Source organism: Eleutherodactylus coqui, chromosome 6 (assembly GCF_035609145.1).
Source record: "Eleutherodactylus coqui strain aEleCoq1 chromosome 6, aEleCoq1.hap1, whole genome shotgun sequence".
Lineage (NCBI taxonomy): Eukaryota > Metazoa > Chordata > Amphibia > Anura > Eleutherodactylidae > Eleutherodactylus > Eleutherodactylus coqui.
The window spans coordinates 118,705,227-118,767,370 of record NC_089842.1 but is presented as its reverse complement, the minus strand read 5'-3'; the positions used below and the strand labels follow the sequence as shown (position 1 = coordinate 118,767,370).

Here is a 62,144-nt window from a genome sequence, read left to right as displayed (position 1 = left end):
ACGCCCAATCTGCCCCTGGTGTCCCACCACCCTTGGGAGGATCTCACTGCACACCAGTTAAGAGTCTCTAGTCTAAGAGAAACAAAAAGGCAAGACTCCAGTGGGCAAAAGAACGAAAACTGGATCATTGAGCAGTGGAAAAACATCACCTGATCAGGTGAATCCAGATTTCTGTTGCGCCGTGCTGATGAGAGAGTCAGAATTTGGTGCATGCAGCATGAATCAATGAACCCTTCCTGTCAGGATCAGCAGACGAGGATCCACTGCTCCACAGACTACCCTGAGGAAACCGAAGAGGTCTTCACCCTTTAACCCCCCCAAGCCAGGATCTGGGCTTCCCTGTGGGGTTCCCAGGCTGTTATCCAGGAAGTGGTCCCAGTACTGTGACAGCTGACGATACTTATGGCCTAAGTGCGGTACCTGAGGATGTGCACAGGAGTGTAGTCTGACAGTCCAGGTGGGACAGGCGGCACACTTCAGTATGAGGAACAAAGCCATAGGTCAGGTCATGGAGAGCCGGTTCAGAATGGTAATTCAGACCAGAAGTCCGAGCAGGTAGCGGATAGGAGTGTAGTCAATATCACAACCCGGGGTCAGGAACATAGTCAGAGACAGCCAAAGCCAGAAGACCAGGAAGTCAGAACAACGTGTAAGCACCTTCAGCACACCAGGGCTGCCTCAATAAGGAGAGGATACCTAATGTAACCAGGGGCCACAAATTAGTAGGGGAACATTTTGTTTGAGGTACACTGGCCCTTTAAGAACACGCACGCACACACACACACAACCCTACAACCCTCCAGGCTGAGGTTAGTGACACAGCAGAGCATGTATGTGACTTATGAGGCTTTGTAGCCCATCTTTCCCTATGGAGTCTTACATGGGCGACAAAACCTTGCAAGTCACATGCATATTTTGAAACCTGCAAGGTTTTTGACTCGCAATGTTGCATGCTACAAAACCTAGCAAACATGAAAGATCCAATAGGAAAGCATGGGCTTCCCATACATGCGATTTGTAGCATTGTCGCAACCCTTGAAAATCACGTGACTTTGGCTTCCTTCACATAGGCGAGGCGATATCACCGAGAGAAAATCACAGTGATATTGCATCGGTGGTTCATGTGTCATTGCTGCATTTTCTAGCAGCGATACCATGATTTTGTGGCTCTACAAAGTCGCATGTGGTGATACAAAGTCGCACGACTTTATAGCACCAGCTGCGAGGATTTTTGGGGGGTTGGAGGGGGACTTGAAATATAAGCCCTACCCCCAAAATAAGCCCTAACTGCAGAAAAAAACCCCCAGAAAATAATATATCACCTAAGAAGCTCTGTCATCTCCGGCACAGGTCTCCTCACCTCCGCAGTTGTCTTCAGTTTTCTGACAGCCTTTCCTGAATTGCAGGATCAAAATCCCTGCCTCCAGAAAGGGCTGGCTGTGATTGGCTCACGAGCGCCCTGGCTCAGCCAATCATTGCCAGCGCTCAATGAATCAATCATAGCCATTCATTCATTGAATGGCTGAGGTTAGTTCAACGAGCACTGGTTCTGATTGGCTGAGCCACGAAGCTCGTTAAATAATCACAGCCAGCCCTTCCTGTAGGCGGGCATTTTGATCCTCCAATCCAGGAAGGGTTGGCAGGAGGCTTTAAGCAAGTGTCGGGGAGCTTCAGGTGAGAAGATGCGCCAGAGATGACAGCACCTCTAAGGTGATGTATTATTATTTTCTTTTTTTTCTACAGCTAGGGGTTATTTTTGAGGTAGGGCTTATATTTCAAGCCCCCACCACCACCACCACGGGGAGTCCCCTGTCGCAGCAGTGGCAGAGGATTGCAATCATCTCCCATTGATTTCAATGGGACTGGCGCTGCTGCCAGCCCCATTGAGAACAATGGGAGAACATCAGGATCCACTGCTGCAGCTGCAACAGGGGATTCCTTCAGCGATCGTGTCCCATTGATTTCAATAGGGCTGGTGCTGTTGCCACTGGCCCTATTGAAATCAATGAGAGAAGATCACTATCTCCTGCCGTGGCTGTGACAGCTACAGCAGGAGATTCCTTCAGGCCTGCTGGGATGGGAAGCTGTTTCTCTGTAGAAACGCTCTCGCATCCATGGCTTCAGAAGGATTGTGAGACCGATATTGTGCCGTGAATCACATCCCGATATCGCTCTCGCCAGTGTGCAGTAGCCCGGTACTGGTGCATTTTGTCTCCACCGGAAGTTAGGGGTGGAGAAATTGGTGAGGTGGGCTGAGATGCAGGTGACGCCCACAGCTGGTGATTGGCTGTTGCTGCTGCCCTGCCATCTCCTGGTCTCGGCGGTATTATTGAACCTTGACGCCACCGGAAGCTAGGGGTTTGACAGCAGGAACGCCCCTCTCACACCCCTAGCTCCTGATAGATATATGTATCAGTGCCTCATTCAAAACAAACCAAGAAAATTATTTTCTATGGCGAGTAAGTCAATGTGCACTCATTTGATGTTCGTGGATTTCTTCCGTAAGGAGAAACCACCGGCACCTTGTGTCCACAATGTCCTATCATATATCTGTTTCCCAATCCAGACCCCAAGTCATTGTCTTGGGGATGGTGGCAATCACAGCGTCATCATATGGGAGATACTTCCCATTCAGGTGACTAGATACGTTACTTTCTTTCTTCAAGAGCATACTCTGCTATAGTAAGAGCAGTTTTTATGAATGAATGAATGGAATGGAGCGCACACTGCGTTCCATCAAGAAAGAAAGTGACGTATCTAGTCACCTGTACCATATGATGACGCTGTGATTGCCACCACACTGGCGTCCTCCATGAGGGGTGAAATGTAAGTGGATTTTAATGTATATATAGATGTGTTTTATGTATTTATGTACTGTGTGCTTGAAAAAGACAATAGTGAATTGTCGAAACGCGTTGCATAATAAACTATACTATACGGTCTGACGATTGAGTCCTCTGTGTTCCGGAGCGCAGGGATTTTTTCAATTTGAACAAGCTCCCGATAGGATCAAGCGTGGAAGGTCCTAGCTGCACACTGTGGATGGATTAGTGGCAGCGCTGCGGGCTGGAGGTTCCTTCGCTTGTTAGCCTTACATGAATACCTGTAAATGCTGCCATTGTACCGCTGCAACATGGCAGCATTTACATGTAATAAAGTAAGGGTAACAAGCGAAGTAACCCTCTACCTAACCCTCCAGGGCAGGCCCAATCAGTCCAGCCGCTGCAGCGTCTGTGCCCGATCTGGCCCAGTATTAACGCATACTTAGCACTCACCCGCCGCCTCCAGCCTCCGTACTGTCCTGGGCGATGCCTCACGCCTCTGTTGGGGCCTGCGGCTGCGTGCTCCGTGCCGCCGCTGCCCTCTGTGCTCCGTCAAAGCGGCCGCCTGTGTGGTCACTGACGGCATCCGCCTCTGTGATTGGTAACGGCGGCCACCTCCGTGATCGGTGATAGCGCCCGCGTGTGTCATCCCTGAGTGGCCCTCCCCTGCAGTGGCACTGCAGCCAATCACGGTTAGGGGGCTTCACCCCCCCTGTTAATCTTGACTCCACCAGGAATTCCTGGTGGTGTCATGATACAATAATACCGGTCTCGGCTCCAATCTTCCCCTGCTGCTGTGACAGTTACTACAAAGTTTTTCCTTCCATACCCCACTGCTGTCACTGTTTGGTCCCCGCTCCCGCTGGCAATCCCCTGGGACAGGGGAGTGCGCGGACAACAGAGCAGCGGCAAACACCGGTGCACTCTTTCTTTTTGAACTCCTGCTCTCCCGCGGCAGAGCAGAAATTCAGCTACGGGTGTACCGCGGATCCAGACGGCTTCCATAGGCTTCAATGGAAGCCTGCGGGAGCCGTCCGTGCAGGAAATGCACAGAAAATGGGGCATGCTGCAGGTGATTTCCCACAGTGCGATCCGCGCGGCAGGGGAAAATGACATCCGCAGGTATTTACTTACCTGCGGGTGTCCAATGCATCCCTATGGGGTGCGGATCACGTGTGCGGGACACCCCCGCAGATTTACCAAATAGAATTGTCCAGTGGACATGAGGCCTAACGCAGGTGTGTACACAACCTTATCAGCCGCCTCTGCGCTAGGGATGCTCCCCGGTTGCCAGGGTAACGAGCACATGGCTCCAGGGCCTTCTAGTGTTTTCTACAGTTTCGCCGCGTCATACAGACACTTCCCCTTTCTAACCGAAAATAGGCTGTGCAAGGAGGAGTGAGCCGGCGCGGCGAACAAGCTGCTCTGTGATTGGCTGCGCGCCGCAGCGGCTCTCCTCCCGCCAGGGAAAGGTCCGTGAAGGTTCCAGACGTTTCTGGAAGGTTTGGGCGGGGCTAGTGAGGGGGCGGAGTCATGTAGGGGCGTTATGTATATATGAGCCGACGCACCGACACTGCTTCAGACACAGCTGCTGGTGTTATCCTTGTGTTGTGCCGGACGGCCATTGCGGACCAAACACGGTAAGGAGATGCTATGTGATCCCGGCCGGCCTCGTACTCCACGAGTAGCTGGGCAGTGTGAGCTACTACTGAAGTACGTGTCATCTCCCGCGGTAATCCTTCACTTGTTTCTGCTGTGTGTCGGCAGTCAGCGGCATCTCACTGGGATGTCTGTGCGCTGAGGGGGCTATGCTGTTGGACTACAAGTCCCAGCATGCTTGTCTGCATAAGGCTGGGTAGACCTATAGTGGTATCATGTATTCCAGTACATCATGTTCTGTCCAGCCCTGATCATACAGACGTGCTGGATGGAGCCTGCTGGCTGCCATCATGCCCTCCAGGCTATGTGGTGCTGCTCTGCTCCATGCAGGACCTCTGTGTGATCGGCAGGGCTGGTGTGAACAAGGCCTAATTCATGTCTAAGCTGCTCTATCATGGCAGTGTGCTCTAGTTCTGATGATGGCTCTGGACCGCTGACATAATGTCTGCATAGCAAGTTATAGAGCAGACTGGGAACTTGGACTTCCTTCATTAGCATCTCTGCTCAATGGGGGACCGCCCCCCTGTGTACCAGGAGGACATGTAATCTGATGGGTCCCTTAAAGGGGTTGTCCCGCGAAAGCAAGTGGGTCTATACACTTCTGTATGGCCATATTAATGCACTTTGTAATGTACATTGTGCATTAATTATGAGCCATACAGAAGTTATTCACTTACCTGCTCCGTTGCTGGCGTCCCCGTCTCCATGGTGCCGTCTAATCTTCAGCGTCTAATCGCCCGATTAGACGCGCTTGCGCAGTCCGGTCTTCCTTGTTCTGAATGGGGCCGCTCGTGCCGGAGAGCGGCTCCTCGTAGCTCCGCCCCCCGTCACATGCCGATTCCAGCCAATCAGGAGGCTGGAATCGGCAATGGACCGCACAGAAGACATGCGGTCCACCGAGGGTGAAGATCCCGGCGGCCATCTTCACCAGGTAAGTAAAGAAGTCACCGGAGCGCGGGGATTCAGGTAAGCACTATCCGTTTTGTTTTTTAAACGTCTGCATCGGGTTTGTCTCGCGCCGAACGGGGGGGCTATTGAAAAAAAAAAAAAACCCCGTTTCGGCGCGGGACAACCCCTTTAACTCCGAATGGGGTAGAGATGTAAAGTAATAGAATACAAGCTATACTGTATCTCTTCCCCACAGCTATATATCTGCTTCTGTGTACCAGGAGGACATGTAATCTGATGGGTCCCTTAAGGTCCAATGTCCATGTGCAGATTTGACTTATTAAATCCACGCTGAAGATCCGCAACTGAACTAAACCTTGCAGAGTTAATGTTTATGTGCTGCGTGGATCTAAAACTGCAGCATGCTCTTATCGTGGACGTGGCTCCACTCATCTCTATGGGAGATGAAAACACAATCAGCAAGCTATTAAAGGTCATTTTTAAGGGGATCTGCGGTGCACCCGCTGTGGATACCCACATATAGTCGCTATTACGGACCTGTAGCCTTACGGTAAGCTACAGCGGCTCACTAACTGATAATGGGTGCTTGGCTTGTAGGTAAGCAGCAGTTCTAGGCAAGTTTCACAACTATTACTGTCCAAGGAGCTGAACAAGGAGAATGATGTACGTGTGGGGTCTGGCAGGCCGCTGATATGTATGGACCCCACTGGCTAATGGGGGCTGTCTGGTTATCCTGTCTTGCTTCCTGGTATTCACATATACAAAATAAGAGCATGCTGTGATATTTCACCTGTCCTTGGGGCTCTATATGTGACTAGGGTTAATCTTAACACTATACTGCCAGCATGTAGCGGTCTGTGGCTGATGTCCCCCGTGTGGCTCTGGGCTGTATGATGTGAAGCTAGTCATGGTGCCCTCACTTGTTAGTAGTGGATGGACTCCCTGCAGGGACTGTCTTTCCAGGGGCTATGGACTGTGTGTACATTGGTGTCGTGTTAGCGGCTGGTCTTCTATCCCCCTGGATTTAGATGCCCGGTACAGTGCTGGCAGCATTGAGAATCTTCCCGAAATAATCTGCATTAACTCCTATAGGATTGTGGGGGAGGAATGACGTCTTCAGTGGTACCTTCTAGAAGCTTGTAATACTAAAGTCTTGCCAGTAGATGTCGCTCTACCACTGTGTAGATGCCTCTAGAAAGATCCCTGTCTTCCTGCCAAAGGGAGGGGGAACTTAAAGCATAATATCGGTATTGCTCATTTATTATTTCTATGGTAACGCTTGTATGTTCGCTGTATTCCTAACTGTTGGTTCATCTGTAACAGATGCCAGAAGAAGTGCAGACTGCGTGTCAGGACCAACAGATGGAGGAGGATGTGGAGACTTTTGCCTTTCAGGCTGAGATTGCTCAGCTGATGTCCTTGATCATCAACACTTTCTATTCCAACAAGGAGATCTTCTTGAGAGAATTGATTTCTAACTCTTCAGATGTAAGTATCATGACCTCAATGCTGAACTATTAATATGTATTTCTTGGGCTCTACTCACATCTGCATTGGAGCCTACAGCGCAGATCTGGCATGAAATGCCATCTGAAAGCAGGCCTTCATCTGCCAGGCAGGTGCGGGTACCGAACAGACCCCATTATAATCAACTGGGTCCGTCTGGTACCATTATGAGACTGATCTGTTTATCCAGGGTATCCTGGTGTCTCTCATAATAGAATAGGAAAATTGAGTCTCTGGTGCAGATGTGACTAGAGCTTTAATGGTGATCTAAAGCATATACTTTGTTTTAGGCTTTGGATAAGATCCGCTATGAGAGTCTCACTGACCCCAGCAAACTAGACTCCGGCAAAGAGCTGAAGATTGATGTGATCCCCAACCAGCATGACCGCTCTCTGACCATTATTGACACCGGCATCGGTATGACCAAAGCTGATCTCATCAATAACCTGGGCACCATCGCCAAGTCTGGAACCAAGGCTTTTATGGAAGCTCTGCAGGCTGGAGCAGATATCTCCATGATAGGCCAGTTTGGTGTTGGTTTCTACTCTGCATACCTGGTAGCTGAGAAAGTGACCGTAATCACCAAACACAATGATGATGAGCAGTATGCCTGGGAGTCCTCGGCCGGAGGATCCTTTACAGTCAGAGTAGATAACAGTAAGTACATGGGATTCTACTGAAGATCCTAGTGTTAAATACTATAATCCATAGTGAGATCTGTCTAACTGTTCTACTTTATTGCCTGATTTATTTGCAGGTGAACCCCTGGGCCGTGGTACCAAAGTTATTCTGCATCTGAAGGAAGACCAATCTGAATACATTGAGGAAAAGAGGGTTAAGGAGATTGTTAAGAAACATTCCCAGTTCATTGGCTACCCCATTACACTGTTTGTGGAGAAGGAACGTGACAAGGAAGTCAGTGATGACGAAGCTGAGGAGGAAAAGGAAGAGAAGAAAGAGGAGGAGGAGGAGAAAAGTGAAGAGAAGCCAGAGATAGAAGATGTGGGCTCTGATGAGGAGGAAGATAAGAAGGAAGGAGACAAAAAGAAGAAAAAGAAAATAAAGGAAAAGTACATTGACCAAGAAGAGCTAAACAAAACCAAGCCCATCTGGACCCGCAACCCTGATGATATCACAAATGAGGAATATGGAGAATTCTACAAGAGTCTCACTAATGACTGGGAGGACCATCTGGCTGTCAAGGTAAATGCAACACTATGTTAGTCACTGCTAGTATCGCTAAAGCCCTAGTATGTAGATGGCCACTGATAGAAGGTACTTATTGTGGGTGGTGATGTCCAAAAGAATACAACAGTTCACAGGTAGTAAAGAAAAACCTTAACTGCCCATGTTGGACACTATCTCTAAGTGCAGGGGTGTGTGATGCCTAGAAAGAGGAACTTGTACCATGTGACACTTTGTGCCAAGTGCTACACCATAAAATGGTCCCAGAAGTGTGGCATGTGTACAACAAATGTATAGATTATGAGTGTGCAGAATAAAAAAATGCACACTTGAATATCTGGTGAAAGGTATGTATTAACATACAATGCAGGTGTAGCATAAAATGTGTTAATCCATTAGCAGCACATCTCGTGTTTGTAGTACATGCCTGCGAGGCTGCCATGCATCAACTGACAGATTAATTCCCTTTAAATAAATGTTAATCACTAGCTTGGTGAATTAAGCCAAAAACTGAGTGTCAACTGTCATCCTGCTAGCAGGTTACACATATTTGGGTTTATTTACTAATGCAAAATCACTGCAGCAACAGAGAACCTGTTTCCAGACTAATCGCTGTAGAACCCATAAATGACGACAAATTATTTAAAAAGGTGAGCTGATGTGACACAATCAATATCTTATAACCCCAGTTCTGTCCTAAACCCCTATCGCCACACATCTCAATAGCCCCAGTTGGTGGCTATATCGGCAGAGCTCAGGACTAGGGGTGCTTTGACAGGACAATTGTTCCAAAAAATTGTTTTGTTGGAACCATCAATCGGTCTGAACGATTAACTAGTAGTCTGCATAAAATACACAGCCAAAAGCAGGCATAAAAACCCACTGTTGGGGCTTATTTTTTTTAGAAGCGTATATCAGCTGGCCAATATAGGTTTCTGAGTAGTCCCGCCTTCTCTCCTTCCCCTCCGAGGAGTTTGCAATAGGAGTGGGCAGGTTGAAGCAAAGCTTACGCCCTTTGTCATAGCCCGCAATGGGAGTAGGCGGGACAGAGCAAAGCTTAGCTCCACCACTTGCTGAGGAGAAATCGCAGCATGCTGCAATCTTGTGCAGGCTACACATGGCCAGCTTCCATTGAAGCCATTCTGCACACTCACAGCAGAGGCAAGCTGGGGTCACCGGCCAAGCACCAGGTCTAACTCCCCTGCGGGAATACCGCATGCAGGGTCCGACCCACCCGTGTGCAGGTGGCATAAGACTGGTTGAGCCCTCTTGGCTTGCATCCACTGTCACATCTTTTTACTGCTGTGCGGTGTGACTATATACTTGTGCAGGGACTTGGCAGGCTGGAGATGCAATGGGTACAAATGCAACTACATGGTAGTCATAATGCTGTTCTTTAGTACAAACTGTAATCCTTCCAGTTGAATGTGCTCTGATCTTGTAACTCTTCCCACAGCACTTCTCCGTTGAAGGCCAGCTTGAATTCAGAGCGCTACTGTTTGTGCCCAGACGAGCACCTTTTGACTTGTTTGAGAACAGGAAGAAAAAGAACAACATCAAACTGTATGTGCGCAGAGTTTTCATCATGGACAACTGTGAGGAGCTGATCCCAGAATATCTGAGTAAGTGAAAACTGACTGAATTATAAACTGTATACCCATTAAAGGGGTTGTCTGGGCTCACTTCAATGATAGACTATCCAGAGGATGGGGGTTTGCTGCTTGGCACCTGCACTTCCTCCACTGAGGTCTAGCCTGCCACACTGGAAAGCAGGCTGGACGAACAGATGGATGGGGGATCTGAGCGGCAGGTCACCAGTAGCTGATGGATGGGTGTCCATCTAGAGCAGTGTCCAAAACTCCAGTCCTTACAGACCCCAACAGGTCATGGCTTCAGGATATCCTTTAGTAAGAACACCTTCGGCAATGTCTGAGAAACCAACAATTACATAAGCTGTGCAATACTGAGTAAATCCTGACCTGTGGGGTGGGGGTGGCTGGAGTTGGGGAAACACTGATCTAGTGGTTAGGTCATCAGTTAAAAGGAGCCCAGACAACCCCCTTTAAAGGTACATGATTAGGCTTAAACAGGTTATTTATATATATTTTTTTAATCTAGACTTCATCAGAGGTGTTGTAGACTCAGAAGATCTCCCACTAAACATTTCCAGAGAAATGTTGCAACAAAGCAAGATTTTGAAAGTTATCAGAAAGAACCTGGTAAAAAAGTGTCTCGAGCTTTTCACAGAATTATCAGAAGACAAGGAAAACTACAAGAAGCTCTATGAACAATTCTCTAAGAATATTAAGCTTGGTATTCATGAAGACTCTCAGAACCGAAGCAAACTGTCTGAACTCTTGCGATACTACACATCTGCATCTGGAGATGAAATGGTGTCTCTGAAGGACTACTGTACCAGAATGAAGGAGAATCAGAAGCACATATACTACATTACAGGTGGGTGTGCATTCTTGTCTGATGCTAATGCTGTGGTTTGTTCTCCAAATTAACTTGAAGCATATAGTCACTGATTTAGCAACAGTTGCATTAATCTGAATGGGACTTGCAGATGTACATTGAAATATTAAATTCAGTGTGGTGTAGCAGAAACTCTTGTAAACTCACACTAGAGGTCCATTTACACACAAACATCACTCAACTTGTCAGACTGACCGTTTTGAGAGATCATTTTGCATTAGGTACTAATGGGCTAATCAGCCCATTAGTAGCTAACTAGCTCCATTTGCATGTATTTAGAGACCAGAGTGGTCTGTCCTCTAAATACATCACTCTTGCTGGCTTCATAGAATGCCCTCCTTTATCAGGGACTGATTTTATGCTGAGCTGAACTTGGCAATGGAGAGTTTGGTCATACCAATAGGCACACATTTACACACAACGGCTAGCGCTCAAAAGCTGTCGTTTGGATGAATTTTGATCAATGTCAGCCTTGATGCCTCATGCACATGGCATCTCTGGATTCCAGCTGCAGAATCCAGCCCTGACGGCAGCTGCATCCGCGGCCCGTCCACACTGTTAATGCCAACAGGCTGCAGGTTGGGTAAATTCCATTGACTTTAATGAAAGCCATCCATGCGGACTTCAGGAAAATGAAACATAGGTTGTTGTAGTGGCTGATTACACCAGGTGGATACAGTATAACTAAACCAGTTTTTCTTTCTACAGGTGAAACAAAAGAACAGGTTGCTCACTCTGCCTTTGTGGAGCGGCTTAGGAAGCATGGCCTGGAAGTTATCTACATGATTGAGCCAATTGATGAATACTGTGTACAGCAACTAAAAGAGTTTGAAGGCAAGACTCTAGTCTCTGTCACGAAGGAAGGCTTGGAGCTTCCAGAAGATGAGGAGGAGAAAAAGAGGCAGGAAGAGAAGAAATCTAAGTTTGAGAATCTGTGCAAAATCATGAAGGATATCTTGGAGAAGAAAGTAGAGAAGGTTAGTAATTGCTGATAACTGTTTTATGGGATTTCTGTAATCTAGCTTTGTCCATTAAATTGCCACCCTCCAGCAGGTGAAGGCTGTTCTATGTGTTTTCATTACACTCCTGGCTTGGGGTACTATAAGATAAGCAAGTTATATTGGCAGTTGCTCGTGCAGCTTGTTTAGATGGACAAATGCCTTGTTGGCTTGCTCAAATTGGGAATCGTTCAGCCTTTCGCACTTCCTGTATAAGGCTGGATTCCCACGAACGTATATCGGTTCGGTTTGCACGCTAAGCCGATATACGTTGTCCTCATCTGCAGGGGGGAGAGGATGGAAGAGCCAGGAGCAGGAACTAAGCTGCCTCTGCCGCCTCTCCACCCCTCTGCACTATTTGCACCGAAAGGAGGCGGGGCTAAGTTTCGTGAATTAGCCCCGCCCTACCTCTCCCCATTGCAAGTAGTGCAGAGGGGGCGGAAGCTCAGTTCCTGCTCTTGGCTCTTCCATCCTCCTCCCCCTGCAGATGAGGACGATGTATATCTGCTCGGCGTGAAAACCGTGCCGATATACGTTCGTGTGAATGCACCCTAAGTGAATGAGAACGACTGAGTGCTGTTTAAACCAAACAAGTGAACGAGCCAACAGTTATTTTTATGCCTGCATAAAATGAACAAGTGAAAAGCGACCGTATTCATTTAGTTGGCACGCTTTTAGACTTGTTTTTCACTTGTGTGAACGATAATTGCTTCAGCTAAAAGCACCCTTGCTTCCAGAGTGAATCATGACGTCTGCTGGAGTGCTCCTGCTCGGCAGATGCAATGACAAACACTGAGCACCGGATGACACGTGACCAGAAGCTTGAAGCGGATGCAACTTATTGTGAATGTGTCCATAAATGGCAAGCTATACCTTTTTTTAAAAAAAAAAAAAAAAAAAAAAATTGAATTTCAAATGCTTCTCTACAGGTTTCTAAATCAGACAGGTGGCTTTTAACTAGAACATGCTGATTTTGCATCCATTTTTAATGCTGCACTGCTGTCTATGCAGGATAAACTGGATCAGAGGGCTTGCACTGGGTATCACAATTCGATGCTCTGCTTTCAACCCTGCTACTTGATGGCGTACATCTACTACAGGGTGCTGCAGTAATAGACAGGCAGAGCATGTGCTCAAGAAATGCTCTTGGTAATGATTAACAAGCATAATGTTCTGAGCTGGCTCAGACTCGAGTGAATGTACTTAACTGCTGCCTTTACTTCATTTCAGGTTGTAGTGTCCAACAGGCTAGTGACTTCACCCTGCTGTATTGTAACAAGTACATATGGCTGGACTGCCAACATGGAAAGAATAATGAAGGCTCAAGCACTGAGGGACAACTCAACAATGGGCTACATGGCAGCTAAGAAGCACCTAGAAATTAATCCTGACCATTCCATAATTGAAACACTGAGGCAGAAGGCAGATACTGACAAGAATGACAAATCTGTAAAGGATCTGGTGATTCTGCTCTATGAAACTTCCCTCCTGTCATCTGGCTTTAGCCTGGAAGACCCACAGACGCATGCTAACCGTATCTACAGAATGATTAAGCTTGGCTTAGGTGAGTTCTGTCAAATCAAGATTAAAGAATTGAGTGAAGCTTTTGTAAAAGTATTGGCAGTAGAGTAACCGGCTGTTCTAATCCTGCAGGCATTGATGAAGATGATGCAGCCACTGAAGACCTGACACCATGCCCTGCCACTGAGGAAATGCCACCACTTGAAGGAGATGAAGACTCTTCTCGAATGGAGGAGGTCGACTGAAGACACGTTCCAGTTCTAACCTTAATTGTTAGGTTTTTGTACTTTGTGCAGCCTCCCGGCAGCCTGCATAATGTCTGAAATATTTATTTTTTGGATGTTGTATGTTTTTGTTAATTACACTGTTAAAAGTAAATAATTATTGCCTCCTACTTGTCAACTCAAGTTACTAAGAATGGCTACAGGTGCCCACACAACTGGCAGTGAGCAGTGTGGCTTGCTGCAGTCTTTGCATGACAAGCACATGCTCATAACATGTTTCCAACATTCCCAATCTCATACTACCAGGTGTAAGTAAGGCTTGACTAGTGTATTGTCTAACTGACAAATGTGCTCAAAGCTTTTAGAGGCCTAGGCACTGTCTTCCCCAAAAGATAAAGATCCACTCATGAGTAACTCATGTTGGATGGCTTGAGTAATGCCTGCTTGGTACAGTTAGTGTAAAACAAACCTGGCTGCAGAAAGCCATCCCTCTACTGCATACAGCTTTAAATCATGCCAACTCACCACCACAGCCTGATGTGCTGTCTGTCTCAGTACTACATGTGAGGAAGCTGTAGGCAGAATAGTCACAGCTCACATTGCCAGTGCAACAGATTTAAAGGGTGACAAGATTATTTCTGTGTTCTGTACTGTTCCTGTAATGAAGCGGAGACCACACATGCTGTATAGCACCTGCATTTAGTATCCCTATTGAGCCATCTGAATAGAGGCAGTATTTCAAGAGGTTTATGGTCTAAGTGTACAGAATAGACTAAAGCCTCATGTCCACAGGGAAAATCAGGCCCGCTCCGGATTCTCCATGGGGAATCCGGAGCGGGTCCCTCCTGCCCCGTGGACATGAGCGCTGAAAATGAGAATAAATAAGAATAAACTTACCTCCCGCCTGCTCCGGATCTCCTTTTTCGCCGCGGCGTCATCTTCTCTCTGTCGCAGCCGGATCTTCTTTCTTCGGCTCGGCGGATGCACAGGATGATGTCGGTGACGTGCCCTGCGCCGGCCCGAAGAAAAAAGATCCGGCCGCGATGTAGAGAAGATGGCGCCGCGGAGAAGAATCAGAGCGGGTGAGTAAATTATTTTATTTTTTTATTTTTTTTTTTTTGTTTGTTTTAAAAAAAAAAAAATCCCTTTTATTGACCATCCGTGGGTATTTATCTACCTTCCGATAAATAGTAAACCAGCAGCATCAGGGGTGTCAGTAAGATAAGTAGAAAATCCTCATGGATACTAATATCCCATCTTTAATTCATCTTGCATAGTAAAATACAACGTTTCGACTGGTGAAACTCCAGTCTTTATCAAGCCAATCTATAAAGACTTACTGACACCTCTGATGCTGCTGGTTTACTATTTATCTGAAGCAAGCATATTGGATGTGAGGTTCACGTCCGAACGCAGCTTTGCATCTAACGCCCGGTTACAGCTCTAGTGAGTATACTTATTTCTCCTATTGTGGAAGTGCCGCAACAACCTGCTTTTTATCTTGGACTGGTATTTATCTACCCGCGGGTGGTCAATGCATCCCTATGGGATGCGGATCCGCGGGCAGGAGAAGAGTTAAAATCTGCTGCGGATTTTAATTCTTCTGCTCGTGGACATGAGGCCTAAATGTATGGCAAAAAAAAAAAAAATCCTAAAGGGAACTTGTCACCTGCCAAAAACAAGTTGTGGTGCTGTTAGGTTGTGGTGACAGGGAGCAAGGAGATGTAGCTATTCCAAGTCTTATGCACAGGACTCTAGAAAGATTTCATGTGCTGCATGGACTTCAGCAGCAGGAGTGTTTAAATTTTTTATTTTTTTTATTTTTTAAACCACCTTGCCGAACAGCACCATAGGTTGGGCAGGTGACTGGTTCCGTCTAAAACTGACCTGACTACTTTTTGTAGTGTACGGAGCAGGCAAACTGAGTTAAAAGACTTGTCATCTGCAAGCCTCAAAGTAAAGCAATGGACTCATCTGGGGATGCCCCTTGCCTTCCTCCCAGTCTTGTTTGCCAGCAAAGCCACCACTTCATTGCGTTGACTTGCGCACGTAATGAGAGCACTAGTTTTCAACTGTGTAGCAAAGTTGGGGTGCATCGAGGACTGGAGGTGAGATACACCAACAGGTCATGTGTTCTGGATTTTCTCAGGATTACATGCGTGATGTTTATCGTCTGTGCGTCAGACATTACCATAGAGTGTCCTGAAACCATGATCTGTTGGGTGCCTTGAAGACTTGAGTTGGAAAACACTGACACACACACACACACACACACACACACACACACACACACACACACACACACACACACACACACACACACACACACACACACACACACACACACACACACACACACACACACACACACACACACACACGAACAACGTATATCGGCTCGGCGTGAAAACCGAGCCGATATACGTTTGTGTGAATGCACCCTCAAGCTGGTATTACATGGCTGCGTTTCTGCCTTGCACAACAGGCAGAGCTACACTGATGGCAGCCAACAACTGGAATTCTCAGTTCAGTGACTATGGTGAATCCAGGTGCCAGCTGCCATTAGCATTTCTTGGCCTGTTATGCAGGGGAGAAACAGCTGTGTAATAGACTTCACATGGGCGAGTGCAACATAATCCAAAACCACCTTGCTTCACTTCAGGGAAGGAGCAGAGTTTCTCCCATGTTTTCAATGGGGAAGCCTTGCATCACACTGCATGCAACGCTGCCTCATTAAAAACTGATGCGTGGGCAGACCTAAAGTTAGGATAAGTCACAATTTTGTTATGCCATGCCAGGAAAAAAAAAATCACTTGTGTAATGACTCCACTCAAAAGAATGGGGTTCATATTCTTGCATGATTTGGGTGTCTCGCAACACACAATTTTCTCCGCTTTGTGAAAGCAGTATTCCCACGAGTGAATGTGATATCTGCCCAAGAAACTATGGGTGATATGCTTGTAAAGATGTGATTTTCACTAAAGGTGTGCTGGAATTGGCAAGGACATTGCATCACTGAACAAGTGTGGAAAAAAATTGCATGTTTTCTCAGTAGGTAAAAAATTACAGCACACCATATGTACACTAGTGCAATGCAAATCTTGGCTGAGATTTCTGAGGTCACAGAAAAACCGGTAAAACCCACATGTAAATAGACACACTGTAAACAAAGGCTTCTGGATCCCTGTGAGCTTTGCAATGCATACAGCTCAGACAAATCATCTATATAAATATAGATTTGTAAGAAGACTTGCGGCTGCATATTGGGTGGATTATGTTATCGGAACACCAATGGGTCCCTCTGATTTCACTGCATGTTCCAAATTTGTTATTGAGAAGGCGTACATGCAGACACTTAACACAGACAGTATATCTAAAGCAGTGTACTTTAATTTATTAACAGCATCATGCTACATATATACTACAAATGATGTAGCAATAGACATACATAACTTCAAAGTCCTAAAAACTCAGGATAGGCTAGTTTCAAATAACATGTTAATGCCTTAGTGTGTGTTACTAAAACACATTATTCCAAGAAACAAAACCTAAGGCCGCCTGCAGATGGCCGGGACCCGACCTGAGCACCTGCAGAGAGCAGCGTGACACTCACCTGCTCCCGCGGCCCCAGCTCTTTCATGTGCCGACGCAGAGCGGAGCCGGTGGGTGACGTTTGTGCGGGGCCCTGCACAGAAATAGAGCATGCTGCGATTTGCTTGCCGGCGCAAGATTTTGCGCGGCTGTCTGCATAGGATTGCATTTGTTAACGCAATCCTATGACAGCTTCCGGGGCGGAATTTCCACCTGTCTGCAGGCGGCCTAATGGAGAATAAACTTAATATCACCGTTTGGCTTAAGGATTGCAAAGGGGGGTAGTGGGGGGAGATGAGCAGCTTCTCTTAGCAGAATGTAGGTAGGTCTCATGAGAAAGTCCTGTGGGAGTTAAATACAAGACTCTAATACATCCTAGTGTATAATATTGAACAAGTTACCTATTTAGCTGCTGCTATTTACTAAGAAGTAATATATACAGGTTTGTATAGGCTGATGTAAGAAACATGAAGAGATATACAATTGATTACATATATTATAACAATTATATAAAATATTAAAATGGGTTGTGGCATCCACAATTTACCCCTCTAATGTCAACGATGTGCAATCTGTACAGTAAGTGGCAGTTGAGGGTTAGGGTGGCTTCAACAGCAGAAAACCTACAATGGCTAAATCTGTGCCTAAGGCCTCTTTCACACGAACGTAGATCGGCCGCCGTTTTCACGGCCGGACGATATACGCTACGATCTGATGCATTGGATTCCAATGCATTAGATCACACGGTCGTATTACTGCGGCGTAAAAACACCTGTCCGGGCTAATATAGCACCGAGTGCTTTCGGGCCAGAATACGTCGACTGCTGCATGGACTCCTATGAGAGCCAATGACAGCGGCTGGACAAGGGAGGTGGGAGGGAGTTTACCAGCATCACTGCTAAACTCCCTCCTCTCTCCTCCCCTCTGGCTATTTGCGATGGGAGGGGACAGAGCTAAGCTCAGCCCTGCCCCTTCCCATTGTAGGCAGCGGAAAAGGGGTGGGAGATTAGCTCTGCCCCCTCCCATTGCAAACAGTCGTACGGAAGGAGAGAGGAGGTTAGGATCAATGGCACTGTGGGCTCGGCCTGTATGCGCCGTGGCTCGTGCCATCTGAACAGTCGCACAAACGTTAGATGTGTGCACCATGTTCATGCGTTTTTATGGCACCAGCGGGCGTACGTAAAAACACCTACAGCCACGTGAAATAACCTTAACCTTTTCCAATCCAATTTGTATCCTGGTTTTCCTAGGGGGCTTACTCTTTTTCTGCCGTTATAAGACAGCGCTCTCTGCTGGCTAAAGCCAGTACTGCATGAGGTGACACATTGGATAGGCTCCGACAGCAGAGAGGCTGGCAATGTACAGTAAGAGAACCCCGACGGATGCCTTCCAACATTGGAGCTGTACAGCCTTAAATCATAATGTCTTTAGATGTCAGACAGTGGATTGGAAAGGGTTAAGGACTAGATCCACACGCACGTATTTGCATGAGCAATACGCAGAGAATAGACCATTAATTTTAATGGGTTTGTTCACATGCACGTATATTCCTGGCATTTCTGTTGCAGCATTCTATATTCTGTGCAATAGCGCTCTACGGGTTCCCATAGAATTAAAGGGGGAGGGGGTGCACAAACACATGGGGAGATGCAGGAAACGCTGCAAAATTACGTTGGAAAAACCACATTTGAAACTCATTAAGCCTAATTAGCCATTCCAGTTGGTGCATCTTTGTGGAAATGTACATGTGGACACAAAAAGTGCAGTAAAATATGTCAATGTGCATGCAAATGACGTGTGAAGGGAGCCTAAATGGTGCAGATTTGCTGAGGGTTTTAACCCTTGTGTCTGCAGCATGACTAGGCATGTTGTGGATTTAGGCCACTCACACAGGCATTTTCTACAGCATTTGAAACACCCGCTAAAAACGCTGTACTGAGCCTCCATTGATTTCAGTGGGGCTTCTCAAACGAGCGTTTTAGTAGCATCACGTTTCTAACGCTGCACTAAATGAACGCCGTCTGCTGTATGTTAGTGCATTGCACTACTTTTTAATGCACCACATCACCCATTGCAGTGATTGGGTGCATTCAAAACGCATCATTTTTACAAACGCCTCCGAGACTCCGTACAGTCTGCATTTTTTCAAAAATGTGAATTCATTGAATAAATTTTGCGCTCCACGTTAAGATTTTAGGTTTGTATTGTGAATGCTGCAGAATTTCCTCTGCACAATCTACTGCAGCAGTTGTGCACCGTGTGAAGCCGCCCTAAGATGTTGTGAGGCCTCACATAGGATTCTTAGGGGCCTCTCACACACTGACGTGGCAAAGCGCCACAATTTTACTTTTGGTTGTGGCCGCAGCTCCCTGTGGCTGACCGTGTTTCAGCACACCCCATCATTTTAATGGGTAATGAGGTGCGCTAAACACCGAAAAGAAGAGCAGACAGCGCTTGAAATTTGTGGCGCTGAAAAGCACCATCCACCTCCGCGATCAAGCGCATGTCTTCGAGGCCTTATTGAAATCAATAAGAGTGATATACCGCTATTACCATGGCGTTCAAAATGCCTGCGTGAGGGAGGTCTTAATACGTTTAGGCCGGCTGCACACGGCTGTGACGGGCTCCGCCGCAGAATTCTGTGGCGGAGCCTGTCATGGCACCCCCCAGAGACCTCATACTTACCTGTGAATCCGGCGTCCTAGGTCCCGCATGACACGCCTACAGAGTCACATGACGCGGCCGGCCGCGTCATATGACACAGCGGGTAAGCCGTTTCACACTATCTTCCGCTGTGCTACAGTGAAAGATAGCGTGACGGACGGCTTCCATTGACTGCAATGGAAGCCGTCCGCGCGTACACCCGCGGCAAATAGAGCATGCCGCGGTTGAGGACGGGAGATTTTACGGTGCAGAATTCCGCACCGTGAGCACTGAGCTATTAGGTTCAATAGAACCCCCTTAGGGCGCCTTCACAGAGAGCGTAATGGCTGCAAAACTTCCATTGACAAAATTGCAGTGGACAGTGCGAGGCGTGTGGAGATGTCTAAAATAAAGTAGAAAGTATCTACAAGTATTAAGTATCAAGCTGCAATCCAGCCACAGGGCCCATTTACATGGCCGTAGGCGTTTTATGTTTGCCGGCCATCGCCGTAAAAATGTCTGAACGGCAAAGGGCCTGGCGCATATACCCTGAGGCCGCAATGCCGTGGGGCCTGGGGGAGATATTCCCCATTCCCACCCCTTGCTGGCCGTTTATAATGGGAGGGATCGGAGTTAAGCCCCTTGTCTGCAGCTAGCAATTAGAGGGGGCTGAGCTTATCTCCATCACTGTCCCGCCCCTCCCATTGTAAACAGTGGCAAGGAGAAGAGAAGGGGGAGAGAGTTTAGCAGTCACGCTGCCTTCTCCGGCCGCTAGCATAGGCTCCCATAGGAATCTATGCAGCTACCATCAACATTTGGCGCACTTTTATGCCGCGGAAATACGCTCTTGTGCACTGATGCATTGTAAGCCAATGCATCATGGGGCAACGTATAACGGCTGGGCGTAAAAACCCGGCCGATATACGAACGTGTGAATAAGCCCGTAAGATGACCCTCTGGCGCTGGAGAACCAAAGATGGCTGCAACACTTCTCTTACTACAGTACCTGATGCACGCTGCGCAGTGTGTATTGGTAGTCTTAGACACTACATGCTGCTCTGTTTGGCCAGCGTTGCTCACGTAAGCAGCACTAGTTAATCCCAGTCGGTGTAGTGTCTTAGGCTGTCTGCACACGGGCGGGTTTGCATTGCGGAATCCAGAGTGGACGTTCGCCTCCGGACTCCGCAGCAATTACCGCCCACAGCATGCTATGTCAAAATGCTTTTTCCTCTACGTGAGCTTAAATCAATCGTGAGGAAAAATCTCAGCATACTCTATTTCCCTGCGGATTCCGCACGGACAACTTCCATTGAAGTCAATAGAAGCCGTCCGACCCGCTGCCCTTCCGCAATTACATTGCAGAAAAGTCACGGATTCCGCATCATCGCCTAGTGACGATGCGGGCAAAGCTGGGATGTAAAAAGAGAAAACTGTACTGCGCATGTCTGAAGGCTCGCTGTGTCGACCATCCGCAATACAGAAAGAAGAGAGAAAAGTCAAGTACGTGCGGATGCCGGCTGGGCACAGGGTGGGATTCCGCTGTGGGGTTCCGCATGCGGAATCCGACCTGGCCGTGTGTAGCCGTCCTTGAGCCCTTACAGGAAATTTGAAATCAATTCCAGCAGCTCCTGACACCTGCACACTACAGCCCCCCATATCCAAACCGTACTTGGGGCCCATTGAGATGACTGTATATATGGGCCATGTGCTGTTAATAATAATCTCTACTTGTAAAGTGCCAGCTTATTCCGCACCACTTTCAAGGCACACTGGGAACACAAACAATATGGAAATTTCAAGAGTTAGGCCGCCTGCACACGAGCGGAAATTCCCGCGGAATTTCCGCCGCTGGAAGCCTGCATAGAATTGAGTTAACAAACGCAATCCTATGCAGATGGCCGCGATTTGGCCGCGCGAAATATTGCGCGGCAAACAAATCATGACATGCTCACCCGCTGCCGGCTCCGGTCTGCACATGCGACTGCTGCCCGGCAAGCCGGCACATCAAACAGCCAGAGCCGGCGGGCGCAGGTGTGTACGCGCTGGTCCCTGCAGGCGCTCGGGTCGGGTACCGCAGCGAGAATCCTCACTGCCGGATCCGACCCGCCCATCTCCAGGCGGCCTTACATGTGGTATTCAATTATTTGCAAACAAAGGGGTGGGGGTGGTACAGAAGACACAGGGGCAGGAGGTGGAGCAAGGGGGAACACAGCAATGCGACAATAACATGTGATATACAGTTTTTTGGACACTAACGGGGTGGGGGAAGTACAGGAGGTGTGGGGCAGGAAGTGTACATATGATAGGCAAAAGTGGAAAGCCATAGGGAGGGGCAGGGGGTGTATTGTGGTGGTAGGGAACGAGATCAGGAGGTTTGGTATGCTTCTTTGAAGAGGTGCGTCTTTAAGGCATGTCTGAAGTTCTGTGCATCGAATATTGTCCAGATATTTTGGGGGTAGAGCATTCCAGAGGATTGGTGCTGCTCTAGAGAAGTCCAGGAGGTGAGCATGTGAGATTCAGATTAGGGGGGGCATTTAGTCTGAGTGTGTTAGCAGAGCAGAGCGCGCAAGATGGGTGATGAGTTTGAATTTGGTTCTGTGATGAATGAGTAGCCAGTAGCCAATACAACGACTGGCACAGCACAGAGGCATCTGAGAAGTGGCTGGATAGCAAGATGAGTCTAGCTGCTGCATTTAATATGGATTGGAGAGGGGAGAGTCTGGGAAGGCCAATGAGCAGGGAGTTGCAGTAGTTGAGTCGGGAATGGATGAGGGCAACACAAAGTGTCTTTTTTGCGTGTCCGTGGTGAGGAACGGGCGGATTTTAGCAATATTTCTGAGGTGCAGGTGGCATGGCCAGAGATTGGATGTGGGGGGTAAAGGAGAGGTCAGAATCCAGTGTGACCACAAGGCAGCGGGCATGCTGTCTGGGGGTTATGATGGTGCCCCATGATATGAGTGGTGCATCCACTGATATGGAGATGTTGGGTTGAGGTTGTCTGGTTGAGGGCAGAAAGACAAGGAAGTTAGTTTTTGACAGGTTAAGGGTTCCTGTACACGGACGGATTTGCATTGCGGAGTCTGGAGCGAAATTCCCAGTCAATAGCATGCAATGTAAAAACGCGATTTCCTCCCCACGAGTGGAAATCGATTGCGATTTTCTGCTTATGGAGAAGAAATCGCAGCATGCTGCGATTTTGTGCGGACTACACATGGCCGGCTTCCATTGAAGTCAATGGAAGCCATTCATCCCGCGCCATTCTGCAGCACATCCGAAGTACAGAGAAGAAGCCACCGGACAGGTACACGGGAGTCACCAGCTGGGCACCGAACTCTGTGGTAAAATTCCGCATGCGGGGTATGTCCCGCCCATGGACAGGCAGCCTAAGTTTTAGAAAAAGGGAGGACATGGTGTTAGCGTGTTGTCAGGGTAGAGGTGTTATTAGAGGCCAAAACTGTGGCTGGTTTGTCCGATTGGGGCTGTATAGACAGTGAAGAGAAGGGGGCCAAGGACTTTTGCATGGACTGCTGGTCTGTGTCAAACAAAAAGCTGCATTTCCTATTAATATCCATTCCACAGACAAGATACATACAGCACTTGGTGTTTTTTTTAATCTAAATTCTAATAGACATGTCCATTCAGATTAAGGGAGCGTCATGGCAAACTGACAATGTCAACCAAAAGAACAATCTTTTGCTGGGTGAAATTTAACAATAGCGATATCACAGCTGTGTTCTGTGCGATATCGCTGTGTTTTCTCGCTGTGATATCGCGATTTAGTGTCACTGCAAAGTCTCGACTTTGTAGCTCTCTTTTGCCAGGATTTTCTGGGGAGCTTAAAGGGGTTGTCCCGCACCGAAACGGGTTTTTTTTTTTTTGTCAATAAGCCACCCGTTCGGCGCGAGACAAACCCAATGCATGTGTTAAAAAAAAAAAAGTTTAGTACTTACCCGAATCCCCGCGCTGCGGCGACTTCTTCCTTACCTTAGCAAGATGGCCGCCGGGATCTTCACCCACGATGCACCGCGGGTCTTCTCCCATGGTGCACCGTGGGCTCTGTGCGGTCCATTGCCAATTCCAGCCTCCTGATTGGCTGGAATCGGCACACGTGACGGGGCGGAGCTACGAGGACCAGCTCTCCGGCACGAGCGGCCATATTCACCAGGGAGAAGACCGGACTGCGCAAGCGCGTCTAATCGGGCGATTAGACGCTGAAATTAGACGGCACCATGAAGACGAGGACGCTAGCAACGGAGCAGGTAAGTGAATAACTTCTGTATGGCTCATAATTAATGCACGATGTACATTACAAAGTGCATTAATATGGCCATACAGAAGTGTATAACCCCACTTGCTTTCGCGGGACAACCCCTTTAAGCTGCATCAAAAAAAAAACAGAAACCGCAATACATTACTTAACAGCTGCTGTCCACTCCACCGCACTTCTCCTCTGCAGCTCTGGCACACTTGTTTCTAGTCTTCAGCCAGAGCTTCCTGGTCATGGGTTTCAACCCCCCTCCAGGAAGCGCTGGCTGTGATTGGTTTATCAAGTGCTGCAGTGATTGGCTGAGCCCTGGCACCTGAGAGCCAATCAGAGACAGCACTTCCTGGAGGCGGTGTTTTTAAAACCCCTGACCAGGAAGCGCTGGCTGACGACTAGAAACAAGTGTGCCGAGGCTGCGGAGGAGAAGTGCGGCAGAGTGGACAGCACTTGTTATGTAATGTATTTTTTTGCCGATTTTTATAAATGCAGCCAGGGCTTATTTTAGGGACAAACAGTAAGAGTTTCTACTGTAAAAGTTGTATCGCACGGCACCAAAACCACGTTTTTGTGCAATGCGATGCAACAGAAAGGAAGGCTCCACAGGGAAACATGGGCTACAAAACATCGCAAATCGCCGCTGTATAGAGCATGCCGCGATTTTTTTTCTCGTAATGTAGCCGCCTACAAAACATTGCTAATGTGAAGGAACCCATAGGAAAGCATGGGCTTCACATACATGCGATTTGTAGCGCTGTCATATTGCGAGAAAATCACACAATTTTCTGGCCCGTGTGAAAGCAGCCTTAACCTACTTCTACCTCGTGTGTATACTGCTACAGCCGGTAGGGATATACCCATATGCAGTGCATAGTAAGAGTAATTTCATACGAGGGAGAAAATCTGCAACAAAAATCAATGGCGCAGATTTTGCAATGTACAGGAAGGAAAAGATCCTGCGTCCAGGGTCAGCTACAAGCTCACCACTTTACAGGATTATTGTGCTTGAGAAAGGAGCCCCTTAAGCTCCGAAACGCGTTGCACCTTCCCGTTATTTTACAATAAACGTCTTTATGTGCTATCCTTTTGGGCTGCATTCTTCTACCTTAGAAGATAGCAAACCATAAGTTAGTCGCACAAGGTTCCTTGGAGGTGACCCTGAGTGCAGGATCTTTTCCTTCCTGTACATTACATTCCTTCTCTGGGGGTTCTCCAGCCGCCCAGTCATTCATCCTCTTGATGTCCCTACAGCGGGACAGGGTTTTCCTCTACATAATATATTCACTGTTTTATATAGCTGCACCAGCACGTGTCTTTTAGCGTGTTCCACCTGTGCGGCCTCCTAGGGGCGCTGTCCACACTCTTTCTGTTTTGGCCCAGATTTTGATATGGTTCAGCAGCAGGTTTTACCCTTTCAATATAACAGGTGAAACCTGCTGTGGATCTGCATCAAAACCACGTCAAATAGTGTGAATTCTGATGCGGAATTTCCGCTATGTGGGGACATGCGCTAAGGAGTTGCTTCCCTGTTGCCAATAAAGGTGAATGACGGCACATCCCTTGGGCTGCACCAGGCTCATATAGGCAGAAACATTACAGAGCTTTAGACCACCTGCCTTGCATTGCAGAATCCACAGCGAGCGACCGCCTCCGAGTTCCGCAGCAAATACCGCCCATAGCAGGCAATGGAAAAGGTGAATCTTGCAGCACGAGTGGAAACCAACTGCAGTTTCTGCTCGCGGAGGAAATATCGCAGCATGCTCCACTTTTGTTCGGTGTCCGCATGGACGGCTTTCATTGAGGTCATTGGAAGCTGTCCAACACTCGGCCCTTCCACGATTAACATTGCGAACAGGTCGTGGATTCCACGTCATCCCCTAGTGGCAGTGTGAGAAAAATAAACATTTGAAAAAATCTGTACTGCGCATGTCCGACGGCGAACCGTGCCGACCATCCACAGTACAGATGAAGATACAGAAAGGCACGTACACGCAGACGCCACTGCTACCAGGGATTCCGCATGCGGAAACGCTAGAAAACAGTTTGCTAAGGACCCGGGAACAGAGATAAGGGGCGCCATTAGTTTGGGATGGTGACTCTGCGGCAGTCAGCTGGCTTCCACAGGACATACATACCGGGAGGACAACTGGAGCCGCTTAGCTGTTTCCTGGGGGGCAGAAAAGAGGTAAGTATTGTATCTGTTCTCATTTTTCGCCATTCCAGCTGTTAAAAAGAAAAAACAAAAAAACTGAGATGACCCATTTAATCTGCCCATGTTTCAGCATCCAAACTCATGACAGGTTCCCTGTAACGGGGGGGACTAGAACTGAGCTAGTAGTACTGGACCATTACCCAAGGGTTGCAGTCCCTGGCTATAGCGGGTGCAGCACTGAGGTAGCCAGAGTGCCCAATTCCGTTACCCTAACACAGGCATGAAGAAGAGCTCTTCAAGATTTGGTAAAGCTGCAACAATTGGCGCTGTGTGTGATGAACAGTTCATCATTATTAATTAAAGTGTAGATTACAGTAGTCTGAATGGAAATTCAGTCCTGGCCCGGGACCACCTCACGGGCCAATCAGGATCAGTCAGCAACACTAAAGGACCTTTCACACAGGCAGAATGAGCCTGAAGGACACACTGCGAGCCGCGGTAAATTCCGCATGGCACCTTAATGCTGGGTTCCCACGGGACGCTTTCACTGCGGAAATCTCGCTGCGGCAAAAAAACGCAGCCGTGGGTTTTGGAGGGACTTCGCTGCATGCTTTTCCGTTGCAGCCGGCTCTCCCACAGAGAGGAGCAAGGCCACAATGAAAAAAAAAAAGAATTGACATCCTGCAGCCCGGGAATCCACGCTGCAGGGCTGGCTAATGCCTGCTTTGCCGTGAAGGATTATCTGCTCCGTGTGGACGAGATTTTTGACAAATCTCGTCCACATGGCTGGCTAACTACAGGATTAGCGGCCGCAGGCAGATTTTCCGCAGCGAAACTCCGCTGGGAAATTCAGCTGCAAATCTGTCCCGTGTGAACCCGGCCTAAGGATTTTGATGCAGAATTGAAAATGACTTAATTATGCGTCAACTTCAAACAGGTAAGCAGGATGTCGGGTCGTGAATCCTGCCCCATATTGCGCTCGCCAACATGTAAATTCTCTGCGGATGCGGAGCGTTTTTATATCAAAACCGCCTCGCATCACTTCGGGGAAGTAGCATCCTCTGCTGCACCGAAGGATCGCAGAGTTTCCCCTATTGTTTTCAATGGGGAAACCTCGCATCACACTGCATGCACCTAGCGTGTGATGTGATGCTGCCGCCGGCCTCACTGAAAACAATGGGCGATGCGAGGGCATGCCTAAAGATAGGACGTGCCATGGCTTGTTTCCTGCACTGCGGGATAAAATAATTCATTTGTATGACCCAGTTCAAAAGAATGGGGTTCACAAATGTTCGTTTTGCAATTTCGTGCAATTTTCTCGTCCGTGTGAAAATGGCTTAGATCACCTTCACACATTGTGTATTAGTGCAGGCCTTGAACAGTAAATGCTTACCAAACCTGCAGTGGCCAAAGCTACATCTACGAACGTTTTTTACGCGACCGATAAAATTGCACAGGATTTGTGAATTGCGAGACGCACAAATCTCCCATGAATGAACCCAATTGTTTTGAATGGAGTCATACACATGTATGATATTTTCCCACAGATAGAATCCCATAGGAGAACTCCAGGATCCTCTGCCGCGGCGGGGGATCCCTTCATCCCCGCAGTGACGCAAGGCTGGTTTCACATGAAAACGCCTGGCATCCACGGGCGAGCGTGATATAATGGCTGTGAATCATGGCCAGATGTGGACTACAGCGGTTTGCCGGAACCCCTACTATGCTATTACACACAAGAGCCGGCAGCGGCACACAGCATTGAATCACTGCGAAGAGTCCCGGTGCCGACTGCAATCAGTGCAGCTCCACCTGTGTTTTGCAGTGGGGAGACACAGCATACAATCGCACCCCCAAAATGTAGCGGTTTTCGTGACTATGTATGTAGTCGACTAATTGTTAAGGCTATTTCACACGTCAGTGATTTGTGCACGTATTACGTATGTGATGTACGGCCATGTGACACGCGGTAAAGGGAGTCAATGAACGTACAGTAGCATATAGACACGTGTGAGAAAACGATGGCAGCATTCTCTATTTCACCACGTATCACGCAGCGTGACACGTATTCCTTTCTATGGGCAGCATATGCAACACTCGCCATACGCAATACATTGCCTATGGGTGACGATACATACACAAACCCGCTATCAGACAGAGTGGGAATTAAAGAATAACCCAAAAAAGACAAAAGTCACACCTCATGACCGCGGGCGCTGCAACACACTAAAATAGAACAGACTGCGTTTGTTCTGCGCGGCGTAAGAAGCGCCACACTAAAATGCTGGTCTGAGAAGCTATTGAAACAAATGCCTTAAAGTAACTATCTGGCTCTAGGCATGTGTCACCCAGGTGCGTCCGTACCTTTAATTCTGTAGCCCCTGGAAAGCTACTATCTGACCCACTGATTACAGGCCACAAAGTGTGTATAATGGGCTCATTCACACGGACGGAACATGCTCTGCATTACTCGCGTAATATACAGTGAATGAAGCCAATGATTTCAGCGGGTTCATTCATAGCTGTGTATTTTTCCTGCAACTTTTGCTCGCATCTTGGTGTGGATTATGTGCTGAAAAAGCCCATTGAAATCAATAGGCTGCGTAAATATATAGGAAGCCGCGTACTCGCTGCGTATTTACACAGGAAAACAATAGAATTTTGTGGGTTTTTTTATTACGCAAGAAATCTGCATAATTTGGTCTGTGAATATGCAATATGTGAGTGAGCCCTGAGGATGGTTAAGGAATCACATAGCAGGGTTTAGCTGTGTGATGTCACGGTGAGACGCTACCTATGGAAGTCCCGCCTACTCGCAGCGCTGCTCTGCCCGTGACGTCACGAAAGTCAGAGCCCCACCCCCTGCCGCGCTGCTCTTCCTGCGCCTAGCGGCAGAGGGCGTGTCCACAGGACGGCCAGAGTCAGCGCTGTAGGATGCCTCGGAGACGGCGGAACTGCAGGAGGGTGGCGGCGGGAGCAGAAGGTCTGCAGGAACTTCTATAGCAAGTGTGGCCTTCACGTTGGTCTCCCTGCAGCGGTGTGCACCTACCGGGGAGGGTAACCCCTTCCTGCTGCTGCAGCCCTCTCTGCTTTTTATGTTTAAGTTTTTTTCTGCTCACTTTCAAAGAGTTCTAACTGTTTTCTCTTGCTGTGGGGGGAGTAAAAATGTCACTTTATGCTTCAGGTCAGTATGATTTGGGCAATTAAGAAAGGAGGAGGAGAGGAGGGGGGTAAAAAAAAAAAAAAAAGTGCTTAAAGGGTCTCCGTCTCATCCTATACGTACCATTAGTTAGGAGTCTGAGGATGTGATTTCCTCTCCATGAGCGCAGATCAGTTGCAATTTTCCACTTCAGAGGAGAAATCGCATCATGCTCCATCTCTGTATGGAATCCGCAAGGACGGCTTCCATTGAAGCACCTGCTGTAATTACTGCAACACATTGCGGTACGCAGCAAAAACTGCTCCAACTCCTCTGTAGTGGTCATTGCTTGTTACTGCAGCTCTTGTTACTATCAAGCAGAGTGTAGCAGTGCTGACAGCGGGCGCCTCCAGCCGATCAACTATTAATCGGCTATCCTGAGGATTATTTCATGGATGGTATTCCCCTGGAAATGCCCTTTAAACCCCACCCACATGTCAGCCTTCATTGCTAAGGGCTTATTGGCACAGCTGTAGCCGTGTGCTGCCTGAGAATGTAGCTGCAAAATTAGGACGTGCAGCAATAAAAAATAAAATATTATAGCGTCGTTGGCTATTGAAGGTCCATGCGCAGCCTGCAATATGGGCAGTAACTCGCCCGTTGAATAAGCCCTTAGGTTTGGGCGGTACAGTGATTTGGTCCGTGGGATTCATGTTCGGATATGCAGCTTTCTTTCCCCAAAAGGTTTTATCGAGTGCAAGACGTTTGATATAAAGAAGCTATGCTTTCATAGAGATGAATGGGTTGTATCGCAACAAAGTTGCAGTCAGGTGCAATGAGTGAGTCGTCTCATGCTCTTGTAGAAGGCTTTGCAGTTAGACAAGTCACCATGGAGCCCTAGCCAGAGTTGAGGGAATAGCAGCCCAGTTATTGACAACTAGACATCTGCATTGGCAGCCATCTTTGCCCTGTGTTGCAGTCGCCTGCTGTCCAGAGGTGTAGCGGTTGTTGATACAGCACGTACCGCCAGATGCTATTAAGGTCGGTTTCACATGGCATATTTGCGAGCACAATGTGCCACAAATACAACCCGTTGCTTTAAACGGGCTCGCTCACGTGTGTGCAGTTCCGTGTGCATTTTGGCTGTGCAAAAAGAAAAAAAAAGTGCTCTTATTTTCCTGCATATTCGCACACCGAAGGTCCCATAGAAGTCAACGGGGGGTTGGGGGGTGTTCATGAATACATGCGCAATACACAAGGAGGAAAAAATAGGACATCGTTGCGAGGCAAAAAAATCGCTTATGCATAGGACTCCATTCAAAAGAATGGCGTTCATATTCGCGCTCATGTGGATATAGCCTCCATGTTCTGCTGTGTAACACTCTTCCTTTCTTCCTCAGCTGATGTGGCAATGGATTCTGGGAGAAATTCAGATTATGTTGAGAGATTGGCTTTCAAATACATGGTAAGTTTTAGTTATCGTGAAAAATAAAAATATCGCATTCGCATGAAACTCGTGTATATGTGAGTTTTGTTTTTTTTTAACCCATTAGAAAAATCGCACATGTTAATAGACCCACTGAAAACAATGGGGTCTATTTCAGTGCGTCATTTCAGAACGTACAAAACTTGTGTGAATGCTCCCTAAATCAGAGCTGTGTAGCCGCACAATGGACAGTCAGGGAAAGCGCTTAAAGCGATGCCTGGGTCTGGATAAACAAAGATGGCCTCCCCAGCTTCTCTGACTACATGATGCACATTGTGTATTAGTATATGACACTATGACCGCCCCAACACCGACCACCTGAGGCACTGACAATGAGGTCGCCTGTGCAATACTGAGGAGCTCATGAAAACATGACCTGTTGATGGGAGTGAGGATTGGACTTTGGGGAAGCACTTCCCTTTAAATAAATCGTAACTCCTTTATTTATCCATCGACGTCGCTGTATGAAGGCTTATTTTTTGCGGGACGAGTTGTATTTTTCAATGGTGCTATTTAATGTACTGAAAAACGTAAAATAAATTCTAAGTGGAGTTAATTAAATAAAAACATTCTGCCATCTTTCAGTACGTTTTGTTTCTACGGCGTACAAACTGCAACAAAAGCGACATGATAACTTTATTCTATGGGTCACTATGATTACTATGATACCAAACTTGTATAGTTTTTTTTTTTTTTCATTTTTCTGTACTTTTATTTTTTTTAAATTTTACATTATTTTCTGCCGCCATCTTCTGCGCGCAATAACATTTTATTTTACCGTTGACATAGTTGTGCAAGGACTAATTTTTTGCGAGATGTTCTGTAGTTTATGTTGGTACCATTTCGGAATACATACAACTTTTTGATCCCTTTATTGCATTTTTTTCTGCGAGACAGGATGACTGAAAGTGCATTTCTGGCGCTCTTTATTTTTCTTTTTTTTCGGACAACGTTCACTGTGCGGGGTAAATAAGGCGCCACTTTGATTTAACTCTTACGGATGTGGCAATACAAAATATTCACTTTTGTTTTATGATTTAGATTTTTTTATTATAGATATGGCAAAAGGGGGGGGGGATTTAAACTTTTATTACATTATATATAGAATTTTTTTTAATTTTTTTATTTATTTTTTTTACAATTAATAAAACTTTATTAATCTGAATTTTACTTTTGTGTAAAAAAAACATTGTGGTCCCCTGGGGGACCACAACTTGCAATGCTTTGATTGCTCCTGCGATTTGATAAACAGTCTGCTGAGGCAGGTCTGGGGCCTTTCAGAAGGACCCTGGCTGCCATGACACCTGTCTGGGCCATATGGGACATTCGGGGGATTTACAGCTGCAGAATTGCCAGCGGCATTTAAAGGGTTAATAGCCGCATGGCCAATTGCAGCTATTGCCCACGTGTGTCCGATGTAATAAACAGCTTATGTCCGCGCTATATGAAATGAGCTCCTCCCCCCCACTTTACCCCCCTCCCTGCAAAATAACCCCTGCTCAGGTCACAGAGCATGTCTAAAACAGTCTCCAATACAAGGCAGTGTATATTGTGTAGATGGCCCATGAAGCTGCTGTAAAGCATCTCTCTAAATGCTGTTAATGTTGTTAAATGCAGCTCAGGCTAGATGGCCACTCCTATAGTCATGAATAGACATAAGAAAAAAAAATCTACAGTCACAAGAAAAAAAAAAGATTAGAAAAATGGAATAGGTTTCTATAGTCTATTAGCAGTAGCAGAGGACATGCAGCCAAAAGTGGAGCTTCACTTTAGAGCCCCCTACTTAAGGGGCGTTCACAATGTGTCAATGAGGTATGTCTGGGATTTTGTGATTAATGGCGCTTTTACACGGTCCGACAGACGTTTAAACGAACACTGACGTCACCACAAAGGTCGTTGGCGCGCCTACAGAACGTTTACATGGAGACTTCACCACTGGCTCGCTGGCTTCCCGTCCACTTCTCGCTCAGCGCTTCATCCCCTCCTACGTGAAGCGCTGAGGGGAGAGCATTTACACAAAATGAGAAGCCAACGAGGTTTTATAAGCTGACTGAAAAATTAGTCTAACAAACCGCAGATGAACAGTGAGTGACTTTTGTGCCTTTACACTGAACGGTTATCGCTCAAATTTGTTTGTTTGACCGATAATCGTCACGTGTAAATGGGCCTTTAATGGTAAATTAACTTTTTTTTTTTCATTTTGTGTTTTAAGAGGAAATGCAAAGTAGAATCCAGCACAGACTCTGAATCAGACAACAACAATGAGGTACGAGGTACAATGTTGTCTGCAGATGCCGTCATGAGGATAATATCCGCATTAACCCCTTAGGGACAAAGCCTGTTTGCGCCTTAGTGACAGCCAAATAATGGAAAACTGACGTGTCCGTTTAACATAGAATAACTCTGTAAAGGTTTTGCATTTCCAAGTGATTCTGACATTGTTTTTTCGCCACATATTGTACTTAATTTAGGTGGTAAAAATAGATCAATAGAATTTGTGTATATTAAAAGTGCCAAAACGTAGAAAATCCTGAAAAAATGTTATTTTTTTTCTTCACATTTTCATCTGCAGTATGTCAAATATGTGCAAACATATTGTACAAATTTTTTGATAGGATACATTTTCCATCTGTTTACTTTATTCTGGAAGCACATTGGAAAAACTTTAGTGTTTTTTTTTTGTTTTTTTTTTAAAACCATTTAGGACACGTACAAATTTAACATTATTTAGCGTTTTGAGGAATACTTTGTTTTCCTACACCAATCCAAGATTGCAAAGGCTCATAGGTGTCAGAATGATACCCTCACAAATGACCCCATTTTAAAAACTATACTCTTTAATATATTCATTGAGGGGTGTCAGGAGTATTTTGACCCCACAGGTTTTTTTCTCAGGAGTTAATGCAATTTAGGGGACAAAAAATAAAATTATATATTTTTGCAAATATGTCATTTTGAAGACAATTTTTTTTTTTTCTATAGTGCACATGAAAATGAGGATTTGCACCCTAAAATGGATACCCCTGTTTGTCCTGTGATCAGAAATATGCCCATTGGGGCCCTAGTCTTAAGTCCATATGCACAACGGGGCCCAAACCGAAAGGAGCAGCCGGGGGCTTTCAGAACAGACATTTTGCTAGAAGATGATTTAGGCCCCATAGCACACTTGTAGAGCCCTTGAGCGGCCAAAACGACAGGGAACCCCCACAAATGACCCCATTTTGAAAACTAGACCCCAGAACAAATACATCTAGGCGTGTATGGTGTATTTTGACCCCACAGTTTTTAAATAAATCTAAATAAAGCAGAAGGAAAAAATTATGATATTCATTTTTTGGTAATTATGCCATTTTAAAAATGGAGTAAAAGTCTGAAAGACCAAAAACCTATCCTTGCACTACTACCGTGTTTCCCCAATAATAAGCCCTACCCTGACTTTTTGGGGGGAAGAGGGGTGAGCTTGAAATATAAGCCCTAGCTACACTACATGTAAAAAGGAAAAAAAACAAATACTCCCTGGATAAAGATCCTGCGGGGAACATCACCAGAGGCCTTAGGTAAGTACTTTCACCTCCCCTCACGGATCTGATCTGTGACGGGAGGTGAAATCTTAACTTTTTTTTACTTTTACGTGATCGACGGTTTCCATTGGATAGTGGCGATCATGTGACCAGGGATAGTGTACTGCAGTTCGCGGCTTTTGTGCATGCATCCACTATTTTAGTGACAGGCACGTGCACAGAAGCCAGGGTTAAGGGCTGTGGATAAATCCAGGGGACTTTGGTACATAAGTTCATCTCCCCTACCTTACATGATCACCACTATCCATCGGCTAATGGTGATTATGTGACCCGGTACTGCATACAGCGGTCCCCGCTGATCTCTCTACTCTCGGCTACACATGCTAGCAGGGAGACTTCTAATCTCCCAGGCCACGAGCCCTTCTGAGCACGCGCCCAACATTTCTGCGCATACGGTCTTGGAAGGACCAGAACATCGCGGGACATCGCGAAGGATTGGGGGTGAGTACTCTCAGGTTCTTTCACGGATCCCATCAGTGAGGGAAGCTGAATCGTTAACTTTTTTAACTTTGTGTTTTACTTTTACGCGATCGCCGTTATCCATTGGATAACGGCGATCGCATGACCAGGGGTCGCTCCTCGCAGTCCTCCTGGACAACTCCACTTTGTCAGCTACCCTCGACAGCATTGAGCTGTCATGTACACGGGCCCGCAGCTTTAATTCTCGGGGCGACTTGTGTTTTTATGGCCCCGAGGATTAAAAAGGGAATGGGGCGGTCACTAAGGGGTTAATATGGCTATAGTGTGTATCCTATTACTGTTTAGTGATGTTGAAAACGACTGGGCTGTGACAGCCTAATTCTTGAAGTAAATGTTGGTTAACCCTTTCCATTAGTGTCGGAGCTCGACTAACATTGAGCTTTCCTGGCATAGCTCCCATGTTGGGCGAGGTCCGACACATGGTTCTAACACTACGCAGAGGAGAGGTCTATCTGATTTCTCTTCTGCATAGTGTAATATACGTATATAATATCAATATTATGAAGTTTGTGTATATGTATGGAATATAAATGTTAACTCACGGTTTAACTTTTTAAAAAAAAATGCCAATAAAATCATCATAGGGAATCCACACTGCGCTTTCCTACCCAAAATAATTAAGAGCTGGGGAGTGTGCGGGCGGCAGGGCAATGGGATTGGAAAGGGTTAATATCAACAATAAGGCATTTTTTACAGTCACAGCTTTGATAAATGAAGCCCAGTGTGTATGGAGTGGAGTTTCTTCCATCTATATCTTAGGGGGTCAGGTGCTGACAGTCTGCATTTTCAGTTTGGTAATGGATAATGGTTTGCGCTCCCTGCTATAACACCTGTAGCCATACATAAGCTGGGCAATGAGGCTCTAAAGTGGACGTGCCCTTCAGTGTAGTAAAAATGAAGACACCCATTGTGTGGTTGCAATAGGCACTGTATTGGGTCTATAGACATATTTGACTGTTGGGTACAGGTCTTTAAGTGCAAATCAGGCCACTAAGCGTCTTACATCTTAGACTTTTATTGCTTTTTATAGGACACTTTCTTTGTTTCCACTTGACATTTTCCCTTTGTATTTAGGAGTTTGGAACCAATGTGCCAATCGCAACTTCTCATGTAGATGTAAAGACTATGGATTTCCAGAAATTGCAGGTACTGGTTGTATCATCATTATCAATAAAAACTGAAGGGGAAACTTCTAAATGCAGTGTAAGCAGAGTCGGTCTACATACATGACATTACTTATCCTGTACTGATCCTGTATTACAGAATGGATTATACCACAGATCTGTACTCACCAGTTTGTGATTATTGGGTTGGGAGGGGTATAGTTTCTCCTTGTAGAGAGCACCTAGTAGATGTGAGGAGTCTTATAAGACCATGCATGCTCCTCTGGGAAATTTTAATATGCAAATTAAAGATGGTACAATGCCTATTAAAGGTAGCTTTCCCACAAGTCAGTCTCTAACCACTTAGCAGGCCTTGTAACATGACTGGGAATATAAGCCAAAGCCAGTTTTCTCCAGAAGAGAGCAATGTACAGACAGCTGTCATCGGTATACAGTAGGCTGCTGGGTGGGAAGATAGGTCATCAATTGCTGGTTGGTAGGGGTCCCCATTTGGGACTCTTGCTGATCAGCTGTTCACTGGGTCACTGTCAGTGTCTGGAGCTGGAAGCACACAGCTCTGTACACTGTTCAGTGGCTCAGCATAGTATTGCAGCTAGAGTTCTCATTCACTTCAGTGGGAGCTGCGCCTGCAGTACCATAAAGGGCCACTGAACAGTGTACAATGCTGTTGCTTTGGACTCCATACATTGACACAGTGACCTGGAAAATGGCTAATCTGCAGAGGTCCCAGGCAGTGGATGCTTGCTGATCTGCTGTTAATTTATCCCTTTGGATTGATCATCAGTCATCTGGAGCTGAATAACGCATTTTTTAAGGTTGTGTTCACAAATGGTGGATATTTGTGTGGACCTGCACCAAAATCCACACAATTTGCTGCATATTTTTTTTACACTAATCCACAACAGATTTCACATTTCAATTGAAGTCCTCGTCAAACTACACACCAAATCTGCGATTTGTGAATATACCGTTAATATTTTGTTGGTTATTTATCCCATATAAGTCTGGCAACTGTAACAGCTGATGAACCGTTTCTATTATGTACAATGCTTCCTCACATATAATACAGTGCCATAGGTTTACATATATTGCTGGCAAATCATAGTAACGCACTGCAAAATCACTTCTAGATGTTTATTTGTAAATTCTGCTTTCTCGTCCGTATCATTGGGGGACACAGCAAGACCTTGGGTAGAGCTAATGCCACTAGGAGGCGACACTAAGTAAATAAATAGTGTCTCTCCTACCAGCTATACCCCTCCTTCAGACACTGAAGTAAATCAGTTTTTAGTTTAGTGTCTGCAGGAGGCAGACGTGTTTAGTTTTAGGTCTTCAATAAAAGACGCCTGCAGTGGGACTGGAGCTGTGTGCTTCATGCATTAGCCTGTTGGAACAACTGATCATTGCACCCCTTGACGGCAACTCCTGGCCGGCTACTTTTGCCTAAAACCATATAGCCATTAACGATGACCATTCAGTAACTACATCAATAGTGTTGGAGCTTGTGGCTGCATCTGAAAATTCACATTTTTTTTTTTTTGCCCCCAAAATCACAACAAAACTTGTACATGTAACTGGGTATTATTGTACCTTGTCATCACCAGAATAATGGGTGGAGACTTAAACTAATAGCTTAGGGCTAGGGTACACCCCCAAAGGTTCTGATTGGCTGCCTGCGGGAAGGTCCTAGCAGTGTGGGGACTGAGTTTTGCGATGGAGGGTTAGGGTGAGGGTTCGTTTCAGTGTAAGGGTGCCTTTCCACTTGCGGTTTTTAACACTGCAATATCGCTGCGTTTTTTTAACGCGATTGTCAATGGGACTTTCTAATGTTAAAAACGCATCGCAAGTTTGTGCTTTGCGATTTTTGTGCGATGCGTTTTTAACATTAGAAAGTCCCATTGACTATCGCGTAAAAAAACCCGCAGCGATATTGCAGCGGTAAAACAATGCTAGTGGAAAGGCACCCTTAGGCGTACATTATTAGCTGTAAATGATCCAAAATGGAAGCATTTACAGCTAATAATTTAACCGTAACACTTAAACAAACCCTCACCCTAACCCTCCATCCTAGCCAAAGTTCAGTCCCCACACTGCTAAGACTTGCAATGTGTCAGCTACCAGCTCTGCCGCTCTGTCTCCGGCACTGAGTGTCCCTGCTGGCGGCCTTTCAGCAGCGCTGCAGGAAAAAAATCATCTGTCAGCGCTGATGTGAGGTCGGCGCTGGGGAACTGCACAGTGGCAGAGCAGAGAGAGGAGAAGGCAGACCAGCTGAGAAGTGAAAGCAGCAGGCATGGAGACAGAGAGCGGAAGAGTGGAAGAGTGGGTAGCAAGCGAAGCAGTGGGGAAGTGAGTTGGGAAAAGGGAGACGGACAGCGTGGAGGCAGGGACAGGGACAGCAGCAGGGAGGTTACTTGGAAAAGGGAGATGGACAGCTGGCAGCATGGGACAGTGACAGTGGCAGCAGGGAGGTTTCATCAGGGCCGGTGAAGACACGGACAGCAGAGAGGCAGGCAGAGTGATAGCAGCACTGGGGAGGTGAAATCAGGGCTGGAAGCCAAGAACCAGCGCAGCGCCGAGTGACTGAGCAGGTAGACGGGGGGAAGGTTGGTGGGCTGCCAGGACCTATACGGAAGCCAGCTCTGCAGCCAATCGGGAACAGAGGGTGTCACCGACCTGTCAATCTTGTCTCCACCACATGAACAAAACCACTTTACCCCTTAAGCAGTGGCCCTTTTATTTTATTTTCCTTCTTAGTTTTTACTACCCCCTTTTAAAAAAAAAATCATAAAACTACAGTTTTTTTGCTGTACTACTACTTTGATTTTTTTTTCCCAAAGATATTTACTTACTTATTTTCTGCCGCTTTCTTCTGACAGCCATAACTTTTTAATTTTACCGTCAACATAGCTCCTTTTTTGCGGGATGTCCTGTAACTTCTATTCGTACCATTTTGGAGTACATACGACTTTTGATCACTTTTTTTCATTCCTTTGTTTTCTTGGAGCCAGGGTGACCAAAAAAAGCGCAATTTTGGTGTTTTTTTTCTTCCTGATATTCACCGTGCAGAGTAATTAATGTTACTTTGGTAGTTCAGACTTCTACGGAAGCACAGTGATACCAAATGTTTTGCGTTATTTTGATTCTTTTATTCTAAATATTGCAAAAGGGTTTTTTTCCTTTTAAACCTTGTATTACCTTTTTTTTTAATTAATAAGAAAAAAAATACCTAAAAAAAAAAAGCTAGTTTAAAAAAGTTTTAACAAGAACCTGCAATGCTTTGATCGCTCCTGCAGTATGCTGTAAGCATGTGATCTAGTTACCGATCTAACTTTCTAGATCTACAAAATGAAGAGCAAGAGAAGCTACACTTTTACCTTGTCAGGACTGGGGGTCCTTTAACTCGTTACGCTGACAGTTTGCGTCATTTGCTCGTGCAGCCTGTTTATACAGACAGAAAAAAATCGTTTGCAGTTTCGTGTGGAATGTAATTTGCAAATCGTTCAGTCGTTCACTGTAGCAGTGGATGCAAAACACTGAACGATCGCTGTTAACACGATTATTTTCATGCCTGCATAAAATGAATGACATACGAGGCGAACTATTATCATTGAAATTCGCAGGATCACACAATTATTTTTTTTTTTGATGATCGTTATTAGAGATGAGCGAACGTACTCGTCCGAGCTTGATATTCGTGCGAATATTAGGGTGTTCGGGATGCTCGTTACTCGTAACGAGTACCACGCGATGTTCCGGTTACTTTCAGTTTCCTCTCTGAGACGTTAGCGTGCTTTTCTGGCCAATTGAAAGACAGGAAAGGCATTACAACTTCCCCCTGTGATGTTCAAGCCCTATACCACCCCCCTGCTGTGAGTGGCTGGGGCGATCAGATGTCACCCGAGTATAAAAGTCGGCCCCTCCCGCGGCTCGCCACACATGCCTTGTGACTTAGCTGAGGGAAAGTGCTGCTGCTGGTGCTGCTGTAGGGAGAGCGTTAGGAGTCAGTGTAGGCTTCAAGAACCCCAACGGTCCTTCTCAGGGCCACATCTACCTGTGTGCAGGCTGCTGCTAGCAGTGTTTTGGTTTTTTTTGTTTTCTCAAAATCGGCAGTGCAGAGCATTGCACCCGGCATTAGGGACAGAAGTGGTGTATAGGCAGGGAGAGTGTTAGGAGTGAGTGTAGCCTTCAAGAACCTCAACGGTCCTTTCTAGGGCCAAATTTAAGCGTGTGCAGTACTGTGCTGGCTGCTGTTAGCAGTGTTGCATATTTTTTTTTCTTCTAAAAATCGTCTGTGCAGAGCATTGCACCCTCCATTGATACTACAGGGACAGAATTGTGTAGGCAGGGCCACAACACAGTTATTGTTCATTGAATATACGCAGTGGGTCCTTCCCTTTGCTAAAAAGGACAAAAAATTATATTTGGCCAGCCTGTGTCAGTCCTAAGGTCTCCGTGTACGTGTGTGCTGCGTGGACAACGTACAAAAATCAGACGCAACCAGCTACGGTTGAGTGCAGCCTTGCGCCATTGTCTTTCCTGACTGGCAAATACCTGCTCTGCTAGAGTTAATAACTCTGCTACACTATAGTTGTGTGACACTTTTTGAGGGCCACACCACAGATATTAAACTTCTTGTTCATTGAATATACGCAGTGGGTGCTTCCCTTTGCAAAAAAGGAAAAGAAATTATATTTGGCCTGCCTGTGTCAGTCCTAAGGTCTCCGTGTACGTGTGTGCTGCGTGGAGAACGTACAAAAATCAGACGCAACCAGCTACGGTTGAGTGCAGCCTTGCGCCAATTTCTTTCCTGCCTGGGAAATCAAATCACTGGTAATACAGCATGCTGAGGGGTAGGGGTAAGCCTAGAGGACGTGGACGTGGCCGAGGACGCGTAGGCCCAAGTGAGGGTGTGGGCACAGGCCGAGCTCCTGATCCAGGTGTGTCGCAGCCGACTGCTGCGCGATTAGGAGAGAGGCACGTTTCTGGCGTCCCCACATTCATCGCCCAATTAATGGGTCCACGCGGGAGACCTTTATTAGAAAATGAGCAGTGTGAGCAGGTCCTGTCCTGGATGGCAGAAAGTGCTTCGAGCAACCTATCGTCCAGCCACAGTTCTGCGCCGTCCACTGCTGCAAATCCGAATCCTCTGCTGCTCCTCCTTCCTCCCAGCCTCCTCACTCCACTACAATGACACCTGCTCAGGAGCGGGAACACTCCCAGGAACTGTTCTCGGGCCCCTGCTCAGATTGGGCAGCAGTGGTTCCTCTCCCACCAGAGGAGTTTATCGTCACTGATGCCCAACCATTCGAAAGTTCCCGGGGTCCGGGGGAAGAGGCTGGGGACTTCCGCCAACTGTCTCAAGAACTTTCTGTGGGTGAGGAGGACGATGAGACACAGTTGTCTTGCAGTGAGGTAGTAGTAAGGGCAGTATGTCCAAGGGAGCAGCGCACAGAGGATTTGGAGGAAGAGCAGCAGGACGATGAGGTGACTGACCCCACCTGGTGTGCAACGCCTACTCAGGACAGGTCTTCAGAGGGGGAGGCAAGGGCATCAGCAGGGCAGGTTGCAAGAGGCAGTGCGGTGGCCAGGGGTAGAGGCAGGGCCAGACCGAATAATCCACCAAGTGTTTCCCAAAGCACACCCTCGCGCCATGCCACCCTGCAGAGGCCAAGGTGCTCTAAGGTCTGGCAGTTTTTCACAGAGACGCCTGACGACCGACGAACAGTGGTGTGCAACCTTTGTCGCGCCAAGATCAGCCGGGGAGCCACCACCAACAGCCTCACCACCACCAGCATGCGCAGACATATGATGGCCAAGCACCCCACAAGGTGGGACGAAGGCCGTTCACCGCCTCCGGTTTGCACCGCTGCCTCTCCCCCTGTGCCCCAACCTGCCACTGAGATCCAACCTCCCTCTCAGGACACAGGCACAACCGTCTCATGGCCTGCACCCACACCCTCACCTTCGCTGTCCTCGGCCCCATCCAGCAATGTCTCGCACCGCACAGTCCAGCCGTCGCTAGCGCAAGTGTTGGAGCGCAAGCGCAAGTACGCCACCACGCACCCACACGCTCAATCGTTAACCGTCCACATAGCCAAATTTATCAGCCTTGAGATGCTGCCGTATAGGGTTGTGGAAACGGAGTCCTTCAAAGCTATGATGGCGGCGGCGGCGGCGGCCCCGCTCTACTCAGTTCCCAGTCGCCACTACTTTTCCCGATGTGCCGTCCCAGCCCTGCACGACCACGTCTCCCGCAACATTGTACGCGCCCTCACCAATGCGGTTAGTGGCAAGGTCCACTTAACTACGGACACGTGGACAAGCACAGGCGGGCAGGGCCACTACATCTCCCTGACGGCACATTGGGTGAATTTAGTGGAGGCTGGGACAGAGTCAGAGCCTGGGACCGCTCACGTCCTACCCACCCCCAGAATTGCGGGCCACAGCTCGGTGGTGGTATCTGCGGCGGTGTATGCTTCTTCCACTAAAGCACCCTCCTCCTCCTCCTCCTCCTCCTCCTCAACCTCTGTCTCGCAATCTAGATGTGTCAGCAGCAGCAGGACGTCGCCAGCAGTCGGTGTCGCGCGGCGTGGCAGCACAGCGGTGGGCAAGCGTCAGCAGGCCGTGCTGAAACTACTCAGCTTAGGAGATAGGAGGCACACGGCCCACGAATTGCTGCAGGGTCTGACAGAGCAGACGGACCGTTGGCTTGCGCCGCTGAGCCTCCAACCGGGCATGGTCGTGTGTGACAACGGCCGTAACCTGGTGGCGGCTCTGCAGCTCGGCAGCCTCACGCACGTGCCATGCCTGGCCCACGTCTTTAATTTGGTGGTTCAGCGCTTTCTGAAAAGCTACCCACGCTTGTCAGACCTGCTCGTAAAGGTGCGCCGGCTCTGCGCACATTTCCGCAAGTCCCACACGGACGCTGCCACCCTGCGCACCCTGCAACATCGCTTTAATCTGCCAGTGCACCGACTGCTGTGCGACGTGCCCACACGGTGGAACTCTACGCTCCACATGTTGGCTAGGCTCTATGAGCAGCGTAGAGCTATAGTGGAATACCAACTCCAACATGGGCGGCGCAGTGGGAGTCAGCCTCCTCAATTCTTTTCAGAAGAGTGGCCCTGGTTGGCAGACATCTGCCAGGTCCTTCGAAACTTTGATCAGTCTACCCAGGTGGTGAGCGGCGATGCTGCAATCATTAGCGTCACCATTCCTCTGCTATGCATCTTGAGAACTTCCCTGCAAACCATAAAGGCAGCCGCTTTGCGCTCGGAAACAGAGCCGGGGGAAGACAGTATGTCGCTGGATAGTCAGAGCACCCTCCTGTCTATATCTCAGCGCGTTCAGGAGGAGGAGGAGGAGGATGAGGAGGAGGGGGAAGAGACAGCTTGGCCCACTGCTGACGGTACACATGCTGCTGGGCTGTCATCATTTCAGCGTGTATGGCCTGAGGAGGAGGAGGAGGAGGAGGAGGATCCTGAAAGTGATCTTCCTAGTGCGGACAGCCATGTGTTGCGTACAGGTACCCTGGCACACATGGCTGACCATGTTAGGATGCCTTTCTCGTGACCCTCGCATTCAACGCATTCTGGCCACTACGGATTACTGGGTGTACACACTGATCGACCCACGCTATAAGGAGAACCTTCCCAGTCTCATTCCCGAAGAGGAAAGGGGTTCGAGAGTGTTGCTATACCACAGGACCCTGGCGGACAAGCTGATGGTAAAATTCCCATCCGACAGCGCTAGTGGCAGAAGGCGCAGTTCCGAGGGCCAGGTAGCAGGGGAGGTGCGTAGATCGAGCAGCATGTACAGCCCAGACAGTGCAACAGTCTTTAAGGGCCTGGCCAGCTTTATGGCTCCCCAGCAAGACTGTGTCACCGCTCCCCAGTCAAGGCTGAGTCGGCGGGAGCACTGTAAAAGGATGGTGAGGGAGTACGTAGCCGATCGCACAACCATCCTCGGTGACGCCTCTGCCCCCTACAACTACTGGGTGTCGAAGCTGGACACGTGGCCTGAACTCGCGCTGTATGCCCTGGAGGTGCTTGCTTGTCCTGCGGCTAGCGTCTTGTCGGAGAGGGTGTTTAGTGCGGCTGGGGGAATCATCACAGATAAGCGTACCCGCCTGTCAACCGACAGTGCCGACAGGCTAACACTCATCAAGATGAACAAAGCCTGGATTTCCCCAGACTTCTCTTCTCCACCAGCGGACAGCAGCGATACGTAAGCAATACGTAGGCTGCACCTGCGGATGAGAGCATCGTTCTCTATCACCATCCAAAACGGGGACATTTCTGCTTCATCAATCTGTGTCTAATATTCCTCCTCCTCCTCCTGCTCCTCCTCCTGAAACCTCACGTAATCACGCTGAACGGGCAATTTTTCTTAGGGCCACAAGGCTCACTCATCTAATTTTTCGAAACAATTTTTATATGTTTCAATGCTCTTAAAAGCGTTGGAACTTTAACTTGAACCAATTTTTCGTTAAACTGGGCTGCCTCCAGGCCTAGTTACCACTTAAGCCACATTAACCAAAGCGATTAATGGGTTTCACCTGCCATCTTGGTTGGGCATGGCCAATTTTTACTGAGGTATATTAGTACTGTTGGTACACCAATTTTTTGGGGGCCCTCACCTACAGTGTAATCATAGCAATTTGTATGTTCTTCACCTGCACTCATGGTACAGAAGTGTGTGTGGGGTTGGCCTACACTTTAGCTACATAAATGTAACTTGGGCCTTGGCTATACTGCAGCTACTGAAATGGAACGAAGACTGCGCTCCCACTATACTGCTGCTTCGGAATTGTTACTGGGGCCTGTCTTGAGTGCTACTATTGCTGACATGGAACGAAGACTGCGCTCCCGCTATAATGCTGCTAGTGATATGTTAGTGGGGCCTGTCTTGAGTGCTACTATTGCTGACATGGAACGAAGACTGCGCTCCCGCTATAATGCTGCTAGTGATATGTTAGTGGGGCCTGTCTTGAGTGCTACTATTGCTGACATGGAACGAAGACTGCGCTCCCGCTATAATGCTGCTAGTGATATGTTAGTGGGGCCTGTCCTAATGCTACGGCTGAAATGTTACGAATTCTGGGCTCTGCCTATACCGCTGCTAATGGTATGTCTCTGGGGTGTGGAAACAGAGGCTTCCCAAAGACATGATGCCGGCGAGGCCATTTCCCACCAACGCGGTTACTGTAAAGGTGCATATAACCACGGACACGTGTAAAGGACACGTAGTGCCTCAAAAACATCCCCCTCCTCCTCCAACAGGGAAAACAAACATTCTTGGCAAATGCCTTTGCATTGGTTCGTCTGGTGGCAGTCCAAGAATTTCACCTTTACCGACACTACAAGAGAGACCCCCCCACCATCCCCCCGCCACGGCCCACTTAATCCTGGCCGCATTCCGAAAACCAACAAAATAAAACCGCGCTACTAGGTCCACAGTCACCACCACATTACCACCAACGCGGTTACTGTTAAGGTGCCTATAACCACGGACACGTGTAGAGGACACGTAGTGCCTCAAAAACATCCCCCTCCTCCTCCAACAGGGAAAACAAACATTCTTGGCAAATGCCTTTGCATTGGTTCGTCTGGTGGCAGTCCAAGAATTTCACCTTTACCGGCACTACAAGAGAGACACCCCACCATCCCCCCCGCCACGGCCCACTTAATCCTGGCCACATTCCGAAAACCAACAAAATAAAACTGCGCTACTAGGTCCGCAGTCACCACCACATTACCACCAACGCGGTTACTGTTAAGGTACATATTACCAGTCTGACTGGGGCATGCAGAGACACCTTGACAGAATGAATAGTGTGTGACACATAGGTTCCCCATTGCTATGCCCACGTGTGCAGCTCCTGATGGCGGTGGCACAGGATTCTATTTCTCATTGCTTCTGTACAGCATTGTGGGCTATCGCCCCGCCACTTTTAAAGAGGGTCGCTGCCTAGCCGTGCCAACCTCTGCAGTGTGTGCCTGCGGTTCCTCCTCATGGCAGACGCACTTCTAAATAGACATGAGGGTGGTGTGGCATGAGGGCAGCTGAAGGCTGCGCAGGGACACTTTGGTGTGCGCTGTGGGGGGGAGGGGGGGCGGTTGGGCAGCATGTAAGCCAGGAGAAGTGGCAGTGGAGTGTCATGCAGGCAGTGATTGTGCTTTGTTGGAGGTAGTGTGGTGCTTAGCTAAGGTATGCCATGCTAATGAGGGCTTTTCAGAAGTAAAAGTTTTTGGGAGGGGGGGGGGGCCCACTCTTGCCGCTATTGTGGCTTAATAGTGGGACCTGTGAACTTGAGATGCAGCCCAACATGTAGCCCCTCGCCTGCCCTATCCGTTGCTGTGTCGTTCCCATCACTTTCTTGAATTGCCCAGATTTTCACACAAGGAAACCTTAGCGAGCATCGGCGAAATACAAAAATGCTCGGGTCGCCCATTGACTTCAATGGGGTTCGTTACTCGAAACGAACCCTCGAGCATCGCGAAAAGTTCGTCCCGAATAACGAGCACCCGAGCATTTTGGTGCTCGCTCATCTATAATCGTTATATGTAAAAGGGCCCTAAGGATCTCAGGAATTCAGATGTCCTTTTCATCCAATTTCAAGGCAGAAACAAAGACCATAGAGCTAATAAATCATCACCGTCCAGATGGATTAAAGAGCTCTCCTCTTTCCAGCGGACAAGTTAATTTCCCCTGCTCTACCTCTATATTCTGGACTGACTAGAAACCATATTTGCTTAGATCAGATCTATAAAGCTGCAGCTTGGGTTATTCTCCTTTCACCATTTCCAGCCCGTACAGGCTGGTCTTGGCTTCTTGCAACGATGTAGCTTTTGGCAGACAAGTGCTTCTTTCTACAGTTGCTTTTCCTCCCCCTTTTATTGCTTCCCAAATCCCTTATGTATTGTACTGCTAAGGAGAGACAAGACCGTTTACCTGTAAATTTCCTTTCCTTGAATCTGAAGGCAGCACAACTTACCTTCCCTCAACATCTATCACTACTCATCATTGTCTCACGGAATAGATCAGCTAGCTCGGCTAATTAATCGAGTATTGTTTGATTGCGTAACGATAAATGTCTTCTGTTCTCCCAAGAAAGCAGAAGGTAAAACTCATCTATTTTGTTGCCTTTGTATTCAGGAAAGGAAAATTACAGGTAACCGTTTTTCTTTTTCCCGCCTACCATATCTGATGAGCAAATGCATTATTTATATATCCATTTCTTTAATCCAGTTTTTGGACCCGTACGATGGAGACTCTGAAGACACTACACCATCTGACAGCAGTGAATCTGAACAGAAATGTATAAGTGATGATGCCGAAGACCGCTGTAATCTCAGGGAAGATTCTGTTGGTATGGACTGTGGATTGATCTCCACAAGTGACCCCCAATGCGAAACTTTGAACTTCTTCCCCTGCTGTAACCAGCTGGATGAAGTTAAGACATCTTGGCAATGTCTAGATGTGTCTGAAAAGTCGAACAAGAGTTTGGCAAGGGTTCCCTGCTCCTCTGACCTGTCTACAGACTCTGGTCTTGTGCCCGATAACACTGGTGTTGCGTCTAGCAGCTTCTTTACGATTGGTCTTCATTCCACAGTTGAGACCTTGACATCTCCGGTCCTTCCAACTAGTCTGACATCTGAAGAGAACAGTGACTTTAGTATGTTTGAAACCTCACTGATGAAACGTAAAGCGGGAATGAGAATGGAGGGTGAGAAGATGAGGAGGAAGAAACCGCGTGTCATGGAATACATGGTAAGGTGAAACTTTAGTCTAAGTTTTAACATTTTAGTTTCAATAGTTAGTATATTCCAGCTTGCAGTCAGTGCCCATCCTTTTATATTGGGTGGGTATGGTGGTGACCAGGAGCACAAGTGTATTTGTAGAGGACAAAAAGCAGCATGGAAGACAGCACTGCTTTAGTGCAGTTTTTTTCTTGGATCCAAACATATCAATTCCGCTGGTGAATAGACCAATCACAGAGCAGCTTTCATTTTTAAGAGCGCTATGAGGAATGAAAGCTGAGCTGTGATTGGTTGTTATGGGCAACAAGAACAGTTTGACTGTTTCTTCGCATACAGTACTATACTTCACTATAGTAGTGCATTAGAAAGCCTATCAGGTCAGTCAGAGGCAGAACCTCATAGGCCACCATAGCTGGCAGACCTCGAGGCTATAGTCAAGCCTCTGGGTGCCATAGCAACCCATCAGGACCCCACGATCACATCTAATGGGTGACAGAGGGAGCCCTCTCCCTATGTCCGCCTTTTACACACTGCGGTCGCACTGACTGCAGCGTATAAAGGATTTAAACACTGGCGCTCTGGTGTTTCTCCAGTCCCTGATGTTGGAGCAAGTGCCCGGCAGTTGTTAAGGGGTAAATATGCATTTATGTATAGTCAAACACATTTAATTTTTTAATTTATTTTTTTTTCCTATATGACAGCATATGTCCCACACTTACCCTTGCTCTGTTGACCTCTGTAATCTAGTAACAGACAAGAATATAGCATGCTTCGGAAAGGGATCAAAGAGGCTTGGAAATGAATCAAATGGTCCATATAAGATCTTGGTCAGATAAGAGAATAGTGGAAGTGTAGCCACCTACCCCTGTCCAGGACCATTTGTCAAGTGATAGTATCCAAGCGAAAAGTATTTGAGCCAGCAACCATCCATAAAATAAATTTAAACAGCCCATTTATTGATTTTCAAATTATAAACCATGCAATGTGTTTTGGAGGAGAGATATACTGTTTCCTCAAAAGTAAGCCCTATCCCAATTTTAGGGAGGGGGTTGAAATATAAGCCGTAGCTACACAACGTGAAACAAAAGAACCGTTCTCGCCTAGCAGCCGCTGTCCGGGTCCTTCCCACTGCTCTCCGGCATTCCGGCAGGCTTTCATTTAGTTGTCAGTGCCGACAGAACATTACTTGCTGGTAACAGGGTTTTAAAACCCCGCATCCAGGAAGCGATTGCTCTGATTGGCTGAGCCGCGGCATTCGAAAACCAATTGGAGCCAGCGTTCGATGAACCAATCACAGCCATTCATTAACGGATGGTGCCTGCTAGGTAAGTAGATGTCCCCTAAACCCCCCCCCCCCCCCCCCAAAAAAAAAACCCGTGCCTCTTTTGGGGCAAAAACTAATGACGGGGTTTTATTTTGGGGGGGAAAATGGTAGCCCATCCCTAGCGGACAGGCGGCCTTAAGCCTGGTTTAGGCACGACGATTATCGCTCAAAAGATGTCTTTTGAGCGATAATCGTTGTGTGCCTTTACAGCGTAAGGTGATCGCTCAAACGTTGAGCTATCACTTTGCGCTCCGAGCGCGGTATGCAGAAGACAAGGGGGGCCGCTAGTCTTCTGCATCCAGCTGTTCTCTGCTCGGAGCACCCGGCTGTTATACAGCCGAGCACTCCGAGCGGGGAATGCAGAACACAGCTGGACAGCTCTGTTCTTCATACCCCGGCTGTCATCAGGGAGCATTGAAACAATCGTATCTGCTGTATCCCGCTGTGAATCCCTGATGAGGCTCATCATTGTCTTTCAGCATGCTGATGAGCGATGGCTTAACGAAAACTGCACGATGTCAGTGCGGTTACACACGATTATTGCTCAAGATTGCTTTAGAGCGAATTTTCAGCGATAATCGTTGTCTAAATGGGCCTTTAGTCTTTTGTCTGCACAACACCACCACATTTCTATTTGTATTCAGTTGTTTAGTTTATTCCTTTTCATGGGTCATTTACTTGGCATTCTTTGAGCCTTGGCCAGGCCTTTTTGTCTAGTTTCTGGCATCAATCCATGGTATTTATGGAAGTTCATGGTCCATGATTATTGTATCTTGATTTGTGCTGTACATGCATGTGTGTCTTGAATCAGCTGATATTATCGGCTCACAGTTGTACAATATTTAATGACTGTGTATATCTACCATTATTTTTTTTGTTTCCCTCCCCCCAACCCCGCCCTCTGTCCTTGCGTCCAATATTTTAGAGTATTGCTAATGGAAATGTCACATATAAAGTCTATTCATCAGCGATATTGATATATTTCAAGTGCAATTATATTGAATCCAAAGTCTTCAGTTGGTATGCTGTTCCACCATGTATGTATGAAGTGGTCTCCCCATCAGGGACTTGTACCCATACACCCCACTGAAGTGTTGTATTGCCTGAACACCAATACAGCTGTTGTCCATAGGCAGAGTCTGGTATTGAAGCTTAAATCCATGTAAGTCAGTATTGGATGCAGTGCAGTGTTTGTTTAATCCAGTGTTCCTCAATTCGTAGTCCTGTTGCAAAACTACGACTCCCAACATGCCCTGAGAGCGTACTGGAAGTTGTAGTTTGGCAGCTGTTGGAGAACCACACAACTTTTTCTCCTCTGCTGGTCAGATAGACTGATCACTTTTGACCTTTCTGTTTTTGACTTTATAGTCGGTGGTCGTCTCTTGTATAAACTAGGGCTACAGTGATTTTTGCGGCGATGGGTTGAATTTCTTTTTTACCTCCTTGGTGTTGCGGTAGTGGCAACCTGCGACTCCATTCAGTTCAATGGCAGTGTGGTGTCGCTGCTTTGCGCAACAGTTTTGGTCCTGCGACGCCCATCATGGCCAAAATCGACACGTATCCCTTGTCAAATAGTGTTGATTTATCCACACCTAACTTAGTAATGCTGGTTGATTCCATTTTTCCACCTATGTGGAGATAGATTAAGTGTCCTGCATTCAGCTTGAACTTTAACCTCCTCTTCTCTTCCCTAGCAGATGTAAAGGCTCTGAGTGCTACAAGTCCTGCGCTGGATTCATGCTTATTTTGTTTTCTATTCATGTACTTTACTTTGAAGATATGATTTCCTAATTGGACTGAGCATTGGCTGAGGAAAGCCATCCTGAGAACGAGTGGCTGGAGGGACTGAGCTGCTGCAGCACTTGCTGTGGGAACGCCTTCCTGGCCCAGCTATTGCGTGGATCTTCGAGTTGTACAAATAAGCAGGGATTTCAGTGAATTAGGAATGGTAATGGGTATAGGTAACAGGAATTGGTGTTCGTTGGAATGTTCTGTACTTGCCTTATGTCCAATCATGTCAACCTTAGGCCTTTCTTCATGGGAGCATATTGTGGGAATCTACGATGCTACAAGTTCAGGTCAGTAGACTCGCTGTTGGAACAGGATATTTGCCCATAAAATGGCATCCGTAACATGCTCTTATGAAACAGGCCTTGGGAAGTCCAAACTTTTTCAACTCCTTAGGTCCAAGACACAAAAAAAGTGGATGCTTGATTTGGATCTACAGGGTGCATATTAAAAATGGTGCTGCCAGCCTAGAAATGCCAACTGACCAGTGGTTGTATTGGCATCAGTGAAGATGTTGGGACAATAGTAGTGATGGGGAAAGTTCTTTTATTGTAACCAGTAAAGTGTTTCGAGGCATTACGCCTCTTTGTTAGATTGCTGGAGAAAGTAAACTTTTTATATATAACATGCAAGGGGAGAAGATATAAAAAAAAAAAGAAAATACATAACAGTTCATATAAAGCTATGATGATGAGGCATGTAAAGGGGCATAAAATAGTAAGTGTTATACATAAGTAGATAAATGTATGCTGATGCATGAGGGAATGTGTCAAAAGTCCAAGTGTTGTATGAAAATAGTCTGTGTCTGTGTCTGTGTCTGTGTCTGTGTCTGTGTCTGTGTCTGTGTCTGTGTCTGTGTCTGTGTCTGTGTCTGTGTCTGTGTCTGTGTCTGTGTCTGTGTCTGTGTCTGTGTCTGTGTCTGTGTCTGTGTCTGTGTCTGTGTCTGTGTTTCATAAATTCCAGAAAAAAGTTCATAACTGGATAAGAAGTTAAATCCTAGGTCATAATACATGTGTGCATTCACTGCCCACATGGGTTTGGGGTCAGACGGTGTTTCCACTGGGTTTATTGCATGTTAATTACACATCAAAAATCCTGGCTGAAAACCATGTGCTTTTTACTGCAAAATGCTGTGGTTTTGAGCTGACCAGCTGCTACAGGTGAGGCACATTGCCTTAATGCGGTTCATCTGTAGCAGCCGATGGGCTCAAAGTAGTATCAAAGCCAAGGTGTTCTGCAGTAAAACAAATTTGATTTGCAAAACTACAGTGAAAACCCTCTTGAGAAACCGTGAAACTACGATTTCAACACAATTTGGAAACGCAGTGATGCAATTTAATTATCAGTCAACAATCCCAATCATTGCGTTCCACCCAATAATGGCTTCATTAATAGTTACAACTAATTAAGTCAAAGGCAAGTCCGCTCATTTTTTTTTGCCTTCTCTTGCCTCACGGTCTATAGACCAGTGGTTCATCTCTCTTGACTGGCCTTCTGTGGACATGCTCCACTCCCATCCCCATTCATAGATGGGCTGCTATGCAGTCCACAGACAAAGCACTCGTGTATCTTCCCTCAGTAGTTTCTTTGAAAGGAGGTGATGGCACCACAGCTCATTAGTCACTTAGATGGTGGGCAGCCAATGGCAAAAAGGCAAACCGCGCAGCTGTTGTAAACTCTTAAGCTTGGGCAGTATCCTGTCCCCAGAGGGCAGGTCATCTAACAGACGTGCCTCACGCAAAGCATGTCTGGTAGATGATCCACCCCTTCAGAAGAATTTAGTTTTGTGTGAAGCAGTGGAAAAGTTAATTGCAAATGGTGGCTAGACTTAAAAATCATGTTGCCATTTGCAAAATCTTGGGTGTGTTGGCAATCATTTTGGTCACCAGATGGAGCCCTGCCATAAGTGTGTATATATAGTGACTGTATGCACACTAAAAATGCCTGGTGTCACAATATCCTAGCACTACAAATAATCACAGTTCATATCCTCATTTATAATCTGAGTTCATTGAATGGAGTAATATTTGCTTCAACATAAATGTGTCAATATTAAAAAGTTTTTTTGTTACTGTAAAAGCTGTGTCTTTTTCATTGGGGACACTGACAAACTTTGCATATAGGTGCTGCCATAAGGAGGTATAAAGTAAAAAAAAGTGTTTACTACCAGCTATACCCCTCCTGTAGAGACGGAGCTAAACTGGTTTGTTAGCAAGCAGTAGGAGAAATGGTGCAAATGAACTATACAAATGGGAATTTGTAAACCACTATAACTAGTCAAAACTGTATTGTATCACAGAGCCCCTCTATGGAATAGAGCACACACACACACACACACACACACACACACACACACACACACACACACACACACACACACACACACACACACACACACACACACACACACACACACACACACACACACACACACACACACACACACACACACACACACACACACACACACACACACACACACACAACACCCCATAGACTACTACTTCCTCAAGTCAAATAAGCCTAGTGACTGCCATACTGCATAAACACAATGTTCACAGGACCTGCGTGTCCTATATTTGATGATACACTGTACTGAGTATACTCTGTTCTCACCCACTGCTTCAACCCTTGTTTTAATGACTTTCAATAAAAAAAAGATTGTTTAAAAAAACTGTATTGTAACCCAAGTGAAGCGTGCCACTAAACAGACAATAAGAGATTGTTGCCATAAAATCTCTCATCAGTGTTATTGGGGAACACGACAAGACCTTGTAATGTTCGAAAGCTGCCCCCCCTAGTTGAAAGTTGTGTGACTGGTGTAGAATTCTGTGATGGAATGAATAGTGTCAGAGGATGCAAAGGTATGTACCCTATAAGCTGGGAGAAGGTTTGAAGAGGGGATCATGTCGAGGTCTTGCACAGCTGTAGAGCAAAAGCTCTGTGGTGAACTGTCCGTGAGGCACCACATAAAGTGGGCCATGACTCAAAATAGGGGTTCACTGTCCTTTTGATTGGTAGGGCTCGCCACTTGTGGACTGGATCCAACAGGCAGTTGTGGCTTTGGAGGCCATGAGACAACGCCTGTGGAATCAAGAAAAGGCAGTGTGTACATCGGAAGGAAGAAGTCTCTGCAATGTCTGGATGACCTTTATATTGTGAAGTGACCTTTTCCTGGGATGGACAGCAAGAAGACAACGCTATCACTTTGTTGATGTGGAAGTCAGAGACCACCTAGGGCAAAAGCAAAGAACCAGTCAAAGCACCACCTTGTCGTGGTGGACTACCAAAAAGGGTGATTTGCATGATGGTGCTGCTAATTCAGATTCATGTCAAATTGAAGTGAAGGCCACCAAGTAGGCTACCTTTCAAGAGAGGAGGTGCAAAGATGCCATGTATTGACTCAAATGTTGCTGATTTGTAAGGCATCAAGGACCAGATTCGTGTTCCAAGGTGTTGTGGGGCATCTGTATGGCGGCACATCATATGCCACCCTTGGCAAAATCGTACCTACCGTGGATTTAAATAGTAGTTGACATTGGAATAGAATGGTGAGTGCAGAGATCTGCGGTTTGAGAGATAAAGCCAAGACCTTTATCCGGACACTTTTGGAGAAAGGAAAGCAGTCGTGACAAGGGGAACTGGATAGAGATGCTTTCATTCACACTAACCAAGAATGATTTCCAAACCTGGTGGTAGGAGGAAAGCTTTCTGACTTTCACCTTGGTTCGGATGGCCTATTCAGAAAAAAACGTATGCCTTCAGCCATTGCGACTTCACAAGTCACACCGACTGAGTGGCTAAGTTCAGGTGGTAGAGTGGACCCTGTAAGAGAAGATCTCTGAGAGCAAGATCTTGGTGGTCATTGGCTAGTAGACCAGTCTGGGATAAGAATCACTGAAAAACCCTCCAACTTGACATTCTTTAAGGTGTGAAACGACTTGTAGTGGTGAGAAGATGTATGGGACAGAGAATTTGTTCCACTGGATCACCAGTCTATTACCAGAGCTAGGGGCTCCTGAGTCCAAGACCTGAATGAGGGTAGTTGATGATTTTAAACCTGGATATCGTCTAACTCATGTGCATAGTGCCCCACCTGGAACAAGGTTATTTCAGGATGCAGGTTCCAATTGTCCTGGATCCAGTTGCTCTTTTGCTACGGTAATTTGCAATCCAGTCCATTCTTGGAATATGGGCTGCCAGAAGTGCTAGTATGTGAGTTTCTGCCCATTTCAGGATCCTGGATGTCTCCTGCATGACTGCAGTGTTGTGGGTTTCTCCTTGATGGGTTGTTAATGACTGCAGTCACATACCTGGACAGAGTGACCTGCTATGACAGGAGTGGACTGACTGAGGACAGGCGGATAGCTCAAGGTTCCAAGATATTTGTCAAACCATGAATTCCACAGCGATAATCCATCCGTGGGCATTCGGCCTTTGAGAGACATGTAAATTTAAGATGGTGTATTTTGTTCGTGGCACTGTAGTGGTGGTCTGCATTGTACTGTACACCAGGTGGCATAATTATGCATGACTGTTATAGGATTAATTTTGCAGGTAAGTATTGAACAAACTACCTTGGAACATTAAGTGTATATCTGACCATTTTTAAACCTACAAAATGAAATGGTGATCCAGTTAAAGGTGACGGTCCACTTGAACATGATGTCCAAAACGTTGTTGTCATGTCATGGGGCCGGAGGAGCTTAGAGCGATTTTATAGCTTTAAGTGAAAAGATTCAAAAGAGCTTGTATTCATCTAAATTCTTGCTCATTCTGGCCTTGGAGGTCCAGTGGGCGGTGCTATCAGTGATTAATAGCTGTGTATGGGCGTATGCCCACGGACTGAGCGGGATACGCCCGCAGATTTACGCCGTGGGAGTACTGCAGTGGTAAACAAAAAGTCCTCGCTGGTGATTGTGGAAAAACGTGTGTTTTTTCGTGATCTCCATTAATACTACCGTGTTTCCCCGAAAATAAGACAGTGTCTTATATTAATTTTTGTTCAAAAAGGTTTAACTTTTTGACATGTATAGCTGCCTGGATACTATTTAAATTGGCTTTTTTAATGAACTGTTAGCAGGGCTTAATTTTGGAATAGGGCTTATATTTCAAGCAGCCTTCAAAAAGCCTGAAAAATCATTTTGCATCCTTAAATTCTGGAAAATCATGCTGTCTTATTTTCAGGGTATGTCTTATTTTCAGGGAAACGGTATATTAATGGAGACCTCTGCTGCTGAAAAACACAATTAAATAGAATATGCTGTGTTTTTCTCCCCCCCGCCGTGGAAATCCGTGTCAGAATCATACATTAGCACTAACAGAAAAGCTATTAGGTTCAATAGGATCCAATAGCTGCACCCCGTGAGCATTAGCCCTAAGACTGCAAGAGTAAAGAAACTGCAACATCGGGCTAATATTTTTTTTTCTAATCTTCCTCCCCTTCCAAGCTAATTTTTAATCAATTCTCTTCAGTAGATGAAATGACATCTGAGTGTATTCCTATTAGAACTAAAGTTTATCAAATTTATTCTTCAGTTTTTTTGTGTTACCCTGTGGAAGTGCAAACTAGAGGCTGATTTTGCTGAGACGTAGATTAGTGAAGGTATTTTATTCCGGCTTTATTCACATCAGTGTTAAACGTTCCATTCAGAGCCTCCAGCGCAGATGCATGCAGGACTTTTTTTTTTGCCCGGTAAAAATGCTGGACAGCTGCAGGAACAGAATTGACCCAATTATGGTCAATGGTGTAGAGTCGGCAAAGTTTGGTTCTGTTATTAGATGGATCCCTTCATCCAGGGCAGGGGTCCCCAACTCCAGTCCTCAGGGACCACCAACAGGTCATGCTTTCAAGATATCCTATAGTCAGACCACCTGTGGCAATGTCTGAGGCCCCGACAATAATTACATCACCTGTGCAATACTGAGAACATCCTGAAAACATGACCTGTTAGGGTCCCTGAGGACTGGAGTTGGGGAACACTGTTCCAGGGGATCACAGTTTCCGGTTTCCATAACTGAGCAGGAAAACGGACTCCCTAGTGCAGATGTGAATTTAGTCTTAATCCACATTTTTAAAACTTTTTTTTGGATTCTTCACATGGAGTAAATCCTTCTCGATGTGCACTGTACATGCATGGCACGTATTGGGTGTTGGTGTATGGAGTAGGCTTTGGAGATGTACTTGCGCCATACAAGGCCGGTATTGGCCATTTTTCATAGCAGATATCTGCCTGTAACAGCCGTGATCAGAGAGAACAGTAATCGCGGCTGTTAGTCCAGTGCCAAATGGGACATTCAAAGGGTTATCGCCAACTGGCTCCCCTTGTGCTGAGAGCGTGAGGTGCTGCTTGGATGTCATTGCAGCCAGGGGCCTTCTGAAGCAGGAAGGAAATAAATGGATTTTCAGGGGCCTTCTGAAGCAGGAAGGAAATAAATGGATTTTCAGTTCTACGGTTTCCTAGTCTGATTTGTGCTTTGCTGTTTTATCACCAGAGATTAACCCCTTAGTGACTGGGGCTATAGTGTTTTTACGTCCTGCAGCTGCATCGCGGGGTGATCTCCCTCCATACGTTGCGGACGCTGGCTGTTTCTTACAGTCGACACCTGGTGGCAACCGCTCCGATGAGCCGCAAAGCTCATTGGTCCTGTTAACCCTTTAAATACCCCAAATGAGCGCGGGGGGGGTCCTGTAAGGCCCCCCCATGATAAGATCGCAGGGAGCTGTGTGAGGGTCGTAGCCTTCTGAAATGCCTGTTAAGCCATTTCCGTGGGGTTGCTTGATACACTGCCTGCCCGATCGCAGTATGATGTAATGCTATGGCATTACGTCATACTGTAGGAGCGATCAAAGCATCGCGAGTTGTTCCCTCTGGGGCCGAAAAAGTAAAAAGATCAATAAAGATTTACTAATTAAAAAACAAAATGCTTTTGGTATATTGATAACAATCTAAATAATAAAACAAAAATACGTATTTTGGTATTGCTGTGTCCGTAAAAGTCCGATCTATCAAAGTAATGCATTATTTACCCTGCGCTATGAACGCTGTCAGGAGAAAAGAAACAATGCCACGCCAGAAATGGGTTTTTTTTTTTGTCACCCTGTCTCCATGAAAAAAATGCAGTAAAAAGCAATCAAAAAGTCATATGTATTCCAAAATAGTACCATCGCAAACTACAGCACGTCCTGCAAAATGTTGGCAGAAAAATAAAGCTATTGTGTGCAGGAAATGGCAGAAAATAATTTTAAAAAAATTAAATCTTTGAAAAAAAAAAGTACAGCAATAGAAAACCCCTAAATTTGGTATTGGAGTAATCGTACTGACCATAGAATAAAGTTATGTAATCTTTGTTGCAGTTTCTGCACCGTAGAAACCCGATGCACCGAAAGATGACAGAATTTCATTTTTTCCCATTTCTCTCCACTTATAATGTACTGAAAAACTTAAAAAAAAAGTTATGGTACATTAAATAGTATTAAATACAACTGAAAGAGGTTGGTACAGCCCTGAAATGTGGTGTTCTATTGTCTAATCAAAATGAAGATGATCCTTGGCTTCATGAGCGTGCCGATCGTATGCTGTGATCCTCTAGAGTGGGACAGAAGCGGCTCTGGTGCCACTTAACGGCTCGAAGTGGAGGGGGCCCAGAAGTGACAGCAGGCGCCAGCCTCACAATGGGACGAAGTTTCCAGAAGGCCAGCTTGCATGCAGCGCTTACAGCATCCCCTTTTAAGAATTAGTGCTGGCCGCTGGCAAAGCTCCTCCTACATAGCTGACAGCTCTGCGGGTGGCCCAGTGAGAGCAGTCAAGCTGTACCAGAGCTGCTTCTCTAAGTAGACGGGTGCCTGAAGCCATGACGGGACAAGGTGACTGCTTCACACTGGAAGGGAGATCAGGAGCCCAGCTTGTACGTGATGGCACTAAGGACAAGCGCCCACCTGTGACAGCAGAGATCCTACATGGTGGCTGGCTCTATGGGTAGCCCTGTGAGGGCTGTCAAGTGGCATCAGAGCGGCTTCTCTAAGTGGACTGTGTCCAGAAGTGACAGGTAGATGGTGGTAGCCTCCCACTAGGATGGAGTTCCAGGAGCCCGGCTAGAATGTTGTGCTGGCAGTGGTTGATAAAAGGCGACTACAGTGGAGTTCCTTCCCCTGGCTGCATCAGCAGTGTTAGAGATGCCATGACCTGATCCAGTTGTCAGCTGATTTCTCAGTGGCTCCTTTGTGATGAGACAACTCCTTTTAATTTAAAGGGAATCTGTAATTGGGCGTGTGCTGCCCCATCTGAGGACCGCAGAAAAGAGTGACTGCTATCCTCAGACCCCAGTCCAGCGGTGCTTCACACTTGGCATTATGCAGTCAATTTCATCAAATCAAATCTTATTAGTTGCAGCATGAACCACATCTGGTGTCTTCTAAGGCCTTATTCACATGAACTCTTTATTTTGCCGTGACAGTCATGATTGTTGGCTGACATTCTATCTGAAGCATTGGATTGCAATGCATTCACTCAGATGGGCGGTCTTTTACAGCTGCTTTTACGCATGGCCGGAAAAGATAGGGCAAGGCCTATCTTTTGCCTGTGATCAGCCGGCAGCGCCTATAGAAGCCTATGGGAGCTGCTGGCAAGGGGATGGACTTAAGCAGTGACTTGTGCTGCTAAACGCCCTCCCTCCTTCCCTCCCTTTGCCAGTAGCTCCTATAGGCTTCTATGGGAGCTTCTATTGCCACAATCAGCCGGCAAAGGGAGGGAATGAGAGGTCAGCAATGCTAAACTCTCCTCCCCAACCAACGGAATTCCGTGCTGTGGCGTCTATACTCAGTCACAGCTTTCTCTCCATGTGATTTTTCGACTGCGATGCGGGCGGCTGAAAATTGCAGCGCCTGTGTGAAAGGGACCTGAAAGATTCTCCTTTGGCACAAAATTCTATGCTGGGCTCGGAGGAGAAGGGGAGCATACTACATGATTACCTGCAGTTGTCGTCCCCTGCAGTCCCTCTGATCCGCTGGTTCCAGGTCTCCATTTCGTCTGTCCAAGACTGTTGCCGCAGTTTTCTAACTAGCTAATGCACACTATGCACTTCTCTCTGATTGGCCAGCACTGATCACGTGAGTAGCCCTGCTCAATTAATGCGTATACCAGCTCTCTAACACTAGCAATAAACCGTGTATTAGGTAGCACGTTGGCTATCTTGGACTGCCGAACTCATACCTGCCAGTTCAGAGGGCCTGAAGAGAACTAGTATAGGAAATATACCCCCATAGTCCTCTGGCCCCGGGACTGAATTCTGTCCAAAAATCAGAAGGTTGCTTTATTGCTGTGTGGCATGCTCTGGAATCCTCAGTAGTGGGCTGCATTCACACGAATGTATATCGGCTCGGTTTTCATGCCGAGCCGATATACGTCGTCCTCATGTGCAGGGGGGGGGGAGGATGGAAGAGCCAGGAGCAGGAACTGAGCTCCCGCCTCCTCTCTGACTCCTCCCCGCCCCTCTGCACTATTTGCAATGGGGAGAGGCGGAATGGGGGCGGGGCTAATTCTGGTACCTTGGCCCTGCCCCTGCCCCGCCTCTTTTCATTGCAAATAGTGCAGAGGGGGCGGGAGCTCAGTTCCTGCTCCTGGCTCTTCCATCCCCCATGCAGAGGAGGACATTGTATATCGGCTCGGCGTGAAAACCGAGCCGATATACGCTGGTCTGAATGCACCCTTAGGGTGCGGGCAGACGAGCGCATAAACGGCGCGTTTTTGCGACCAAACGTATATACGTGACCATCTGAGGCAATGGTTTCGAATGTATTCGTTCACATGGGCGATTTTACGGCGCGTAAAAACGGAAATTCGAAAAAAAACGGAACATATGCGACCGAAATACGCGCCAACGCATATTCGATCGCCGAAAAGACCGTTTGCAAAGTAGGAACAAACGAAAATACGCTTTCTAGCTCTGGTCGTGATCGGTGAAAAACGATCGCTCGGGCGATTATACGTTGCGCTCGTGCGAACGTAAATACGCCTACGCTCGTCTGCCCGCACCCTCAGTGATTGACTCCCTTGGGCTGCTGATTGACAGCTTTATCCATATGTACAGTTTAGGGAATAAGCAGTCAATCAGCGGCAGGAGCAAGCACACCGCTCATGAATAGGAGGACTCTTGTTGCAGCTAATAATGTGTTAGTTACTGAAAACTATTGCTGATTTCCAAGTTGGTTATTTCCCACTGAACGCAGGGTGTGGATTCTCTGTAAAGTAATAGACCTTACATGAGATTTAAAAAAAAGAGGTTGCTTTCTTCTAGCCCCATAGATCATACGTAGGAGGCAGTGGCATCGTTGCATTATATGGGTCACATGATTTGTTAACCCTTTGCAATCCAATTTTGGAATCAGGATTTCCTAGGGGGGCTTTCTCTTTCTGCCATTATACAATGGCGCCATTTGCTGGCTAGAGCCAGTACAGCTGTATATGACATGCTGGAGAGGCCCCCGACAACAGAGTGGCCAGTAATCTACAGTGAGAATACCCTGCCGGACGTATTCTGACATCAAAATGTCTAGATGTCAGACAGTGGATTGGAAAGGGTTAATTAAAAGAAATCTGTAGCCCGTAAACATTTACTTGAGTGGTTTAATGCGCCTCCTGACAAAGCTAGGCAAAACGTTTGTTGGAGTGCTGGGAATTGGGACCTACGGACGATAATATAAGTATTTCTTTCTATTTTAGCCTAATCTCTGTAGCATTTCTCTGACATTTATGAATGATATGTTATTTCTATGATGGATGCTTAATAGAGATGAGCGAGTATACTCGCTAAGGGCAATTGCTCGAGCGAGCATTGCCTTTAGCGAGTACCTGCCCGCTCGAGACAAAAGGTTCGGGTGCCGGCGCGGGGGAGCGGTGAGTAGCGGCAGTCAGCAGGGGCGATCGGGGGGGAGAGCGAGAGATCTCCCCTCCGTTCCTCCCCACAGCTCCCTGCCTTCCGCCGGCACCCGAACCTTCTGTATCGAGCGGGCAGGTACTCGCTAAGGGCAATGCTCGCTCGAGCAATTGCCATTAACGAGTATACTCGCTCATCACTAATGCTTAAGCAAAGCCTGTGATTGTACTGCATGCAAAGGAACTAGTATCCCCTGTGTTACTAGTGGATTTGTGGGTAACCTGCTCATATTGTATTACACTTTTTTTTGTGGTGTTTTGGTGTTTTTTTTTATCAACATAGAAAAATCTAGAAAAGGTCCGTTTTCCCACCAACGTCTGGAAGTCACAACAAGCTGATATTTCTGGTTTGTGTATATATAGGGATTGGATTGGGACAATCATCTCATCATTAGAGACTGGGGGGTTAAAAGGCCAGCCAGTTTCTTATTGTCTAGCCATGACTGTAAATGATGACTGCACTTTCTAAACAGCTTCATTTCTTCTCATGCCCTGTACTGCATTTTACAAAAGCCATCTCCATAAAATTGTCAGATTATGGAGGGAGCATGTGACAGAACCTTATCAGTCCTCCTCC

General features: G+C 46.8%; 1 protein-coding gene across 1 annotated transcript; it reads left to right on the top strand.

The window, feature by feature from the left end:
• The first annotated feature begins 4,366 nt into the window (after positions 1-4,366).
• On the top strand, positions 4,367-13,472 carry LOC136632528 (heat shock protein HSP 90-alpha). The gene is made up of 9 exons (XM_066607471.1): positions 4,367-4,462; positions 6,714-6,878; positions 7,187-7,553; positions 7,654-8,099; positions 9,538-9,703; positions 10,200-10,538; positions 11,268-11,536; positions 12,788-13,121; positions 13,211-13,472. Exons 2-9 carry the CDS (start codon positions 6,714-6,716, stop codon positions 13,321-13,323), a joined length of 2,199 nt encoding a protein of 732 aa, XP_066463568.1. The 5' UTR covers positions 4,367-4,462; the 3' UTR covers positions 13,324-13,472.
• Positions 13,473-62,144: the final 48,672 nt, after the last annotated feature.

Excerpts from the sequence above, each read along its gene's own strand:
- LOC136632528 (XM_066607471.1), top strand. The coding sequence starts at position 6,714 with ATGCCAGAAGAAGTGCAGACTGCGTGTCAGGACCAACAGATGGAGGAG. Across the intron at positions 8,100-9,537 it reads AGGACCATCTGGCTGTCAAG|CACTTCTCCGTTGAAGGCCA; the intron begins GTAAATGCAACA and ends CTCTTCCCACAG. Across the intron at positions 10,539-11,267 it reads GCACATATACTACATTACAG|GTGAAACAAAAGAACAGGTT; the intron begins GTGGGTGTGCAT and ends TTCTTTCTACAG.